At 31.0% G+C, this 61,373-nt stretch overlaps 1 protein-coding gene across 1 annotated transcript; it reads left to right on the top strand.

Annotated features, from left to right (window-relative positions):
- The first annotated feature begins 3,689 nt into the window (after positions 1–3,689).
- On the top strand, positions 3,690–58,868 carry LOC129226439 (anillin-like). The gene is made up of 20 exons (XM_054861045.1): positions 3,690–3,709; positions 18,424–18,609; positions 19,744–19,899; positions 23,473–23,861; positions 26,780–26,906; positions 32,113–32,448; positions 36,292–36,530; positions 40,636–40,861; positions 42,472–42,608; positions 43,332–43,583; positions 44,873–45,008; positions 47,080–47,238; positions 48,846–49,018; positions 49,102–49,152; positions 49,369–49,432; positions 52,356–52,468; positions 54,346–54,432; positions 56,513–56,620; positions 56,716–56,888; positions 58,349–58,868. The coding sequence occupies exons 2-20, from the start codon at positions 18,474–18,476 to the stop codon at positions 58,473–58,475; spliced, it is 3,189 nt and encodes a 1,062-aa protein (XP_054717020.1). The 5' UTR covers positions 3,690–3,709; positions 18,424–18,473; the 3' UTR covers positions 58,476–58,868.
- The last annotated feature ends 2,505 nt before the right edge of the window (positions 58,869–61,373 follow it).

Raw genomic sequence — 61,373 nt, 5'->3', positions numbered from 1 at the left:
AGATGATTCATTTACTGAAGTAAGTCTTTGTTTATTTCGTTTTACGACGTAATTGTTAAAATGAAAGCAACGAAATAATGAATGTGTTATCTTGTTGACTTCAGTATTTCAAAACTGAAGTAGCTCAATGTTTTCATTTGTCAAAAGAACTCTTTTTTTTTTTTATATTGATATTTGAAAATGTTGCAAGCGTGTGGTTTACGTTGTAGAACTATTTGTACTCGGAGAGATTTTATACTAAAATGTTTTTACCATTAATTTATTTTGCAATTAGTTATTTTTGCTGATGTAGTATCTAGAGTGTCTTTCATGCTTTGAAGTTGTCGGGAGGGTCTTCCGAATCAGTATCAGGGCCTGGCCTCTCTGAATTAGACCAGCAAGGTTATGCATGTCATGAATGTGCTTTTACACACAATGTTTTACTATTTATTCTGATACATTTCAACATTAACTCATTTTCATCCCACATTTATAATTAACCAATAACCTTTCAGTGCTGTATCAAATAGTATTTAAAAAACTGAAAAAAAATTTAAGTGGACTAATGAAAATTTAAATTTTTGTTCAATAAGGATAATTTTTTCTTTATACTCATATTTGCATGTCATAGAAGAGTTCTTGGAAAATGCCTTCTCGCTCAATAAGAGGTTTTAAAGTTTGGGGCTTTTTGGGAAAAATAACAGGTTTTTGGTTAAGTTTTGAAGAAAATAAAAATAATTAAGATTTTGTGTTAGTTACCAAATTTTAAGCAAAATTGTTTCATTTTGACAGCTGCAAGAGGTGAAAAAATCTTTGGCAAACAATTGAAAAAAAATGTCAAGTGTCTCAATTATCAAAATTTTTCACCTGGCATTTTTTAAAATCTTTTTAAATGCCATTGAATGACATAGTATCACGCAAGTTTAAAAATGAATCTAAAATACTTTTTAATTTAATTTACATTTCAAATTTATAAAACAGTAATTTTCAAACTGTATTAAATTCAACACTTATTCATTTTTTCTGTTGAAAGATTAAAAATATCCTTCATCAACGCAATATGGCCTCTTTGGAGAGGCCTTGAATTTGAATTTTTAGGATGATGATTAATCATTTTTTATGAAAATGCAATTCATTGAGACATTAAAATGAAGTTTGATTGTATTTGACTTAAAAATAATTATAAATTACTTGAAAAATCCTAAATATACAGACAATAATGGTTCACTACATAATTATTATTCAACTAAAAGTAAGAGCTATTCATTCACTGGGGTGTTACAATTCATTGATTGAATGATCCCTCCTGCAAAAATAATAAGTTTATTTCAGAGCTTGTGAAGCTTTTGAATGCTACTCACTAGAGACGTACCGAGTAGCACTCGGCCTTTCACTACTCGGCCGAGTACCGAGTTCTCGACCTTTCACTACTCTGCCTTTCACTACTGTACCAAGTACCAATTACGTTTTAAGAAAAACCACCGACACACATGTGATGAATTTTGAACTTATTGGAATAGTAGTATAGACCTCCTTTACAAATTTGTGCTTCTACTTACGTTGTTTGTTCTGACTTTACTATTCAGCACAAAGGTATTTATTTATCTTATTATAGACCTCCTTGTCCATATAATAGTTTTTAAAACTAAATTCCTGCTGAAATTTAATTACGCATTACATAAACAATTTGTTTGTGTCAAAAATTTTACAAAAAAAATTATTTTTAAAATTAAAAATAAATAAATGAAAGGAATGATTAATCAAGTTGGAATTAAAACAAATTACAGTAAAATCCCTCTAATGCGGACACTAACAGGACAATTTTTTTTGTCCGCAATAGAGAGGTGTCTGCAGGACAGGGGTTTAATAATGTTATTTGCATTGGAACTGGGGAATTAAAAATTGTCTGCATAAGAGGGGTGTCTGTTAGGAGGGGTTTTACTGTATACCAATCAATTATAGTTCTAGTCCTCCAATCATAAATAATTTTTAAAAGCAGATAAAACAAATGTGCAGGAACACTGCAGACATGTGTTCCTGCCCCCCCCCCCCCCCCATTACAAGGAACGTCTTTTTCAGTGCATAACTTGTGAGCTAAAGAATGTAAAATTCGACAAAAAAAATCCGACTTTTGTCGGATGCCTTTAAATCCACGAGCTCAAATTTTTTGCATTGAAAAAGGAATTCCTCGTAATGCCAAAACATGTATCTGCACTGTGCTTTTAACATTGTTTTATTTCCTTTTATTTTTTAAGCAAAGGTATTTTTATATTTTTTATAACTACTTTTTGTTTGTAGCAAAAATTCATTTTTAATATAAAAATTCCATATTTTCTATACTTACCTTTTTTGCATAATTTTTAATAAATAAGTTTTATTTACTTTGGGGACATTAAAATAAAGATTTATTCCATTGAAGCATTACAAACTTCATTATTCTCAAACTTTAAATTTGACTTATAAATTTTAATTGTAAATGATTGCAGAATATAATGTTTGCTCTTTTTTTTATAAATTTTAGTATCTGTCTTGGACAATATTCAATTTTTTGCAACTACTCGGTATTGGCCGAGTATCTGCTCAGAATTTGGCCGAGTACCGAGTAGTTACCGAGTACTCGGTACGTCTCTACTACTCACAAAAGTTTGTCAGGTTGCATCATTTGAGGAAGAAATGAATAATAATCATTTCATGAAGATGAAGTTTTTCAAGTCTGAGAAAACTGTTACGTATGTGCATTAATGTTTAAAGAAAAGCTCTGTATTTTACAGGGTTGCCATGCAACTGGGAAACCTGGAGAAACTGGAACAATGCAGGGAATTCAAAATGCATCATTTCATGGTATTTTTGACATTTTTGTAGAATCTGTAACATGACCTTTTTTTTGCCATAACTTTTTAATTTATACTGTTTGATTTGCAAATTATTTTAACTTGTGTTAATGTGTTGGTAGGAAAAGCTCAAAATAAAATATGCTAATTAAACAGTAAAGTAAAATATTATGGCAAAAAAAGGTTACGTTACGGATTCTACATAAATGTCAAAAATACCGTGAAATGACCCAAATTCAAAAAAAAAAAAAAAAAAAAAAAAGGAAAAAAGAAAGAAATGGGAAATCTGGGGGAATTTTGGAAATTTTCTCTAAAACCTGGAAAATGCAGTTAATTTTTAAATCAAAGTTGCAAAATCATTACCCATATGTATAAAATACCAAAATAAATAATCAAATAATAAGAAAAAATTATTTATTGTTTTATTTGACATGAATCTTGAATTTTATGCCAATTTAATTTAGAGAGCATGAAATTAGTCAATATTCATTGTTCTGTTTAACTTTTATCTTTTTAAGTTAAAAGAAGGCTTTCTTTTTCTTGTATAAAACGTAAAATATATATAAAAGTTCTCCTTATTTTTACATTTTTGTTTGGTATTTTTGTTCCCTTTGGTGAAAATATCAAGATATAAATGTTCTTTTTAAATAAATCAGTGTATGCTTACAGTGAAAATACAGGATTTGTTTTTTTTTTTTTTCAAAAACTGAGTTTTGATCCTATTTTTATTTTTGTATTTATATTAACATAAAACTCAGACCAACCAATTGATTTTCAGAAGCTGATTCAAAGGACTAAAGCAAGAAAAGAATATATTGCTTTGAAAAAGTATGAAACAGCTGCATTGGTTGGCAAGAAGCGCAGTGTACTGCATGATGAATATCAAATTCCAACTGAAAGTATGTTTCTCATATTCATCTTTTCTTAACTACAGTCGGCTCTCGTTTTATGCGGGTTTAATTTAGGCGGTTTAAGATTTGACACCTTTATTTTATTTTACGCGTATAAGTTTCGGTTTTACTCGGATGCGGCAATGCAAACATAAAATTTTCTCCTCTTTTTTAAAATCCAAACTCCTTAAAGATTACAGATTACACGTAATAAACTGTGTTTGGCATGCTAATAATCGAGCTTGAGCCAGTGATAGAGGTATAAAATTTCCGGAAATTTTGAAGTGGTGGGAAAAAACTGGTCTTTTACCGTTTTTTTTTTCAGGAAAAACATGGGAAACATGGATTTTTTTATGAATAAAAATAGGGATTCTTAATAGCTCTGTGTTTCTTGGAACATATAAAGGGTTAAGCATTAAAAAATATATGCAATCCACACATCTTCTTTTTCTACTTGACAGAATTACACATAAAAGTAAGTTTAATTAGAAAAAGAAACAAAGCAAAAAAAACCCTTTTTGTTTTATAACTGAGAGCTTTCTTGGTCAAACACCAGAAATAAGTCAAGTCGTCGTTCAACCAATAATACTGAGTAATATATGTCTAATCGTAACAATTACATTTTCTATTTTAGATCGCCTTTCAGACTTGAAATAATAATTGTAATTTTTGACTTTCAAACATGATTGATATTGTTTGAAAGAAAAATAAGTATTATATTTCTCTTCCTTACAATGTAACTTTACTGTCTGAAAATGAAAGCTTTTGAGTTTTGATTTTTTCCAACCCAGTCTAGAAAAAGGTAAAACATTCCATTCCATGTGTTTTCTTTGGGGTAAATTACAGGCTTCAGACAGTTTGTGGTGTAATGTAATTTCAGAAAAATAGAAAAGAAAGCTTCCCACAAACATGATGAAAAATTACTGTCATTTACTAAGCGTCATAACAAGTTATAAATTACGGCGTGTATTTGTTTTACCTTTTTCATCCGCCATTAGACAGTGGCTACAGCTCCCCCTATAGTTTATTGGAGTTGCAAATTTGTAAGAATGTGGGTTTTTTTTTTTATTTTTAAATCGTAAACTAATTTAACTAACCATATTTTACAGCAGCATTTAATTGGAATGTAAAGTCCAAATCAAAGCCAAATTGGTTTTTCTTTTCCTTTCCAACAGAAACCCCAAACCAAAACTGCGTCCTGATTTCTAAAGCTGAACCAGAACTTAAACTGGAGTTTCAGTTTGTTCATACGGTCGGTCGTGCTAAGCACAGTAGTAAAAGAAGTCATACCTACACTTTTGAACAAAACTGAGATTTTGTAACCAAGTTTTTCTCTGTTTCGTATGTTTTTGGGTCATTACATCAGGAACTATTTTTTAATATATTCTGAAAAAAAAAAAAAAAAAAGACATCTTAATCACAACTATATGGAAGAGCCAAACTTTAAAACACAATCTCCCTGCAATGCAGATTCCACTTTTGTGCTTAGCATGGCAGTATACAGGGTGAGGCAAAAAAAAAAAAAAAAACCCTCGGAAGTAATTTCATTTTAATGAACGTCTTATTTATTTTTGTCTCTCACTTTATTAGAAAATAATTTACAATATATATCTCCCAGTTTATGAATTGTTTTCAGTTTTCTTACAATTTTAAGCAAAAGACCTGCTATTTTAAAGTTGTTTAACCCAGTAGAATGACTGTTTGCTTGTTGCGCCTCACCAAACAGTATTTGATGCTGCATGCTACTTCAAGTGGCTTAGAAATTATAGTCGATGTCAAGAAAGTGTACAAAAACGAACGGCGAACATTTCAGGAAACATCGCCAAAATCCAAAGTCAGGCTTTATGTGAAATACACCGCCAGCTCAGTCAATTCCAGCCGAGGACTGCAGTTTCGTGCCTATTAGCACTCATCAGCCCGGCATAGGAAAGTGACTGAGCTGGAGATGGAAAACCTCTTAAGGAAGCCAAGAGTGCGAAACTAACTGGTAGCTAATTATAGAATTAGCAGACCAGACGAGTGACCGAAGCAATGGTTCGGTTCAACTCGAAGATTGAACGCGAGGCAAGGAGACTGGAGAAGCTCAGTCACTTTCCTATGCCAGGCTGATGAGTGCTAATAAGCACGAAACTTCAGTCCTCGGCTGGAAATGACTGAGCTGGCGGTGTATTTCACGTATTTCTGCTTTAGCCCTGGCTAATGGGCGGTAATTTACTGAATAAAGTCAGGCTTTGTCTGATGGAATCAGCACTAGCGACAAAAAAATCTTTTTTTGTGGATGAGGGCCATAAAGCAGGGTTGGCCGGATTGGACCCAATTGGGTTGGACCCAATGGGTTTTTTTGAAAAAACCCATTTAAAAAAACCCATTATTTAGCCCACTTTTGGGTTTTTTAAAATTTTCTGAGAACTGTTTTTTTAAAAATAATTAATTTAAATACTTTTACAATTTAAACTTTTTTTTTATTTCTTCTTCACAATAGGCAATGGACATAAAAAATGAATTTTGAACTTTAATAGTATTTCTTAACTCTTAAGGGCATTAAAAAATGCTTCAAAGATTTTAAATAAATATATTTAACATTTTCCTTCAGCTGGTCAATAAGGAACTCAAATTATCTTGACTAAGTCCTGTCATGTCAGATTTTCTCAATATTTGCAGATTGTACAAAGGATACTACTTTAGCTAAAAGCCTCTCATGTGAATTATTTTCTGCAAACCAACACGTCACAAAACTCGAATAAACAAAGTATATTTTTTAGAAATTAACAGGTTTTACAAATGGTCGGACAGAAAACGGAATAGGATGTACAGTATTTTCATTATCTTACGAAAAAGTTTAATATTTCTTACTCTGTACACAGAAATAGAAAAACAGGCAACATAAAATTCAAAGAAATGTCTCGATTAAGCTGGAATTCAGTAAAAAGGGATTTAAACTACTTGAGGTTCTACAGTAGTTTTGCATAGCAAAATGAAATACCATAAAGTAAAATACAAAAAAAAAAAAAAAAAAATGTCGAAATTAAAAACGAACAAATAAACAATAGATTTTATCACTCAAGAAGTAACTTTGCCTTAACTGTTGGTAATCATGCAAACTAAAAAAATCTGAAACTTCACCATTCTTGAATTTTGTCGTCTTTTATACCTTTCTTTAGAAAACACTGAATTTTCCAGCTTTCTTTATCAAGACAATTTTTGTGCTTTGTCCATATACTTATGCTACAATATGCTACAAGTACCCCACCTTTCCCCTAAAAAAAGACAAAAAAACCCACATTTCTTTAAAAAAACCCAGCTTTAGTTGGGTTTTATTTAAAAAAACCCTGGGTCCATGGCTTTTTAAAAAAAACCCGGGTTTTTGCCAACCCTGCCATAAAGTGAATCAAAAAGTGTACCAGAAGGACATTTTAGAAGCTGTTGTACTTCAGTGGATGTAAGAGCACTTCAGCATAGCAATGTAGCAGGGTTGGGTTTTGGACTGTCCAAAACTGGTTTAGGACAGGACAGGTGGTTTTTACCGTACAAAACTGTCCAAAAGTGTCCGAAACTGTCTTAAACTGTCCAAACAATGCTAAAGCTAAAGCAGTGTAATCTAATCAATTATCATTTACTGCACTATTCGTAATGCATAAATATAGATATTAATGAGGTTTAATTAATCTTTGATAATATCTTTCTCAAATGATTTTACTGAAAAAAATTGCCAGTAACTATTACATAAAAACTTCCTTATGTAACAGTTGGTAGAGTTATGAAAGGTAATTCACAACACTACCAAGACAACTAATTTCAGTTCTATTTATAACTCAAAGGAATGTTATTAAATGTGCAGTATTTAGGTGCAAAAAAAGCTTAATTTTTTTTTAATGGTTTTTACAAATAAGTTTTACGATATGCTTTAACGAAAATTATTTTTTTTAATCATAAATTAAAGAACAAGAAATTGATGATTAAACACTTCTGTTATAAAACTTATGAATTAAAAAAAGAATAGCACATTTTTAATATAATACATTCTGTAACTATAAAAAATTGTAATTTATTGCATTTAAGTCAATTGTTTTAAGGCCATGTCACACGTAACGAAATTCGCTCAACCTACCCGTTCAACTTCAAGCTTTCATCCAACTTTCTCTTGGAGAAGTTGAACAGGGTTTCCAGGCTCTCAAATGAAGGGTTGATCCTAAACGTGGCTTCTGTCTACCACTTTAGGTGACTTAGCACAATGTACTCTGAGCGATGTTTTTTGGATTTAATGGGGTTTTTTTTCTCAATTTATTTCAAAACTGTAAATAAATTTCAGTTTTGAAAGTTGCAATCTTTCGAAATTATGAAAAAGTGATTTATAAACATGTTGATTTTACTAGCTCAATACAGCGATAACAGCCCTTTTACCTAATAACAATGAGTAAAAGCAGGCCTGGATCTGTAAGTTTTGATCCCCCCTTCCCCGATAAGAGTTGAATAAAACATGGAAGCTTTTCTTCACTATTTTTTTTAAATTCAATATTATTATTTGTTTATGTTTTAAACGGCTATTTTAATTATCAGACAAAGTTTTTTTTTTGACTTATTTTGTTTTTGAGGGAGTTTGAAATTCTTAACTCCTGATTTTTTTTCCTCTCATTTTACGTATAAGTTCATTACATAATCAATGGACCATAAGAAACTTTTTACAATAAAAAATTTTGTTTTATCCATCTTTCTGGGTCCAATAGCAGGTTTTTTTTTTTTGCAAATGTTGGTAACTCTTATGTAACTATTACCTTTTTTTACACTTTGATTAGGCTTGCTGCTTTTCATAATGTATTTAAAGTTTTTTTTTAAATAATTTTATTTGAAACGGACATTTTCGTGGCTCATGTTAAGGTAATTCTATGTATTTATTTCACATTTGCTGATTTTCCGAAATAAAATCTTTTAATTATCCTGATACTTTACAGAAATTCCCAAATGTGTTTGCAACCTTGAAGGTTTAAGTGTATTCGTTTATCCAAAAAGTTTTCCAATTTCTTGGGTCGTTGCCCTGACCCCCCAACTGCGGGCATGTAGATCTGGACCTGAGTAAGAGTCGATATTTATAAATAACTTGTCTAATTATGTAAAAGCTGTGATTTTTAAACCAGTAAACTTGTCTACCACTTTAAAATATGTGGCAAAATTTAATAACAGCAATTATAAATCAAGTTAAATGGACATTTCCGAGTTATTACTTTTAAACACTTATCTGCCCAAAACCTGACTAAAAAATTTGTATTTACTATGAAATTGCTACAACAAATGATTCTCAGTTTAAAGTATTTTGATTTCATACACTAGAGGAAACTTTTCGACTATTTTGGATTAAAAAAAATATATGTTTAGTAAAAAATCCCAAACAGAATGTTGATTCAACAAGCTGCTTGTCTGTAGAATGAGAGATGAATAAAAGAGCTACTATTAGTATAGGATAACAAGTATTGGAAATAGCAGTATATTGAATAGTAACAATAATAATGACTATTTATTTCTTAAATTTTTTAAAGCTGAAAGTGAAAGGCAATGCATACATTTGTGTAGTTTAATTTTCAAACTTTAGTAAAATTTGCATCTTTTGTCAACATTTACATTTATTCCCACTCTAAATCTTTTCTCCTCAAACCATGCAGTGATAAAATACTAATTTCAAATCCTTTTGCACACCATGTCTATTTCTAAGTTTGGAATGGATCAATTCAAAACTGGAAAATATCCTCTCTATTGATGCTGAACATGGGTATATTGTTTTGTCTAAAACTTTCCCATCATACTTTTGCTGAGACATCCTGAATTGAGAGATAACCGCTACAAAAGCTATTAGAGTTGGTATTTAAGTTTTTGACACTTATGTCTTTGGTTGTATCAAGCAACTATTAGTTCCTCTATAAACAGAGAATATTTATATTAGAGAAAAAATTAATAACATAAAAAAAGTAAATATCACCATTCAAAATATTTAGATACTATTATACTTAACTATTGAGTTCTGATCAACTTAGTTTCATTTTTACTCAAAAGAAAAGAGACATTGCATAAATCCTTTCTCAGAAAGCCTTTTTGATTGATAAAATTAATTGTATCTAATTGTTACAAATGAATTAAGTTATTAAAAAGTTTAAAACAAAACTACTTTGAAAACAAGCTGTAACAGTTATCTATAACTACTTTTACAGTGTAACAAATTTACAAGAAAATTTATCAATTAATTTTAATCAAACTTATTAATTGAACTATTAATTTTAATAATATACTGTGAAATAATTTTTCAGCATCAGGAAACCATATGTGTTTATAAAAACTATCAATATCAGTATTGGAGTTTTTAACAGGTCTTGTCAAAAACAGTTTTTTTTTGTCAAAAACCCAACCTTGTCTAAGTATTATTATTTTGCTATTGAATGTACACCAAGTGTAGTTGTTAAAATAGAAATCTTTTTAGCAATACACAAAAAGTGGAATAACAAAATGTTCTACTTTTATATATACATGCTACTGTTTTTATATGAAACCTCTGTACATGACCCATTCTATTTTATCTTTCCAACACATGCACATGAAATTTATTACTTTAAAAAAAATCAAAACTTAAAATTTTTAAATAGTGAAGAGTATAAAGTACTTATTGCATAGTTTACAAGTTACATAGAACGCAAGAATACCAACTTTTCTACTGATTTAGGCAGGTTTGTACTATTTTTCATAGTTTGAAAAATTGGACTTAAAATGGTTCTATTGATTTAATTGAGTCATGCAGGTACATTCAATTAAGTAAGAAATTGTGAGATGTTTTACTTTTGTTCTCTGAGAAGAACAATGCTTCATAGATGTTTTTACAGAGCATACTGAAAGAACACATTATCTTTTATAATATATACCAAGAAAGAAAAAAAAATTAAAAATAGTTCATTTTTTCTAGTATTCTTTAGAGAAACTGACACATAAAATTTATACATAAACTTTATTTACAATAAGTTTCATAATTACACACACTCATATCTATTAATACATAATTTCAATTACATTTCAAAGTTCAACAATAATTAACTTCGCCCTGGAACAAACATTTTTTGACTGCAACCTCTATAACTGCATCTGTACACAATAACTTGAAATTCTTTCTCACATAATCTAAAATTATGAAAACAAATTAGACAAGTATATATAACATGAATATTATGCAGGGAGGAGGACAGGCAAAGTACCCTCTAGCTTTTATGAAATGTAAAATCAATGTATTTCCATAAAGTATAGGCATGGTGTGTGTGCTGTTTTTAAACAATCCACATGTTATACCAGACAGCCCGGTTATCATATCCAGAGACTACAGTTTCGTTTTTATTAGAACTCATCAGTCCGGAAGAGCGAATAACCGATCTGGAGGCCGATGTCATCTCAGCGATAACATCTGCCTCCAGCCTCTGATTGTGATAACCGGGTGTCTGGTATTTTATATGCAGAAGAAAACTTAAATAAAAGATGATAAATTGTAGCAAAAAAAATGTGTTGTTATTAATAACAATTGATTTATGATGTGTATATACTTAAATGTTTAGGACAAAGGAGCTAAACATTTATTTCATTTATTCATTTGTTTATTTTTTGTGCATATTTCTATTGCATGAATTTAATTTATTAAAGAAGATGAACTTTTGTTGCTATTAAATGTTTGGAAAGTGAAGCTTATCTATGAATTAATATTTAACTTTGTGTATGTGTAATGCAATATTTGGCCAACTTTGATGCACTATAACTCTGACACCAGATGAATTTCAGTCACCAAATTGTAATCATAGGTTCATACAATAAAAAGGTGCTACGTGTATCAATTTCATTGTTTTTCACTCGGTCCCTCTTGAAATAATTTGCTTTAAACTTTGCGAAAATGCAATATTTGGCCAACTTTAATGCTCTATAACTCTAGTACCAGTTGAGTCTCAGTCATCAAATTGTAATCATATTTTCATGTCATAAAAAAGGTGTTACCTGTATCAATTTCATAATTTTTCACTAGTCCCTTTTGAGATATTTGACTTTAAACTTAGCCAAAATTCGATTTTTTACATTTTTGAAAAAGTTTGCAAAAAAAAAAAAAAAAAGGACAAAGTTTCCAAGTTTAAAATTCCTACAGTATGTAGTCCTATATTTTATCTACACAAGAAAAAAATATAGCTGAGACTCTCCTCCTTTTACTAATTTTGTTGCCCTAAAACTCGTATTTTATGCTAATTTTCAGTTTGTAATTGTTAATTTTTTTTCTTCACCTTTCTCACCATTTAAAGAATATTTTGCAAGCAAATCGTATCTGGGGCATCCTTCTGGTGATGTAGGATTTCGTTTTGTCCTGATAACTGTAAAATTAACCGAGTTAGATTCATTTACGTAAAACTTGTTTTTGGTCCAAAAACGGCAACTAAGCAAACTTAAAATGGTGGGTTAAATAAAAGTATGAGTCTAAAAAATTTTCTTTTAACACTTTTGAACTCACCTAGTAGTGAGAATTAACTAGTAAAAAAATTAGGAAAATCAAAAATGTCGAATAACACGGCCTGGGTGATTTCTACGGATTGACCCATTACCGTTGCTCTTGCTTCAGATTGTTTACAAACATTCATTGATTTGGCAAGATTGCACACTACGAGATTGGCGAATTTGGCAAGGAAATTCTTACAACCACTTTGAACTAGAAATTGACCTTTTAACACAATAATAAGGTGGAGGTTTATGAAATATTACGTTTTATATTTGTTTTTGACGAAAATATAGTAATAATAACTCACCTGAAGTTATTCTAGCAGTTTATTCCATTCCTTGCACACGCTGTTGATGTTGTTACAGGCAGCCATGTTGTATTTTGACGTAACAGGTCAAAGGATTGCTTCCTCCTGATTGGCTGAAAGTTGAGGTTGATCCAACTTTTTTGCTGAGAAGATAAAAAGTTGAATGGAATACGTTCAACCTCGGAAAGCATAGCACACGGGGATTTTCCTGTCGGAATTCGCTCTCGCGGTTGAGTCGAATCGAAGTTGATCGTCAGGTTGAACGAATTTCGCTACGTGTGACATGGCCTTTAAGTAATTATTGCACTATATTTTGAAGACTTTCTTTTGCACACATGCATAAATGTCAAAAAAATTGGTTTATAGAAGAAAAAAAAAAAAAAAAACTCCTGCATACATATTGAAATTTTTAAGGAAGAATTTAATTTCTATGTAACTAGATTAAAATCAGCCACATAAATAAGTACATATATATTCATACTTGAATGTTCACATTGAATAAATATATTAAATAGTCAAATAGAAAGAAAAAAAAAGACATTTTGTTCTGTTTCTGATATTTTCTTACAGAATATAGTTTCTCAAAAAGTAATGTTGGACACTTTTGGACACAAGGGTTTTGAACAGAACTTGTTTACCCTGCTTTCATTTGACGCATGCATAAACATAAAGAAATTTGGTTACTAATGTTGAAAAAAAAAAACTAAATTAACTCATGCATACCAATTAAAATTTTAGTCAAGAATTCAACTTCTATGTAATTAGATTAAAATCAGCTGCATAAATAAGTTGAATGTTCTCATTGAATAAATGTTCAATATAAAACATTACTTTGATACACTTTATTCTGTTGTTTTATGTTTTATAAGAGAATTCAATTTTTCTAAAAATATAGTTTTGGACACTTTCCGACAGTTTTTGACACAAGGGTTTTGGACAGGACGGTAAAAACCAGGGTTTTTACCGTGGTTTTTACCGTAGTGTCCAAAACCATGCCAACCCTGCAATATAGACTGGACATTTCAATTTGACTCCACACCAGTTCATACGGCCAAAAAGACAAAAGTCGTGCAAGGCGCATTTGTTACACTGTATGGCATGTTTTAGAGTCAAAGGTCTACCCTAAACTACACATAAGTTTGGACTCTCTAAACCAATTGTTTCATGGGGAATAGGATTGATTAAAGGACTTGCGACCCTTGAATGAAATTTTTCAATCAGTTGCACCTTTGTTTTACTTCAAAAGGTGGCCAGTTTAAAACCAATTAATTCATTCATTGCTAAAGATCTTCTCATATTATTGTTTTTTATGTTTTGTTAATTTGTTTATTTTTAATAAAGTTATACGGAAAATTGCTTGCCCCGTTTTTTTTTGCCGCACCCTGTACATTTGGTTCGCACAGTCAGCAGAAACATAGTTCTGTGATTAAAGTTATGCTTGTTTGTTTTATGAAAAAGGAAAATAAATTCTTCACTAAGGATATTGTTTTTTTTTTTTTTTTTTGCAGAAAGTATTAAATGTTTTTTGATCTATGCAAATTATATTACCATGCAACAACTTGCATTATCAAAGTTAGTATTTTAACATACAAAGAGGGGGTGGGGGTAAAAAATTGCATCAGAATTTAAGTATGAGAAATTTCTAATTGCTTTTTGCTGAAAATTTCAACCAAAACTTCCTGAAAAGTTGAAAAAAAAAATCATTTTTAAAAATTTTTTTCCAAAGTGGAAATAAACCCCATGGGGAAAAAAATGGTTTTTCTCATTTTTTTTCGGAAATTTTCCGTTTTTTTTTTCTGATTGTTTTCATCTCTAGCCACTGAAGACATTTTATGCGATTGGTTCCTGAGCTCTTTCCAGAAGTAAAGTTATTAAACTCACGCAGTTCAGAACTCGAAAAGCTTTTAGGAGTGACAAAGGAGAACAAAACCAACCAGGATACAGACATCAATGACACACAACCAAAAAAATTCACACATTGAAAATTATTTAGCCATTCCTAGACAATACAAATGCTCTTTCTGATTCGATAGTGAAGGAAGATTCTATCATGGAAATCACGTAAGTGATTATGGATGCGTTAATGCTCTGCAAAGAACTACACAGAAAATTTTTTAATGACTGCAAAAAAAACTATCATAGCCAGCTCCTTTTTATAAACAACAGGAAATTAATGTATGTTTTCTTTTATGCATGTTGTGCATACAAACCGATATAAGTATACATTGAGCTTATTATACAATTAATCATCACTAGAATGAAGTATTTTTTTTACCTACGCAACCTAACCTCTATTTTAACGCTAATGTTAAGTCTTTATTTACGTGGTTTTGATTTACGCGGCATTTCCGTAGAACAAAACCCCCTCGTGAAACGAGGGTGTACTACTGTACATTAAATTTGTCAAGTAAATATTAAAATCTCAAATGCAATTCAGTCTGACTGTCAGAAATAAAGAACTGCTTACCTATATTTGAAAAAATAATTATTATTGGTTATTATTCATATTTTACACGTTGTAATCTAATTATTTATTCATTCTGAAAATTTTAACTTATTTCTTAAAGTTGAATGTTTCTTGAAAAAATTGAAAAATTAAGTTGATAATCAGCAGTGGCAGGACGGATGTAGTCCACAGTGGAAGATAGACTGTTTTATCTCTTCATAGTATAAAATGAAGTCTCCAAAAAGAGTCTTTGTTTGGATGCGCAAAACTCGAGAACTACCCGACTGATTTCGTTGAAATTTTCACAGTATCTTTATTTTAGTCCCAAAAAGGTTTGCAGACCAATTCAAAAAAATTTCGACGAGTAGTTCTTTTTTTTATTCCAATTTAGGCCCAATTTTCACATAAATTCTCGAATATGGGGGTGAAAAATTACTTGCACATATATTAATATTACACATCGTTAGAAAGGGTAGAATTTTCTGCGTTCTATGCTATTTGTTCCAATTCTCTAACTTGATTACGGTGGGAGTTATTTGCGTTTTTAGCTTGTGATTTTTTTAGGCTTAGCTGACATTTAGGCACTACGTTCTTCATTAAATAAACCAATAAAAAGTGAAGGAATTGTCCCAAAGTTTTCTTTTTGATACCATTGGAAAAAGCGACATTTTTTGCTCCAGATCTATCTTGACCTTTGGTCGAAAAAGTAAGCTTCTAACTCCAAAGGAAAAAAAGCGTACAAGCCTTTTTAAATCAAATTCAAAAAAATCGCATTTCCATTCAAATTGTTAACCATTTGCTTTCGCAATTTAATTCCTTAAACTTATTTTATTTTGTGTTTCTATGGTTACGCTTTTTAAATCCATCTTTCTCGATTTAATTTCTTAAAAGTATTTTAATATTTAACGTCATTGTTTGGAAGGGAAATTTTCCTGATGTTTTTTTAAAATTTATTTAAGCCTGATTGTTGCATATACGTCACTTGACACAACTTGTATTTTCAAGGTGCACCGGGCAAAGCCGGGCAACGCAGCTAGTTTTGAACTAAAACAGGGTTCGTACGCTCCTTACAAACTCCTTATAAACTCCTGCTTTTTAAGAAAAGAAAATAAGGGCCCTTAAAACTGCTATTATCTCCTTAAAAACTCCTTATTTTTTTATTCTACATGACCTTAAAAATGTTTTTCTATCGCCAATCCGATATGAGTGATTACGTTGTACCTAATTTTACCAAAATTCCGCTATTTATTCGTTTGCTAATACCGGAAATCCGATTTTTTCGTTAGACAAATTTCTTCCCCACATCCAAAATTTTTTTCCAAATTTATGACGATTATGTATATAGCTATTTGTAAAATAACATCTTGTAGATTTTTCAAAGTACCATTTTCAAGTTTTTTTTTTTTTTGGCTTCTATAAATTCTTTTATTTACCCTCCCCCCCCCCCCCCTTGTATTTGAATTTGATTCCGAGGCTGCTGACGTCAAAGAAAATGCAGTAAATGCATATTTTACTATAAATTTATGTAGTATGTTTACGTGAGTTCAATGTTTTGTATGAAAAAATAAATAAATAATATTAGAGTTGTACATATTTTTTCTGAGATAAATTTTAAAAAATACATCTTTAAACAAGAAACTAGTCCTTAAAAAATAAAATGAACTCCTGCGAAACTCCTTAAAAACTCCATACTTTTGATTTTCTAAGTTGAGTATGAACCCTGTAAAAGGATAACTACTAATTAAGCCGTACTTTAATTAAGAGAGCCTAATATTAGATTCACACTAATCATTCAAATAGATCATTGTTTGCACAGTTAACAAAATTACTACTTTGATATTAAATTGGCCTCGATTTTTAAAGATTAAAAAAAAAAAAACAGCATAATGAAGTCAAAGAATTATTTAGAATAGTTAAAGTTTTCTAAGTGTGAAATACACAATCTAGTTATTTATCAAGAAGATAGTATAAGAACTAGATTTAATTTTATGTTTTACAGCAGACTTTTTAAATCAAGTTCTAAAAATCCTATTTCCATTCAAGTTAATCATTTTATTATCAAGTTATATTTTTTTAATTTTCGTGTTTCCATGGTTACGCTTTTTAAATCTATCTTTTCCATTTTAATTTCTTAAAAGCATTTTAATACTGTCATCATTGATTGGAAGGGAAATTTTGCCTGATGTTTTATTTTTTATTTAAGCCTGATTGTTGAGCATAAATCACTTGACACAATTTTCATTTTCATGATAGACCGGGCAAAGCAGCTAGCCTCCAAATAAATTGAAATGTCCTCAGATTCAAGCTTTATTCTATACAAAAGACTTAACATGTTCTTATCTTTCCACAATGGACCTCCTACAATCTCACAAAATGTTGAATAATTTCTAAAAAAGAAAATTAAAGCATTCAGTCATGAACATTTTCGGTGAAGAAGTTGGATTAAATTTTATTTGTATTAGCTAGCCAGCACTTTCAGTTTATTGCACATATTATCCATAAAACTTTAAATATTATTAAATACCTACCAAACCAAACTTAACAAGCAAAATGTTCGTCTTAACCGTATAAAGAGAGTTTAACTGTATTTAAATCATAAGTATATTGGCGCTTTGGAAACGTTCGTTAATTTGTTATTAAAATTCAAATATTGTTGGTAAGTCTTCACAGATAATTTTGAGCCAACATCAACATGGCTTATTCAACAAATGCAAAATGAAATCAAAGATATTAATCTTGTAAAATTAAAAATAATGATTTATTGCACAAAGCTTGCAGATCTGCAAGTTTTGTGCAATAAAATATTATTTTTAATTTCACTTTTCTACACAATGTTATTTATTTCTATTAATCTTGATTTTCAAAATCCTGACACTTTTCAAAAAACAAGAGCACATGTAGCATATGGCTTTCTGTTTCTATTTTTAATGGTTCTTTTTTACTTTCATCTCAATTAAGAGTAGTTAAATTAATTTTGAAGATATTTTAACTTGCAAAAAGCTCAGTAATAAATTAAATCTGGAAATAAAAAATGAGGTGTGGTTGTGTTGAACAGTAAGAAATGAAAAGCAGAATCTTGTACATGACTGGGAATGCAAACCCATAACGAAAATAAACTTATCACAATCATCTCAAAAACCAAAATTTATCTTTGAAAAATTTTGTCTTTCTTTGATAATTTTCAAAAAAATGACAAGATAGTTTTACTCAGTAAAAACTTCCAACATTTTCATTATTATTTTTATTTATTGTTTTAATTTTGCAATTGCAAATTTATAGTTTTTTCACAAAAATAAATTTTTAAATTCAAAGTTTGCATTTTATAATGTAAATTATTTACATCAAGTAAAGTTGCATAGTAAAACTGAATAAGTCTTTTAGGGGGGGGGGGTCTACACTTTTATTTTGTGTTATTGCACATAAATTTTGAGTTACTTATTTTCTTTGTGCATGAACCTGTTATTCAAATATTTTAGATGGGACTTTAAATGATCTGGAAGAATCTCCCAAACGGCAGTGCATTGAAATGCAAAAAGATGCTTCTTTGAGCAGTGGACAAGAAAAGGAGAACATAGAAGAACCTACATTGTCACCATTTGTCCCATACGCAACTTCTAAGTCTCGAGGATTGGCAGCTCTAAAAAAACCTGCTCATGATACTGGTAAGCTACAGTACGACATGTAATTTTTTTTCTTGTGAACTAAATAGTTACTATCCTGATTTTTTTTTTTTTAACTTTATTGTTTAAAAGTATTTTTATGAAATTTATTTGAAATGTGTTTGAAACTAGTTGATTTTTCTAATGTTCTGGATTTATGTCTTGTAAAGTATTCCTTTGATTAAAACTTTTTTGCTCAAGGTTGATTAATGTTTGAAACTTAAGATTCAATTGCTAATTGATGTGCAAAAGTTGATATGTCTAGGGATTATTCAATCTTGATTTAAAAGTGTAATGTTGATTACAGAACAAACAGGTTTCCCTGTGGATTTTTTTTTTTTGAAAAGGGTACTCTTTTCCATTAGAACATCTATAAGGATAAACTTCAAATTGTATTCTTTGGATTTTTTAGAACTGAAATCACATTTTCAAAATTCTGGCAAAAATTATTAAGGCCACAAAAAAAAAAAAAAAAAAAAAAAAAAAAAAAAAAAAAAAAGAGAGAGAAGAAGAAGAAAAAAAAAAAAGATGGACCGCTGCAATGAATTAGATTTTACAGTTATTTCATGCTGTAGACGGATTATAAAATCAAAAAGCCGCATGAATACTTATTGTATGAGTTGGTGGTCTGTAAAATGATTTTTGCTATTTTTCGTAATGGCAAGACTGTTTAAATTGACAGTGTCACAAAACTTGTTTTGAACCAAATGATCTTTGTCTGAATGCAGACAATATTTCCCCCCTTGGAGAAAGAGTAAATGCAAACTTAAACTTTGAGTAACAAAAATAATTACGTGTTAAAATTATAATTTGTACTTAAATGCATCAAATTCATTTATTTTGTGAAACATAAAATTTTACTTGTACATAAGAATTTTTGAGATCTCATTTTTGGGGGAGAGGGGTTGAGTGGAGATGGGAAGCAGGAAGACTCAGTTTCCTAGTACACAATTCTCTGGTGGGGTTAGAAGTAATAAGATTAACCTAAAGTAAAAAAAAAGACAAAACACTCAATAATAATTATTGTTCTCTACTGTTAATTGAATTCTTTTCCTTTAGTTGCCTTAAATATATTCTACATTTCTATATTTTTTGAAACCTTTTTTGTTGTATTGAACCTTTTAACAAATTTTACAGAAGATGCAAAACGTCAGTGTTTGAAAAGTGTCAACCACAATGCAGGTTCTTTAGCAGCTGGAAACAAGGCTGAAGATAATCCATTCGGCCCATTTCATTCAGCTACTAAAGTTAGAGGCTTAGCTGCTCTGAGGAAACAAACTTCAAATGACAATGGTAATCTTAGAATTTAAGCATGGAATTATTTATAAAGCCAATTGTGTGTTGCATTTTCAATTTTATATTGGTGTAAAATTCAAATAGTGCAATTTAAAATTTTTTAACAAATATTCAATTTTTGGCAAAATATGGTATTTGATGCATCTCAAATTTGGATGTTTTTCACTTTTTATTTGTTAAACTATATTTTTTACCAGTCTTTATACTTTTGTTTCCTCTAGTGGAAATATAATTTTAGTGCTTATCTACATTTAGTTTTTTTAGTTTTCTTTTGTTCTAAAAAAAAGTATTGAGCTTAAAATGGTAGAATTCTGAAGTGAAGTTACTTATAATATGCTATATTAAACATTAACACCCACACAAAATGATTCTATCAATTTGTAAGATAATATTTTTAGGTAAGGTTCTTCAATTGTATTATCAGGGCTCCCAAATGGTCCGCTTTTCCCGCCAAAGTCCGTTTTTTAGGGTAAAGTCCGTTTTAGACCGCTTTTTAACATTTTGGTCTGTTTAGTCCGCTTTTGTATTGTTTTTACTAAAAAATCAGATTTTAAAAATTTTCATTACATTAAAAGATACTGTGTTAAGCCCGAACACGCTGCCGCGGCGCCGTTTTTCTATTGAACTTGACTTTCTGATATTATTTCACTTCAGATTGACGTCATTACTCCTCCTCCCACCGCTTTAACATGGAAATCTAGCAAATGGAGAAGTTTGGGGGAAGAGTTATGACGTGAAATCAAAGCATTTTGCTACCGATATTTTTCACGGGTTCGTAAGCACTTGAAAAAAAATCAAGAATGTTTTATCAGTGCAATTTTCTGAACTTGTGTCCGATATGTAGCATCGCGAAAAATTACTTCCTGTGTTTGCGAGTTCAATCTTTTTGCATCTTGTTAATATTTGGATGTTTTTGACAATCAGAAGTTACTTTAACATTCATTAACTTAGATTAACTTATTTTATGTTTAATTACAATAGATAATAAACTTTTTTTTCGGAACCATGATAAAATCAAACTTTCTTGGACTTTGCCGAAAATTGCTTCCTGGGTTTTGAGATTTCAATCTCTTTGCATCTTGTAAATATTTTGATATTTTTGGCAATCAGAAGTTATTTTGACACACTCCACCATAGATTAGCTTATTTTTTGTTTAATTTTAATAGATAAGGAGACTACTTTTTTTTCGAAACCATGGCAACATTGAACTTACTCGCACTTCGCGATCTTTTTGCATCTTGTTAATGTTATGATATTTTTGGCAATCGGAAGTTATTTTAACATAACACCTCCTTAGATTAGCTTATTTTTTTGGTTAATTTTAATAGACAATTTATTTTTATATCTTTGGTACCATAGCAACATTGAACTTTCTCGCACTTCGCGGAAAGTGCTTGTCGTGTTTGAGATTTCAATCTTTTTGCATCTTGTAAATAATTTTGATATTTTTGTCAATCAGAAGTTATTTTGGCATACGCCACCATAGATTAGCTTATTTTTTGTTTAATTTTAATAGGTAATAAACTACTTTTTTTTTTTTCGAAACCATGGACAAATTGAACTTACTCGCACTTCGCGATCTTTTTGCATCTTGTTAATGTTATGATATTTTTTGGCAGTCGGAAGTTAATTTGACATACGCCATCATAGAATAGCTTATTTTTTGTTTAATTTTAATAGATAATAAACTTTCTTATTTATGGAACCATAGCAGTATTGCACTTACTCGAACTTCGCGAGGAATTGCTTCTTGTCTTTGAGATTTCAATCTTTTTGCATCTTGTACATATTTTTATATTTTGCGCAATCGAATATTTTCACATATGCTATCCTAGACTAGCATATTTATGTTCAATTTTAGTCATGTTTAGTTTTAGAGAATATTTTTTTTTTTTTTTTTTTGAAATTATGCTAACAGTGAACATACTTCGCGAAAATTTGATTCTCTTGTGCAAGATTTCAATCCTTTTGCATCTTGTAATTATTTTAATATTTTTTAAAATTGGAAGCTGTTTTGACATGTGCTACCTCAAATTTTTTAATTTTATTTTTAAAAACTAAAAAACTTTGTATCCGTATTTTTTTAAGTACTCATAATGAGTATTTTCAATTTGAAAATATAGCTCTATGAATCTAAACTTACACATTCATTTATTAAATTAAGTTATCCAGTAAAAGCAGGCTCAAATTTACATTCAGTGTATTTATCGCTTAAGCAGCATTTGTATATTTTTGGGTATGGTGACTTTAATAAAAAAATTTTCTTTCTCACTAATTTTTATATGTACTTGAAGACAGTTACAATATTTTTTGGTGCCCGAACAAATAATACATACATATGAAGAAATGATTTGGATACTTAGCATACTAATAAATGATTTGCAAACCTCTAATATTTTTGAACTTAGTCAGTTAGTAGCGTAGCCAGAAATTACCTCCTGCTTTGGTGTTTGGTCATAAACTCTCATATGTATATAAACTTACCATATTTTGGCTGGAAATATGTGTAAAAACCAAGGGCTGTGGAGGGGGAGGGGGACCTCCTGGCCTCCAAACTATATCTTCTTGTCTTGCGGTACCTTATATCAAAATGAATTCTCTTTAAACTGGTTATGTGAAAAATTTTGTAAACTACTATGTACTAAGGTGTTTACTGTAATAACTGTATCTGAAAGGTCTTTATTAGGTATGCACTGATTGATTTACTCTGTAAGATGGTCAGTCACATGCTTGCTTGTCACTCCCCCCCCCCCCATCCAAATGTTTGTGTGAGTAATATAATTCAATGGATAAGAAGTTCAGATATACAGAAGGTGATAAGGATTTATCATTAAAAATCATTATTTTGGTTAATTAACGAATTATCTTCACGTATTTATTGCCAGGCAGCTAATTTGCCTTTTGGTGCTACCCTGGGTTTAACTATGAATGGTCCTCCCAAGGTCCTCTTTTTAATCCAAACTAGTCCTCTTTGGTCCCCTTTTTGATTCAAAGTGGTCCTCTTTTACCCTTTTCTATGGCTAAAATGTGTTGGGAGCCCTGTATTATTTTCTGGCTTTGTCCTTAGTATTCTGCTTAAAACTATTTATTGTATGAAATGGTATCTTGTTCCTAAACCTTTTTATAAGCAGGGTTAGTTTTTATTTAAGAGTCCACATGTAGTTTTGGGGATGTTTCAAAAGTAACATTTTAACCACATGGTATGCAACGCAAAAATACAAATGTGTTAAATATAGGGCAATGTTAATAAATCTTTTTTGGACTACTGAGTAAAAAAGTTTCAGGATGTTGATTCTTCTACCATAGTAAGTAGATTTAGAAACTTCAAAATTTAATCTAACAACATTGTTTATAATAAATAATTTTTTAAAAAAATGTTGAATTTTTCCACTTTGGTATTTAATCTCATGAATATTGATTTATACTTGCAGGATTTTTTTTTGGAAAGCTATGGGATCTTGGCAATTTTTATAAATGCTTTATTTTGTTGTATTAAAATAAATTCTTAAAGTATTTGTTTTCTGATTTCCCTGACACAATGCATTTGAGTTCATTTAAAATATTTTCAGATCAAATGGAAGAAGAAATTACAAATGCGGAATCTTGCAAGCCTCAAGTCAATAATATCAAGACATATGTATTTTCTACCAACAGCAAAGAACTTTGCTCACCAGAAAAATCTACTCGTTCTGGCTTAACTACTAACACCAAGCAATTAGAGAAGAATACTAATGTTCCTCATTCTCCCTCCACAGAAGCTGAAACTAAGTCTAGCACTTTTACTATTAAACTGTCTCAGACTAGTAAATCTGTAAATAAGGTAGAATCATCAAGTGGTGAATCGGATGGTTCTTGCGTGCCCCCTCTTAAAAGGAGTAATGTTCGAAATGATGATGTTGATATTGCTAGGCAGAATAGAGAGTTAAAAGCATGGGATCAAGCAATTGCTGCAACTTTGGTAAGTTTTTATTTTTAATTTAATATTTAAACTAAACAGTCCTGGATCTAAAAATACATAAATCGAAACATACTATTTTTAATGGATTAATTTTGAAGTTCGCTGATCCACCTTAAACTTGCTTCAAGTGGGCAGTTCATGATTTTTTTCCTATTTGTTTTTTGGTTTGATTAAATGGGTTTTCGGTTTCAATAAGCGAATAACATTAGGCTTACGTAATGAGATTTGTTTCAGTTCTTTAAGATTTGGTTCGAATAGATGGTGCGTCTGATTGACCGGTGGTCCAAATGAGCAGAGTTGACTGAATAGGGAATCTTTGAAATCAGTACATATTGTATTGGTTAGGAAATTTATAGATTGTATGAGGCCCCTAGTTTCAAAACCGGATACTTGCAAAAAATTCGATTTTCTTTTTTTTTTGTTAATCTTGTAGAGAATCATAAGGCCTATTTGCCTGCTCAATATTCGGTTCAAAAACCGCTTCTTTCCCCCTTGAAATAGGGCGGGAAGGTCTGCCTCAGTTTCAAAACCGGACTTTTACGTCTCCTGTAAAATTTGGTTTTCTACAAGTGTCCGGTTTTGAAACTAGGGGCCTCATATCTAGTTAACGTATTTTCAGTATACAGTGAAACCTGTGTATAACGATACTGTCTATAACGATAACCTGTCTATAACAATATTTTTTTGGCCCCAGCAAAATGTTAGAATGAATAATCAAACTGTCTATAACGATAACCTGTCTATTACGATATTTTTTTTACGTCCCAACACTATCTTTGTAGACAGGTTTTACTGTATTCAGTAGCAAGTAGAATTTTTATTAATTTCAAAATGTTTGAGAGGTACAAACTGAAAATCTGTTGTGAGCCTTTGTTTTCACCTAAAACATAAATCACATTATTGATACGAAGTGTAAAAAACGTATGAGGCAGTGAGAAGCAAAGGGATGCAAGTGGACATTTTCACGTTTTGAGTAAAACACGTTCAAAGATTAGCTCCTAGGTAGGCTTTCATTGAAATTTTTTCTAAATCACGCTATATAGCAGCAACTACCAGGGCTACTAGTACCATTTCTTGCCCCAAGACAGAGGAGAGGTTCATTTACCTTTTGTACTGGTTATCTCCAAATTTTTTAATTTTGCCACTTGCATCCCTTTGCTTCTCGCTGTCTCATATACGTAGGCTGCTATTTATATTTCTGGCCTAATAGTGAAAAAGCAAATTTTTGTCATCAAAATTGGTTTTATTGTTTTTCAAAATATTCTCCATGAAGTTCTATACACTTTTGCATACGTTTGATCCAGTTTTCGAAGCAATTTTTCCACTCCGATTTAGGTAACTCCAAAACATGCATTTTGAATGCATCAACCGCTTCTTCAGGTGTCGAAAATCGTTGTCCACGTAATTTATTTTTGATGTAAGGGAATAAAAAAAAGTCATTGGGTGCTAAGTCAAGGCTGTATGAAGGATGACCAATTAATTCAATGTTTTCGCCTTTCAGAAATTCCTTTGTTTGAGCTGATGTGTGAGAGCTCGCATTGTCATGATGCGGAATGATTCGCCTTTTCTTCTGCTTTTTTCGAATTTCTCCGATGATTTCTGGCAAACAAATGGTTGTGTACCATTCAGAATTGACTGTCCTGCGTTGCTCTAATGCCACTGTTGCCACGTGACCAGTAATTCCGAAGAAAGGCAACCATTTGTTTCGATGTGCTTTTCTGTCGAACAACTTTTGTCGGATTTGGCTCGTCTTGGAAGATCCATACAGTCGATAGCTGTTTTGTTTCCGGCTCATATGCATAGATCCATGATTCTCACCTGTGCAGATATTATAAACAGCCTTTGATACCCCTTTAACATATTTTGTCAACATTTCTCTGCACCAATCGGCACGAGCCTTCTTTTGAACGTTTGTCAGATTATACGGGATCCAATGCGAACAAAAAAATTTTACGGCCAAATGTGCATGTAAATTTTGTTGATGCTTGTCGTACAAATGTCCAGAGCTCCCTCAATGTCACATGAAGATCTTGCTTTATCAGTTCACGCACAGCGTCAATAGTTTCTGGTACAACAACTGTTTTTGGACGACTTGCACGGCATTCATCCTGGATCGAACATCGACCACGATTAAATTCGTTATACCAGTTTTTTACAGTGCTGTAGGATGGTGCTTTATCGCTGTATAAAGAATTAAGTTCATCAAAGCAATCTTGTCTTGACAATCCACGTCGAAAGTTATGAAAAAAATCGCACAAAATGTTCACAAGTCAATTCCATTTTTTTAGTGAGATGAATTTTTACTTTTACTGTAAACAACACAAATCAAGCTAAAATGGCAAATCTTTCGGAAGAATTTATGTTTAAAAACATCAAACTTCCTATTTAAATCGTCTGCTGTCACCTAGCAACGAGGCCAGAAATATAAATAGCAGCCCTCGTATACTTTATTCTAGGGTTCCCAATGGAGTGCAAGTCCAAGAGAATAGCACTCTTATAAATCTCTCTCGAAAAATTTCGATGCGAGACTTTCTCACAATTTTTTCATGCCTATTAAATGGAATTATGAGATTTTTTAAAAAACCTCCCAATTAAAAAAAAATCACTCTAACATCAACAGAGGGTGAGATTTTCTCAACCACATTTTTTCCTCTAATGGAACACTGCTTCATTCCTATTTTTGTCAATGGTACGTTTTAATTAATTATTTTTTTAAATGACTCTCCAATAACACTCCTCGATTTTCTGTTTTAACTTTCAGATATTTTTCATAAACTCGTAATAAAACCTTAACCAAGAGATGAAAACTCATAGAAAATACTAAAGATATAGGGTGTTTGAGTATCCTTTTTTGTCATGCGTTAATATATTCGTTGAAGTTTTTTGAAAGGTTAATATTTTTTAAAAACTTTGCACAGGAGACTGAAAGTTGTGTTGCAACACCTATAAAATTGAGAAAATGTACAGCTCAGCAGCCAAACATAGAAGAAAAACAAATGCAGTCACAGAAGTTCGGACATGGGGAAATCAAGCAGTCCGTGAAAGGTATATCAATCTATGATATTTAAATTAAGTTAACCCCTTCCCTCTCGCTCACGTGAAAATGCCGTGCTGGGATTTTGACCTCTATTTCTCGCTCCCGTGATATTGCCGTGCTAGGGTGTGCAATATTAACGTGGCGAAACTATTAAAACCAATTCATTTATTTTGCCTGGAATAAATTTTATTTCTCTCTTTAAACACTAGATGGCAGCACCAGTCCATTATACATGTAATTGCAGATTTTAAATGTAATTGCAGAGATTCAGGAAGGAAATTCGGTTTTTCTGTCCAGATTGTGACTTTGGCCTCTATATCTCATCAGGGTGGCGACAGATCAGGGAGATCAGGGAAAAGTCAGGGAACTTTATTAATCAGGGAAAAGTCAGGGAAATATCAGGGAATTTCGAAAAAAAAAACAAAAAATCAGGGAAAATTGATTTTATGAAGGAAAAAAAATTGCTTTACAAAATTAAGTACTTTAATTCATTACGCATTTTTCGCCATTTATCTGTTCAAAAAAAAAAAAAAAACTAAAATTAATGAGGTGCGATTATACACTGCCGCATATTTGTGCATCTTTTTTCCTCAACGTCAAAGTATTGAATCTTATTAACCACAGGATAAACTTCCTAAGATTGCTTCTGTGTCTGTTAGGTTGTTTATTTTACCTAGCTTGAAATTTCCTTTTACGCCTTCAATGCTACGTAAAATAAACGACCATACAGGCAAAAGAGGAAGCCTTCATTAATGCCTTATCTCCTTTGCCTTTATTCCATTGTCTCAAAGTAGTTAGCGTACTGTAATTATGACTTCAAGAAGAAATCTTTGGTTTTTGAATTAATACTATAAAAACTGAAAAGTTATTACTTCTTCGTGTTTTAATTTAATTGCTAAAATTGAACTTTCAATACAAAAAACTTTGTTTTTTGACGTTATACTATTTGTTGTCACAGCAGATTATAAAGGTTTTCTTTTCTTCAGACTTAAGTGATGCTTTAATTTTATAACCAAGTTGTATTCTTCTAATTTCTTTTTTTTTTTCTTTTTTTTTCTTGCATTTCAAAGTTGTTTGTTGCAAAAGCAATCTAAGATTTTTTTTTTTTTGTTACATACTGAAATCATTTGAAATAGAGTTAACTTGTGTACTTAAGTAAATATCTTTATTTTTTTTTTTATTGTTAAAATGCTGTATTCATTCATTAAAACCTATGTTCTTGATTAGAGAAAAGCTCCCTATGAATGGATGTCAAATGGTTTCATCTGTTTTGCATAAATATGTCAATTAGTTATTTAAGAATAACTACATTACTTCTATTCTTTCACTATTACTTGTTACTCTTGCAACAATTATTATGCTGTTTGAAAATTAATTTCAAAATAATTTCAATTCTTTTTTAGTTCTATCATAAATACACATATGTTTTTAAGAGTAATTTTGATAGTTTCTTAAAATTCTTATGCTAAGTGGTTTCTGGAAGTAAAGTATTCTTTTTTTTAATTTTCTATAATCTTTCCATGTACAAAAATTTAATATACTGTTTTGTAGGTTTTTATTCCCCCCCCCCCCAAAAAAAAAATTGACTCGATATGTATTTTTTAACCATTTTATTAAAAATGTAGCATCTTTTTAAAATATATCTTTAGTTCAACAACTTTACACAACTTAAAAGTTAAAAATACTGCATTTTAACCAAACATACAATGGATTTCAAGTAGAGCAAAGAAAGAAAACTATTATCATTGGTAACGTAAATCAGGGAAATTTGGTGAAGTTAATCAGGGAAAAGTCAGGGAAATTTTTTTCACAGTTCCTGTCGCCACCCTGCTCATGCTTTGAAATTTACCACACAAGCAAAATTTACTAATCTTTACTTATATTACACAAAAAGTTAATAAAATCCTTTTTTAATATTTAAAAGACATATTTCTTAAATTTTCACTGCTTGGCTTGGGCTTGCTTGTTGGTCTTTCATAAAATTAAAAAAAAATTTAAAATATCAATCTAAAAAATGTCAAAAATTAAAAGTTGAATGCACATGTTTTTCTGTACACTTATTTTTATGTAATTTTCTTAATTAAAAAATTGACAGTTTTATGACTGTTTTCTGGAAAATTATTCGATCGTTAAGGGATTAAAGTGAAAATTACAAGTTGAAGTCTGATACAGTTGTCTCAAAAACCAGAGTGTCAGAGAATTCCGAAGTTCTGTTTAATTCGAGGTGCTTTATTTATACTTTAAGATATATTTTGTAAAGGCTAAAAGATGATTTGCATAAAAATTTGAAAATCAATATCTTTTGCTATTGTAAAACTTCCTTAGCTGCATGGAGCAAGGCAATAAAAAGCTATTGAGAGGTCGATATCAGCAACACCTTCAGCGGCAACAAATATTCATTGACGACAAAAGATGGATTGATGAAAGCCTTGGAGATAATTCCTTGATACGAAAAGGACTTGAACTTAACATTGTTTTGCTACAAAGAACAGACAGCTCTTTTGGAATGTCCAATTGCAATTAACTAGAGAAGTGAACCTTGTGATGCTGTGTGAGTTGTATAGCAAAAATTTTAATCTTCTATAAAGTTTTGTGTTTTGCGAGGTGCACACATACATTCAAATGTCATGATGAAACTTATAAAATGGATTCAAGTCAGTCAAAATGCAATTTTTTAGTTGCCTACAAATTTACGCACAAAAATATGCTTAGACATTTTGAAAAAACTGATCTAAATTCCTTTCGGAGAAATTAAAGTGAAATTCATTTTTAAATTTAAATGATACTCTTTGTAGAGACAATGTATTACTTTTATTGTTCAAGGAAGCAAAAGGTAGGCATCCTTATGTTGTCGAAACAGAGTAAAATTTTTTGGATAGACCGAGTTTTCAGCAGGGTTGCGGGGGTCGGAAAGAAATTGACTGACTTTGGAAATTTTATAGCCTTCCACTTTTACTCTGGCTCGTGGAATTGTAAACCTTCAACTCTCGATTCCGACTCCTTTACCCCGAAATCAGTCCGACTCCACAGCCCTGGTTTTCAGTTTTCCGAGATGGTGTGAACCCCGTTTGCCTCAGATTTTCTGAGACATTGTATGTATATTTTTTTAATTTGAAGTGTTTTGAAAATGATATCATTTTTTACTTAACTATAAGATGTCTGCAGGTCATAGAAGTCTTTAACGGAGCAAATGATACTCTGCCCAGTGGCAGAAACGCCGCGACACGGCGACATCGTCACGAACAACAAAACCCTGTCACGGACAGTTTTGTCCGCGCTAAAAAAACAAACGTTGTCTGCCAAGAAAAAAAGGGTTTGTCTGCAGAGGAAAAAAAAAGCTGTCTGCAACTGTCAGACATTTATTTGTATGAACTGCTGATGCGGGGAGAGAATGATGATGAATGAGAGAAGATAACGAACACGTGAACAAACTGTTTACTGAAAAAGCAAATCTGAAATCAAACTAACGAATATTACTGGGTACAAAAAAAAAAAAAAAAGTCAGCACATTTCTGTGATAGATAAGGCTATTATTAAAACACAAAAATAATGTTTTTGTACTCATATTAATCAGATTCTGAAGTGCTGAAATTTGTTTTACACTTTTTTTCATTTTGGGAGGTTGTCGCTGGCTGGTGCATTGAAATAAATAGCTATCATGGCTGTGTAGCATCAGGGAAAGAAAAAATCATCACTTTACAGAACACTTTCTCAATGCTGTTAAATGAGAAATTACTAGTTTCCAAAATATAAATCCGTTATATCGCTTATGGGTCATTTTCCAGAAAACGTAACTTTTGAAAGAAAATATTTTTCAATTTCGAAACCTTTTGTTCTCTTTTTTTTCTGTTCTTACATGAAAGTGTTACCTACTAGAAGTAATCATAATGACCCTGCTAAGTTCCAGTTATTTTACTCATAAATGAAAAAAAAAAAGGCATTGTTCATAGAAATAAAAAGAAAGAAACTTTTAATATTTAAAAATCGAGGCTAATTTAATATCAAAGTAGTAGTTTTGTTAATTGTGCAAACCATCAGCTATTTTAATGATTAGTGGGAATATAATATTAAGCTCCCTTAATTGAAGTACGGCTTAATTAGTAGTTTGAAATGTGTGTATGTTAAAAATAGTATTTATTGAATTTGAGGATATACTGGCAATTTATGATTTTAGTAGAATGCCTATTATTGATGTATTTCACCTCCATCATTTATTTTCACCTCAGAAATGATGACATTGATAAGGGTCTGTCACGGAGATGAGATTCACGGAGGTGAGGAATTTTTCATTAATGTAGGCCTAATAGATTCATTTTTCAGGGATTTTTTTTTTCGTTGCTACAATCTGCACATATTAAGCATGAGAAAACATGGCCACTTCTTTTTTTACATTAATTTACATCCCTAAAATTCAAGTTCACGGAGGTGAGAAGTCAGAATAACCCTACTAAGTTTTTGAAGCAAAATCTATCTTTTTGTTTTTCGAAAAAAATCTCACAACTTCAATTATGGCTGAAAATAAATAAGTGGGCTCCCTTGTATGATGGAAAATAAAATTTGATGTCATTGCTGCCACATGTTAATGAGGAATGGCATTTTGTGTTTAGGTAACGGAGGTGAGAATTGATTGTGTCACATGACTCCTTGTCCTACTAAAACAAATTAAAACGCAATATTAAAAAAATTTAAGAATGAAGAATGACTTTATGTATCTCTCTTGTACACCTTGCCAAAAAAGGGTTGATTGCGTTAATAATTATCAAGACTCAAGTTTGAAAACCTTTTTTTAAATAATGTTATGATAGTTAGTGATATAGCAATTAATTTTATTAGTTAAACAACCGGATAAATTTTATTAATGCCAAATTAAGTCATATAAAATCTTCTCCCTCTTTTTTTATTTGCCAATCTTCAGTGCTGAGAAGTGAGGTGAGCAGTTATGCGTAACATGCTTTTCTCTTGTGTTCTCTTAAGTCTTAAATCAATGAGTAAAGAGGTTTTCTACCCCTCCACCTCTTTTTTTTTATCATTTGGATTTTATTTATTGTCATTTTGCGCTCTGGCAAGTAAAATCAAGATTATCGATTAAGTATTAGTCATTGTTTTTCTAGTTTCATAAAGTATGATTAAATGAAAAAAAAAAAATCTTTTTAATGTTAGTGTTTTAAAAATTACTTTGCAAGTTTTCATTTAAATTACTGCTCCATGTTTCAGATGAAGTTGTGAAAATGAATGCTTCTGTGAATCGTGATATCGACCCAGCAGAACTGCCACTTTCTGCTCGTAAAGCATTGTTTGAAAAAGCGCTGTTGCAGGGGTCGCCTAAGCCGAACGAAAATGTTGCTGAAGCTTCACTTTCAGTTGCTCAACGTGCTGCTCTCTTTGAAAATGCCTCTAAAAATAAGCAACTGAAACCAACAGTCCCAGCCCCACATCGAGTTCTGCACTCGCCAGTCAAATCTTTAACAAGTAATGCAAAACCTGTGAGCAAAGGACCTTTTTCAAGTGAAATCGGTTCATCAATTCAAGCATTGCAAAATGAAGGAAAAGGTACTTATCTCTTTGTGCAGTTGTTTACATATCAAAATTAGTTTTTGTCCTACAAGCAGTAAAAAAACTTATTAAAATTAATATTTTTGTGTAATTACAAATAAGTGCCTTAACTTAAAGTTGCATTTAGCTATTTGATGGTTTTATTAATATGTTCCATTTAATATTTTTTTCTACAAGTGTCTTTTTTTTAAACATATTGTTTAGAATTAGGGGTTTTTGCAGAGTGAAATAAGTTCAAAAGTGAATTCAATATTAAGATTGGAGATGCTGTGCTAATTTCTCTTGTTGACACTCTTTGTGTTAAGCATGCTAAAATTGTCCCTCTATTTTGTTTCACCTTTATCACATGTTGATTTATTTAGATTGCTTCTTCAATTGTATTGGGAGGAAATTTCTGTCCCCCCCCATCTATTTTTTTTATGTTAACTCTGAGATTGTGTTTAACCATGCTCTGTAACTAATTTGTTAATTTTTTTATTGCTTTTTATGTCACTTTACGTTTGTGCAGATTGTATTATTTTCAGTAAGTAATAGCCAGGACTAAGGCAGAAATACATGAAATTTACCTCCAGCTCATTCAATTCCATCCTATTAGCAGTCCTCTGCTGGAATTGACTGAGCTGGAGGTGTATTTAATGTATTATTTTGATTGATGTTTAGTTTGTGATTCCTGACATTAATTTTTGTTCATTCAATCCCTTTTTTTGTTGTATACTGTTTCCTTCGTATACTTTTGCTGTAAATTTAATGTTCAAATAAGAGAATAACATTTATTAGGAAGGAAGAATTGTTTTTGTAAAAGAACTCAAATTTGTTTGAATGAAGGATACATTTGTGTTTGATGACACATTAAGTAATGGACAGATAAACAAAATTTATTTTAATGATTTAATTTTTTTTCTTAACTTGTATCATTAGCCCTTCAAATTGAATTTAAAGCAAAATGAAATTGAGTTATTAGCATTATACAAGCTAGTAAATGCATGGATTCAACTGGTCACTGTAATGATTCAAAAATTGACCTTCATAGAGGGTACTCATCTAGACAACTGTGACGAAAAAGAGTAGGTTTCATATTTTAAAAGTGAAATCTGCCTTAAAATCAATTTATCACTACAGTGTTAACTCGGAAATCCAAACCCCTGAGATCCAAAATTCAAACAGCTTGCAAAGTATAAGCTTAAATTTAGATTTGAAAAAAAAAAAAAGAAAAGAAAATATTAATAACTATGATTGAAAAGTTAAGTTAGTTTTTTAATGGCAGCTACTTTTAGCAAACCTTTGAAAACAGCATATAGTACAGCCAGCTGTGTACCTTATTGTGGCAAACTGATTTCAGTTGTCATTCTTTGACGTAACAAACTGAATTTGATGATGCAATGTTGCTCCAGCAGTGTTGGTCAGCAGCATCACCCCTCTCCCTTACGCTTACAACCACACAATAGGTTAGTGCATTACATTTAGTACCGTGTACACCCCACTAATATGTATAAACATTAGCATTAGTGGGCTCATTTGGAACTTCTTTATAATGCTGTACATATATACTGTACATAAAATATACTGTACATACTTACTGAAAGTATGTACAGTATATTTTATGTACAGTTATTTTTTTCCCTTCAAATTGTGTTTGATTCCCAGTAAACATTTAAATCCATGTAGTTTTAGAAACAATATGTATTTTACAAGTTACAAATTGTACTGCTTTCTGCTTTAGTTGAATGTTACTTTTTTTTTAAAAACATTTTATTAAAATATTGACTGCAACTGTTCAAGAATTATATTTGCATTTCATTTCAACGTTTTGAAGTTTCCTACGATGTTGTAGAAGTGAAAAAACAGGGTGCTTTATTTTTTTTTAAGGTGTTTTATTTTTATTTTATTTTTTGAGTGGGAATCATGTTACAGCAATACTCCTGCTACTATGATGTAGATGGCGTACAAAGCACTCGTGCTATATCGGATGTAAAATTAATTCCTTATTAGCTGGAAAGAAAAACTTTCAAATCATATTGAGCTAATAACAAAAGTTTAAATAGGCCATCTGGTAAATTCTAACTTTCCAGAGTCTGAATAGGGCTCAGCCCTATTAGTTCAGGTTTCTGTGGTTCCACTATGTGTACAAATATTGAAAGAGTTGATGAATCCAGGGGTCTGGCCAGAGGACATTTGGTTCTGTTAACGGACCCTTCACAATAATCCGATCAACCAAAACGGACCTTTCACAAAGTCCCGATCAACCAAAACAGACCTTACACAAAATTCTACTGTAAATTCTGATAAACAAAAACTGATCTTTCACAAATTGTTTATTGAAAGAGCAAATCTCAAAACAAAATAATGTGTATTTCCGTGTATACAAACGATAATGTTTGGAACCTTTTTTAAAGTTAAATTCTACTGCGGCCAAATAAATATAACGCTTGTTGTTTTCTTTGAAAGAAATTAACAGCTGAAAGTCAGTTTGGATTATAATTTTGCTTGTTTATTTTATGCAGTGGGTTATTATAAACTTCTCTGAAAAAGCGTCAACCTTCTCTGAAAAGGAATCTTAAGCAATCCCCCCCCCCCTCATGATTTAATAAACAATAATGTACAGCAAAATGAACTTAGAACTGCAAATGATAGTAGGGGTGGGAGGGGGGGATGTAATCGCTTTAGATAGGGTTACCAACTTCAAACTTATCGCCATTTAGTGTCTGCGGGTGCAATGTTTAACTGTTATTTTGGGAGAAAGTTCTCTTTAAATAAACTCCTTAATTTACCGTTTTTTTCTTCAGATGCCTACATTTTGAAAGATGCAATCTTTTTACACCCGATATGAGAATTATATTTTATTCTTTTTTCAAGCTAACTTTGCTGAATTAAAACACAAATAAATGAAAAGTCTCTTTATTTTTGTAACAACGCTAATTTCAAGTTTTTAAAGTTAAATTCCATTTTTTTATGAGTCAAAAATTAAAATGCTGAATCGATGTTTTTTTTTTTTTTTTGCTTCAACTCTGTCCAGATATTAATGATATGTTTACCATAGGACACTAAAATGCAATTGTAAAATAATTGTATCAAAAATTTTTCTTTTACAAGCCGTTTTTATACTTTTGATGCCTTGACTTTCAGGATTGCGATCTCTTTACATCCACTATAGGAGTCGGATTTTTCGAATTTTCGATTCATTGTAGTACGCTTTGTTAAGAGGGAAACAAATAAAATCTTATTTTATTTTTGTAAAAATCACAGGGTTTATAAGTTTTAAACGAAATTCTGTGCTCTTTAACAGTGTCTTGGATCAAAAATTTAAATTCTGAACTCCTGCCTTTATTTATTATTTTTTTTACAGTTATTTTGAATACTATACAATTAACATTTCTAGTATAATTTAACATAATGTAGAATGGTAGATAAATATTGATACTTGAGGGGTGCCCATCTCCCAGTGAGCGATGCCTCCCCCCCCCTCGAATGCTAGAAAAACACTTAAAAATGATATTCTCAACAGAAAAGAGGGAAAACACTCAACTTCAAGTGTCGATGCAGTTTGTACCACCTCAAAATTCTGAAATTTTGTTTTTACAAAAAATAAAAATGAAATAAAATAAAATAAAATTATTTGGTTTTTCACAAAATCATTTGATTTTTCACAAAAAACATTCCCTGTAAGAAATCCTGGAACGACCCATGAAATCAATTTTTAAATTTTCAGCATTGACTGGAATTCCTTAAATATATCTTGGGTTCAGTAATACTTTTAGAATAATTTAAACATTTTATTTATTATTTTTATTATTTTTTTCTTTTCCCCCACTCTGTTACAATTATCGAATTTTGTTTATACAGCATCTCCTGTGAAACAGCCCACTTCTAAGGCAGTTCATTCAACTCCATCTCCAAGCAAAAATGTAGGCTCACATACCCGCCTCGTGCAGCAAAAATTGATTGAAAATGCTAACACTTGGCAGCATAAGGACATTGTGTCTAAAACAAGTGAGGAAAGGAAGCAAGAACTATCAAGTTTGGTGAATCACTGGGAAAAGCTGTCGTCTTCTTCCAGTTTAGAAAAAAGCAATTCTGAAGAGGTAATTTTTATTGATTAAATATATTGTGAAAATACAGTATTGTGGCAATTAATTGGGAAATGCCTTTTTTTTTTTCATTTTATCACACGTAAGCGAACAAATAAGCACTCAACTTCAGCTCAGAGTTCAAATGGCAGTTATTGTCAAACTAGTAGCTGTTTTTACGCATCAGGTAAGTAGCAGGTATATAAATTCTTTCGCCAAGTGTCTAGAAGTTGGCAGTGTTAGTTGCTTGCTTGTTGTCGGAGTAATTAGAGTCATGGATATCAGCCCTGAAACATGTGCTAAAGTGATTGCACTTAGAAAACACACTTCTGAAACGTTAGAAGAAATAGCCAAAATATGTAGAGTGAGTAAATCAAGTATCAAGAGGATATGGCAGCGGTTTAAGACAACAGGAAATGCTGGAACCAACCGTATTGAAAATAAGGCCGAAAAAGATCAACTTGGGCTCTTGACGACAAAAGTTTACATCGAATGAGTGTTAGGAATCCTTGATTAACTAGTTTTGATTTGTCCAAGTCCATGGTGGCAGCTGGTATTGACATTGCACCATCAACAGTGAGATGCAGGCTTTTAGAACGGGGGCAGAAAGCACGTCTACCGTACAAGAAGCAGCTACTCATGCCTCATATGAAAAAAAAAAGGTTATAATGGGCATGGAAGTATAAAACATGGACTAAGGAGGACTGGGGAAAAGTTTTATTTTCTGTGGTTCAGGGATTTAGACCCAGGTTCGTGAGAAGGAGCAAAGGAGAACCTCTTCGTCCGCATTACATTAATCAAGTATCCACCTAAAATGATGTTTTGGGGTTATTTCTGTGGTTCAGGGACATAATCCCTTGTTCCCATAGAAGGAATGATGAATAATGCCAGCTAAGAATCAATATTGACCCAAAATGTGCTTGCAACCAAGTCTAAACTTTGGCAGAACGGAGATTACGTTTTTTAACACGATAGCTTGATATCACACATCGAAGCAAATTTTTAATTTCTGCTCTAAAAACAAACTTACTGGACCGGATTGGCCCGGAAACTCACCGGACTTAAATCCGATTGAAAATTTGTGGGCTATTGTTAAAAAACGTCTTCATAAGTTTGACAGTACTACGATGGAAAAGCTAATTTCGTCTGTTATTGACACATGATACAAAGACGCTGAAAATAAAACTATATGTGCCAGTCTAGTACATTCCATGCCAAAACGTGTCTGTGATATTATTAAGTCTCGAGGAGATCATATTAGTTATTAGTTTCAAATGTATTCATGAAAAAATTGAATAAAACTGATTTTTTGGAAAAAAATGCATTTCCCAATTAATTGCCACAATACTGTATTTCTATGACTTCAGTTGTGCTTTGAACTTTGCAGGACAAAGTCAAAAGAAAAAATTATAATGAATTGTTTGACCACAAAATCTCGGAATTACTTATTTCACTTGAAAGATTTTTATTCCTCCACAGAACCTGTTTATCACTGAAATCCAGTTCAAATGAGGCAGTGAGAAGCAAAGTGATGTAAGTGGACATTTTCAAGTTTTGAGTAAAACACGTTTAAAGATCAGCTCCTAGGTAGGCTTTCATTGAAATTATTTTCTAAATTATGCTGTGTAGCAGCAACTACGAGGGCTACTAGTACCATCTCTTGCCTCAAGACAGAAGAGAGGTTCACCTACCATGTGTACTGGTTATCTCCAAATTTTTAATTTTGCCACTTACATCCTTTTGCTTCTCACTGCCTCAAATGTCTTATGTTCCACTTTGGAAATAAATTTAAAAAGAAGCTCTTGTTGAACCTTTGATCATTCCTGTTTTAGTTTAATGCAGTGAATGTGTGAAGCTGCAATGTGATTTGATGTCCTCAAAGTAGCTATAACACAAGTTTTTCTCTACTAATTAATTTTAAAACTGATGCTAATTCCTGTCCCGCAGCACAAAAATTTTGGGAATGGTACGGAAGTATCGACTTCATTATCGGCTACTAAATATTGGTTTCCCCATGAATAGACTCTCATCCCTTTAGCATCACTGACAAAGGAAGTTCTCAAATGGCACTAGTCTAAATATCGCTTTGTTAGTGTATACAAATAACCTTCTACATTTTTCATCAATGGGGTGGTTTCCTTCAGTCAAAAGTACTACTTTTATTCATTGAAATGGATAGAATGAGCAAAAAAAAAAAAAAAAAAAAAAAATTACATGGACCCAGAAAATACTTTCATTTTCCCAAATTTTTTTTTTTTTTTTTGGAATTAATTTTTTAAAAATGTCCGATTTTTCAAACAAGGCGTGGTCTTTATGACGTCACAAATAATGCATTTTGGTGCATCTTTCTACCATGGTTCCATGTTATGATAATCAAGCAGCAAATTAAAATTGCGCTCTACGCTTGCTACCAACCATATCGTTGCCAATACACGTGAGTAAAGATGCGAATTAGATATTTTGTTCTGTGAATGGCAACATTGAATAGCATTTCATCATTTGTGATGTCACACGACAGAAGTGTAAACAATGAAAGCACAGAAATTTAAGAAATTTTTTTAAAATATTAAACTTAAATAAATTATTTAAAAAATGGTCAGATCCTATGTTTTTAAGCATGTTCTTTCTGAAAAAAAAAATGCTTTTAAAAGTTTGGAAACGACCCCATTGTTTTCATACATAAATTTGAAAGTTGATAAAATAGAATGGTACCTAAATGTGCTGTTTCATCAAAATTTGTGAAGGGAGTTTCTGACATTCAAAGAAAAGGAGAAGATTCTCAGTGTTCTTGAACAACTAAAAAGTGTGTTGAAGGTAGCAAATTAGGTATTGAGTGTATCTTCCATACAAAGAAATAAAAGTCCGTCAAAAAAAGTCTGTAAAAGTTCAGAACTTAGTTTTAATATTAAAACTCTCAGACTAGTGTCTAAGCGAAATGCAAATGTTATGAAAATGGAAGCTGCTCTTGTATTGCGGATCAAAGAGGCCAGGAAAAAGAGAAGGGTGTTATCAAAGAGGGAAAAACGTTCGATTAATGAAAAGGCAGCGCAAGCAGTATTAAGAATTATGTAAGAATAACTATCTGAAAATTGTTGCTGGAAATTGCTCGAAAAAGTAAAATATAATAAGATTCTTAGAGTACCATTCATACTACTTTTAAAAATAATTTTTGAAGTTGATGAGAACCAATATATAAGTTGATGTGTAGTGAAACCATATTTCATTTATATTTTTCAGAAAACCTCTCAAAATTAAGAATGAAACATTTATACCATTACCCAAATATGTTCTCAATGCAGTGTATATGAATGCTATTGAAGAGCCTGGGTCTATTAACATTTCTATTTGCTATTGAATGCTAATCGGTTTCCATAAGCTTCAACTTTATTTAAAAGTTGTTTAAATTTTAATGTAATGTAGAAGTGCCCGGTTTGAAATAGATGCTATGTAACAAGAGCTACCAAAACATTATTTTAAATGATTTGTGTTAAGATTTGTCTACTATGTCAAACTAAATATTTTTTTCTGTTTTCTAAACAAATTAACATTTGTACTTGTTTTGGGGAAGCGCTTTTTAATCTATATACAGTAAAACCCCTCCTAACGGACATCCCTCAAATGAGGACAAATTTTAATTCTCCGACTCCAAGGCAAATAACATTACTAAACCCCTGTCCTGCGGACACCCCTCTATTGCGGACAAAAGAATTTGTCCTGTTATTGTCCAAAATGAGAAGGGTTTTACTTTATATAATTACCTCTGAAGGTTCTACCTGAACAAAACACTCTCTGTGGGTGAGCCTTGATTCTTGAGAGCTAAGTTGAGTTTTGGTAAGATTTTGAAAGATGAAAACAATTGAAGTATCACATTATAGAAGATTTTTAAACTGCTGTCAGAATTGTCTATGTACACTCATATTAAAATACCATTAATCAAACATAGATTTGTCACAGCTAAAATGGATATGACCATAATAATGAGAAACCGGTTATAAGATAGTCGTTTTAGCTAAATATGATGAAGAAATAGTACATATTAAAATTATCTTGAACTCTTTGTATTTACGGTATTTAAATGTGATTTTAATTTTTAATTTTAGTTCATATTTATCATTTACAGGAACTGCCTCAAGAAAATTTTGATGATGAACCTTCTTTAGAATCTGAAGTCATTTCTGAAGAGGATGCTTCTGAGTGCAGCAGTGCTAATTACAATAATCAAGCTAACGTGTGTGAAACAAAGGACAGAGTTAGTCCCAGTTTCAGTCAACACCAAATAGAAGAACCAAACAATGAAGATAAATTTAGTTGTTCAGATTCTGGAGATGAAGCTGGGAATAATAGTGGTAAAAATGCTTCATACTCAGTTGTGTTATTTTTTGTTAAAGTAAAAAAGTATTTTAAATGTTTTAGTTTGTTTCTAAAGAAGCTGTCTCAAATATTTTTTACTGTAAAATTAAATTAAAGTTAATGTTCTAGGGAATTCTATTAAGGGATCGTCTGCAAAGATTTATCACACTTTGAGGGGGAGGAGGTTCATGAAATTGTGACAGGGTGAGGGAAAGGACAACAAGAAATGTGGCATAATACATTTGCTGAAATAAAATGATGTAAAACAATGGTAAGGTGCTTGACATGTGACATAGGGAGAAGAGATGATATGGTAAAGTGTGACAGTTTAATGAAGGGGAAGAGGGGTTAAATATGTTGAAAAGAAGTGACATTTATGGGGGAAACCCCAATTCAAATTTTAACTAGTCAGCTCTCATTTTATGAGGATTTGATTATATGCGGTTTAAAGTTAGATGCCTTTATTTCATTTTACGCAGATTAGTTTTGATTTTGTACGGAAGCGGCATTGTAAACAGAGACAATCCCCCCCCCTCCCTCCCCAACAGAAAATCAACTTCTTGAAAATACTCCTGAGATTGCTGAGAACATGCAATGAAGAGTACTTTGGCTTGCTAATAAGCGAGCTTGGGTCACTGAAGACATGTTTTTATGACTACTTTTAAAAAGAAAGTTCTGGAACTAAAGTTATTAGACTCATACAAGTCAAAGCTCCCCGAAGAAGGGCTTTTAGGAGAGACAAAGGAGGACAAAGCTATGGAGAATACTAACATCGATGACACAATCAAAAACTTTCACATTGAAAGTTTAGAGCCATTCCTTGGCAATGGCAATGGAACTTTTTGATTTGTCAGTAAAGAAAAATCCTGCTATGAAAATGATGTGAGAAATCAAGGATGCATTAATGCCCTGCAAAGAAATGCAGTGAAAAGTAGCTAATGTCTGTCAACAGATTCAAAACCAGATATTTTTATATACATAGTAAGTTTTTTGTAGTAAGTTACAAACGGCTTTTGTAACGGGAGCTTTTGTAGTAAGTTAAGGTAGGTTTTTATACCTTAGCTTTGCCATCAATCTTTGAGTTGAACCGCACCATTGCTGCGGTCGCTCATCTGGTTTGCTAATTCTGCATTAGCTACCAGTTTGTTTGGCTCTCTTGGCTCCCTTAAGAGATTTTTCGCCTCCAGCTCATGTGATTCCTATTCCGGGCTGATGAGTGCTAAAAAGCACGAAACTGCAGTCCTCGGATGGAATAACTGAGCTGGCTGTGTATTTTAAGTACATAGTAAGTTTATTAATTTTCTCTTTTTGCACATCGGGTTAATAAATTGAAATAATTACACATTCAGTTTATTATATATTTATCTACTACTAGACTGAAGTATATTTTTTCCTTCTAGAACCTAAACCATACTTTAACACTAATATTAAGTCTTAATTTATGCGATTTTGGTTTACGCAGCATTTTTGTGGAATGTAACCCCGCATAAAACAAGGCTCTACTGTATTCAAAACATGAAATGTTACTTCAATGTGAATTATTGTTTTTAGCTGTTACTAATGGATCAAATAATATTTATATTGAGGAATAATATTTATTTTTCAGAGCCAGAATCCACTTCTACAGAAGGTACATCCAGTAATGTTTCACTGCCGCAAAATTTCAGCTCAAGTTCATACTACAGTGTACCTTCAAGTCATTATCAAACATTATCTTCAATGTCAGATAACAGCAACAAAGTTGTAAGTCTAGCATATTTTTAACATTAGTTAATTTGATAGTTTTCCTCATTTTTCCTTTTTTCTTTGGTATTTTAACAAGAAAAATTATAGTAAGTTTAAATAAATTATTTGGCAAATTGGATTAAGCCTGAATTATAGCAAAAGTGATAAAAGAATATGAAACAACATATAAAGAAAGGCACAAATTAATCGGAAAACTGCATACATAGGTTTCAGGGTTACAAAGAACCCTTTTTTCAATGCAAAAAAAAAAAACGGTTTTTTAATGACATTCAAATCACAATACTAATGAAATATGTTTGATTTACACACTATTCAGATTTGATAAATGACGAAAACAAGACTTAGTTTTTTGACGTTTTGCATTATTTGTTTTCAAATCTTGCCAAAATCAATTATTTTTGCAGTTTTGGATAACATTTCTGGATGTTTAAAATACACTGCATTTGAGTAATTTCATGAAGTAATTTTCAAAATGTTGCTGTCCCATAAAATTATAATTATTTAGGATGAGCAGCGTAAAACAATTAGTTAATTTAAAATATTTTTCAATGTGTTGTTATCCCGTTATTTATTAAGTGCCTTTTATTCTATTAACACTATATTTGTGTTTACATTTTTGCTCATACTATTTTCATGATTATTAATTTTGATATGAGTTAAACGTATTTACAAGTTTCACTTTCTATGCATTCATTATTTGAACTTTTTATATTTATGTAGGTTTCAAGAACTGATAGTTATTCTAGCACAAGTTCAGTTGGCTCTTATGAAACTATTGCTTCGAGTCAAAGTGAAGACAATCCTGCAAAAGAAGTAAATCCTGATACACCTCTATTGTACACTGTGAGTTTTTATAGGAAAAAAAAGCAGGAGACGAAAACACCACCTGTTCGTACTATTGTTAGAAAAGAGCAAGTCAGTCCACCACCAGATGAGGCTGGTCGCGGGGAAATAATCCAAGAACGTATTCAGGTATGTCTTTTCACCTAAAACGTCAAAGGGCCATTCTACAGAACAGTGGCCATTTTGTCCTGCACTTGATAGCTGATATATTTCTCTAAAAAAAGTAATTTTAAAAGCTAATGAGCCAGATTTTTTGCTTAAAAAATCAAACATACATTTGTGATTTCTCAATCCACAGAATTTTGTTAATTACCTTTTTAAGTTAGTTTTTATTAAATATATTATCTGTCTCACGCAGAACAAAACAATCCTTACATACATCCAACAATATTTCCTGATTTTTCTCAGCACAAAGTTTATTTCTCAAAATGGTCATTGATTCGTGGAATGGCTCCAAAACATATTTTTAGTGATACAGATTGGCAAACAAGCATAGTTTATAGGTAGAAAAATCAGATATTAAACTGTTCCTATGTTTCTTTAAACTCTTTTTTCCATGTTTTCCTACACTATATTTTGTCTGTATGTTTATGTAATTTGGCGAAAGTGATTCCAAGTATCACAATTCAAAATGAGTTGTTTTTCCAACTATTAGTTTCTTTCGTCCTTTGTATACTTATTGTATTCAATTGCACAGGGAACAATGATTTTGGCACTGGGGTTTTTGGAACTGATTTCAAATGAATTTGGTACCCCAAGTTCAAAAAAGGGGGGTAAGGTTTATTTATTTACCTTTTTTTAGGGGCACTTTATTACATATAAAAAAAGATAACATGTGTATAAAGCTTCTTTTAGGTTCTGGTCTATCATCATAAGTAGTTTTGTTGATATATTTTTTGATGGCTGCTGTATTTAAATACTATAATTCAAAAATGAAAAAAAAAAAAAAAGTAAATAAATAAATAAATAAAATTTAAAAAAGCAATTTTAGAATAATTTATTATTGAATTGGATAACAAATTTTAATGAAAAATGTTTGTTAAAATCAATGATAAAAGTTACATACAAAATATAAGTAAATGTACACCTTTTTTAATAATTTTTAAAAGCACATCAACAGTTTGATGCCTGAAAATTTTATCTTTTTATCAGTGGAAAAACTCAGAGAAGCTGTTGCCTTATCGAGAGTAGACCCTCTGATATGTTTGTCTACCTCTCTTACCTATTATTCAGGATGGACTTTTATTTGGAATTATCTGTTATCTTTAAGTGAAAAAAGTTAGTTTTGAAAAAAAAAAAAAAAAATCTTAACGTCATTCCATGTAAAAATTTTTATAACAAATTATTTACATTTAATATTTAGGTTTTGCTCCCTTTGTTTAAATATCATAAGTAAAAATGTCATTTCATCCTATTAGTCATTACAGCAAGAAATTTTAAGGCAGCAGACAGTGATTAGCCAAACAAGTCAAGCTTTGAATTTGTGTAGTGTTACAACAGAATTCTCAGGTTCTTCAGAGCAAGTTGAAGGAGAAAGACTTTTATTGATTGCTAGTAAGTTGTTTTAATGTATAAACTGCAGTGAATTTTTAACTTTGATTACTGAAAATACTCATATGTTTTAAACTTATGATAGTTTCTATGACACATAACAATGAACCAAGAGTAAAATACTTTTATATTTTGTTACAAATTGCCTACACTGAATGAAAAGTTCTACAAAGTTATTTCCTTGATAAAATCCCTAAAATATGCTTGATAATTTTGAAAAAATACAATATGGTGTTAGGAAAAGCTCAAGTTTAACAATTTAAAGTACTGAGTACGGATTTTCTTCTTCGCCAAAGCTCACAGTGGTTTTGTAAAGTCCTGAACCTAAAGCTGGAAGTAACAATCAGTATGTTGAATGAAAACATGCTGTTTTAGTTTTGTATTCTAATGCCAAATAATTTTTGGCTTTGCTCACTTTTTATTTAAAAACAAGCATGCAAATAACTTTTTAACCCCTTGAGGACCAGTGCTCGGAAAACGAAGCGCAGCTACGGGACCGAACGTTCTGAAATGGAACGCCGCCATCGGCCCGAGCATTTACAGCAGTTAAGCCTAACTGAACAAAAATATTCATATAAAATCAGCATCTCAAAATAATGGCTTGAAATTTTAATTTTGTTTAAACAATGTACTACTGATTACTAATTACTAATATAAAGACTATTACATTATTAGAAGGAACGAAATAAGTAGAATACTAAAACTTTAACCATGTGCACAAAATTAAATGATATGTGCACAAAAACAAAGTTAGAGTTTGACATCGTGAGTGTGGAATCAAAGAAAAGGAAATGTAGCAAAAAAATATGTTCCTTATGTAATTTTGATTAAAACAACTTAGGTCAACGAATTTAAACTAGTTATATTTCCCACGCGACAAGTTTCAAAACTGCTTCATAATTCACTCGAAAACATTCCCTTTCACTCACTTCGCTAATCATTTTTATTGCAGTTTCCCATCCCCAAATGAAAAAGAATAAATACAGAAGAACAATATCAGAAAGGATTCAAAAATAATCATAATTTCAGGCCTCTTGAACTCATTCCTGTACTCTCATTGAACGGGGAATCCCAAAAGTCTGGAACACATACGCAAAAATATTTCAACCTTCCTTCCCTCCCCCATAATTTATTCAGCTAGATGTATATATCTTTCAATTACTCGTAAAAAAAAGAGAAGCAAAGATATAAGCAAGAGCAATTGAGACCTCATAAATCATATGCGCAGAGCAGTGATTCACTGTTGTTTACATAAAAAAAAATCTATCCCATTGAGAGGCCCAAATAAGAAACTAAAGCGTGTACATGAAGGTCAAATACCATGTGACTCGAATATGATCAAAGTTATAGCCATTTAGCGCCATCTAGTATCATTTAAATATTCAATTCAATCGTTCCATTTCGAGAAAGCATATACGTGACGCTGGGACTACAGCGTCGATCAGAGTGCGTAGCGGATAAGTGACGCTGGGCTGATAGGAGAGGAATCGTTGCGTAGCGTCCGCGTGACGCTGGGTGCGAACGGGTTAAAACAGTTTTTAAAAATGTCATTCTATACTTCTGTTCATCCAATACAATGCTTTGTGGTATATAAATATATTTAAATCTTTCTCAATCCTATCAATTTCACCTTGAAGTTATAAATAGTCTTCTTTTAAAAATTTGAAAAATATATTTAGTAGTTGATGTTAATCTTAATTTTAGTAGTTTTGATATTCTTTGACTAAAACATTTTGGAAACATGCCAAAACTAAGAGTAAAAGTAGAATGTTCTCCTCGATATTTTATTTTCCATTTTGACATTGTTTATAAGTTATTAATTTTGTTTAAATTTTATAAGTTCATAGAATTTTGTTGTGATATGCAAAACTGCTTTAAACTCCTAGAAAAAAAAAAGATATACAAAAAACATTGAGCATAGCAGTTAAACTGCACCTGGAGAGAATGGGAATAAATAAACAATTTTTATATTTTATACTGTGAGATTTTCTTCTTGAAATTTGAAGTTAAAAATGGAGGTTTTTCTCCTTGATTGTTATTTTGTACCTCTTAATTTATATGCATTAAACTTTAGCTCAAAAACGTCAAGCATGTTTAAATGAAATACAGAGACTTAAGACTCATGGAGCTCAAGGAGAAAGTATTCCTGATGGTACCGGAACTCTCACGATAACGGGAATTCAGCTTCCTTTGAAAAGGGAATTTATAGCTGCTGAGCTGGAAGGAAAAACTAGTAAGTATTTTTTTAAATTACTTTTTACATACACTTATTGAGATACAGCCACTTTGGGCACAAGTGGTCAACATGGCACACAGCATATTGCTGTTAGTACTGCAAAACGTTTAATTTAAAACATGTCAGCAAACTGTCAAAAAGCACAATAAAAGTTGTAATGATGTTAAAAAATTCAAAAGAAGCATCTGTTAATTAGGGATGTGTTACAAAAACAATTTTGGATTTAATTCATTCTTGCTTTAAATCTAACATATTATATATTATAATTCAATATCATTAATTTCATTTTCCTCCAAATATATATATATATATATATATATATATATATATATATATATATATATATATATATATATATATATATATTAGTGCTGGGCGATGTTGCAGATTTTAACATTGCGATACATCGCGATATTCCGATACATCGCGATATTTCGATGTATTTTCTTTTCATTAAATCAAGGGTGTCCACCAAGGGGGAGGGGGTGGGGTAAGGCGCAAGGTCTGCAAAAGCATGAGCCACATAAAAACACAGAAGATTCATTTTAATTTCATATTTTGGAAGACATTCCCCATTTCAAACAATGACCCCAGTCCACTGCGCATTTTTTGTGCGGGGGGGGGGGGGGGGGGTCAGAGAAGGGGTTTGACTTAAAGAAAGAAGTAGCAAGGTCAAGGTGAAGGGGAAACGTTTTGATTAGAGGATTCAGAGTCTTGGTTGTTTCTTTTCTTTTTTCTTTTGAGTGGAGAAGGAAAAACTAAAAAAAGGGAAGGACTAAAAAGTTTGTGTCCTAGAATTTCGGGGGGTATTTGTTCTGACGGTCCCCACCCTGTCTACGGCCCTGCCATCGACATAATATCACGATGCTTCGCCATTGGCTGCGAGAAGCGATGCTTCGACTTCAGTCACCGAGTCATCATAAGCCGCGATGTATTCTCAAAGGCAGTTCTTTCGACGCATCGTGATGCATCGCGGTGTATCAGCGAGTAGTCTCGCCGAGTCATCCGCGATGTATCTGCGAAGTGAAGGCAGTTCTTCCGATGCATCGCGGTGTATCAGCGAGCCGGGGAGAATCGCGAAGGTCCCGAGCGTGCGCAATCTCGCCGAATCATTATGAGGCCGTTTTTCCTTCCGACGCATCGCGGTGTTTCAACGAACGCGGTCTTTCGCAAGCATCGTGGTTCACTCAGACGTTCTGAAGCCGTTGGAAACATCGCGGCGCATCACGATGTATCGTGATACATCGCGTTTCACCGGGAATCGCGGTGTATCGGAAGAAGAGTAAATATAAACACCGGCGTGGCGATGATTGCTTGACACCGGTGTTTTGCGATGTATCGATGTATCGCCCAGCCCTAATATATATATATATATATATATATATATATATATATATATATATATTGTATTAAAGTAGTTTTTTTATCAATGAATACTTGCTACTTCCTTTTTCTAGAATGTCGAGCATAAAGTTATGAGGGGGAAAACATGTTCTCAGGCGATTGCTTATTTTTCATACATTTAATTTTCCCTTAAAATACCTTTCTCTCATTTTAAGGGGAACTTAACACCTTTTTTATTGTAATAAAATTTTATTTTGCAGATGAAATGGTGCATCATTTCTTGTGCTTGATTCGCTTTGGAGCTCAAGTTATAGTGACACAAATGGTTTCTACTAGTGACAAACTTTCTGATGGAGCTTTAACTTTTACGAATCATATTAAACTGCAAAACTTGCCTGCAGATTTTTCAGTGGTGTTTGAAGTTTATGGCTTGGTAAGTAAATAATAAGGGTCAAAAATAAATAACTAAATAAGTTTTTTATATACAAAACAATAAGTATTATTTATTTCTTGTAGCAGTCAAAAAAGGAAGTTCTCCCACATGAAAAAAAGTACCATATAAAGCGAGTAAGTGTTTTTGCCTTTTATCTATTTCGATGTTAAAACTGAATAGATGTTCTTTTTTAAAGCAAAGCTTTTTTTTTATTAATATGTTTTTATTTTGAAAGTATTTGTAGGATGTTCAACGATTGCATTGTAAATCAGGCCCAATTTAATTTTTATAACTCACCAAAAAGATTTGACTTCTGCTGTTGAATATTATATTTGTGTATATCCTTCCAGGAACATAGCAAAATTCGTCTTACGCCAAAGGGAAAAAGAGCTGAAGGCAAAATATTGCTTCCAGGTATGTATTTGAAACTTTCTCATGTGTTAGACATATTTCTGCAGTGTTCATTGTTTTAACTCATGCTTTGAGATTTTACAGCCAACAGTTTTTTTTTTGTTAAATTGTTTAAAGAAAAATGCATGATTTTAAGAAGATGATATTGATATTTGCAAGGTTTTGTGTTACTTTATTATCATTTTTTCCATTTATGCATTATTTAATTTACAATGAAAAAATATTGATCTATGTGGCAAATGTTTGGTTCTTTGTTTTAAAAATTTGAAATTTGCCATTTGAATAAAGAATTTTCTTGTGTTTAAATTTGTTAGTCAAGCTGAAAATATAATACAGTATGGGACCCCAATTTGGTAATTCTTAACTGTAGAAAATCCGAAGATCAAAACTTCCCCCCCTTAAATAATAATAATTTAAAAAAAAAAAAAACATAGTGGGAAAAAAAAATATTTTCTTCTTCAATTTAAATTTTTTTATATTTTAAATGTTTAAAATTGTGAGCATTCATTTTTTACTTGTTGAAAACATAGTACTTGTAGCTTATTTTAAGGTTTGAAAACATAGTACTTGTAGCTTATTTTAAAGTTTCTTCAATGCCTTGTGCCATGCGTGATATTAGTTTTTTGCTAAAATTGTGCGGCTATCTCTTAGCATTAGCTTTTGGTTTACAATACTTTTTATCTTCTCAATATACAGCACAAAGCATTTCAAGCAAAAGTACAAAGCTGTTTTTCAGTACAAATATGATTTATTTATTGTATCGATCCTCATATACAATACACAATTTGACAATAAAAATAAAAAAAAATTAAAATCTAATGATCGTAGGCCAATGCCAATTACCTGCGACATATTTTTTCTTTAGCTCAGGTCCCATTTCTAAGCATTTAAGGTCCCATACTTTGGTATTCAATTTGTCAGAGGTCACCATGATCAAGCAATCATGCTCACTCGTCTGGAAGTTCTGTTAGCTGCATGGTTTCAGTGACATTTACTGCTTCGTACAGCACTTATTTTCAGATAACTGTAATGGATTTTAAATTTGATATCAGCTCAACTGTATGCGAACAAAAGACAAACAATTTCTATTTATAAGAGATTTTTAAACATGTGGCAAAAGCAAAACTTGAATAAGAAAACACTTGGTGGTGTGAATTATCACAAAATCATTTGTATTTGTCCACATTTTATTTAGTTGTGAATGCAAGCCACATTACTTTTACTAAAATATTTAACTGCAATACTTTCTCTATTGTCTTGTGTGCTCGTAAAAAAAATGTACTGTTTCTCTAATACAGTAGAGCACTTTTTGTACATCTTTCATTTGAACATCATTTACATTCGTTTTTTCATTACAGCCTTGATAAAAAGCCTTTGATTCAAAGGACTGGTTTGACAAATTAACTTAGCTATTTTTACTATGCTAATTTTTTTAAACCTAAAATGTCTCAAAAATGTACCACATTTCCAATCGCTTATTGTTATCAAAACACTCAATCCCAATTTCCTTTATAAATTTTATGTTAAAGCTATCTCTTTATTTGAGCGTTACATCGTTTAATGTTATCAATTGTCAAATCAGAAATCAGGTTTCTGCTTCGCCTACTCAAGATTTTGCAGAAAAGTTAATCAGAAAACTAAAAAGTGATGATAATCAGATATGACATCTTACGAGTTTAAGTCATGGATGAAAATTATTCAAAATATCCTTACTGCTCGCCATTAACTAAATCAGACGTTGTTATAGAAAAGCAGAAGAATGATGAAACTGATGCATAAAATAAAGTTGTAGTGATATTGAGCCACCTCCTACAAATGCTGAAATGAGGAATGCGTTGAAAGTGTTGAAACATAGAGAACAGCACTGCTTCAATGATTGGAGGAAACATTGATTACGAGCAATTTATAAATGAGCTTCTAAAAAAATGTGGACTACCAACAATTGATAGTTAAAAAAAAAAAAAATTATGTATACTGTTATATTTTCATCGAAATATGCAGTTCATAAATATGAGTTTTTTCATTTTATTTTGAAACTAAATATGCATAGCTTAAGTTTGTAAATTTATCTAATTTAGTGATGCTAGCAGCAGGGTTCGCCGATATATATTAGTCGATATGTATCATGATATATATTACAATATATATCCGATATTTATTTTGAAAATATCATGATATTTTGATTTTCTCGATATTTATTTTTCCGACTATGGTATTTTCACTATAAAAAGTACATTAATCATAGTAATATTGTTTATTTATTATTAAACATAACCTAAACTTTCTTACTTGTATTTTATATTCAAAAAATATTTGTAATGTAAAAAATTTAATTCAGATTAAGAGGGCATAATTAAATATTAAACATTGGTGAGAAAAAATGAAATTGTCTTATGACTGTGCACTGACTAATGTATATTAATTATTTTTGAGTCATACAACTGTAAAAGTAGCTAACAGAAGAAAAATGAGTAAAACAGCTAATGCTAAATTAACTCGATTAAAATTGATAAAAATGTTAAATGAAATGTTAGAAAAATAAAGAAAGAAGCTTTAATTTTAAGTATTGTAAATAAGTATTTTTACATATTGTGATTATAATGTAACAAAATAAAGAGTGATTTGAGAATGCATTTACTATTTTGAAGACTTTAGTTTGCATTAATTGAAAATATCGGATATATATCAAAATATCTTATATATATCAAAGTATAAATATTTTCGAAAATATCATGATATTTTCCAACCCTGGCTATCAGTCGGTTGTTATCAAAATCGTTGTGTCCCAAGGTGCTCACATGTAGCAGAGATGACTGTATCAATCAAAATAAATACTTTTTGCAAATGAATTTTGAAACAAGTAATAAAATGTTTGTTAATAAGAGTAATTGATTCTCAAGTGTAAAAATGTTTTTTTCTTTTTTAGCTGTTAGCAGTCCTGGAGGTCCAAATGCTGTTAGGTCATCAAGCTTTGGTGTTATTGGTTATACACGGTTCACTCTTCAAAATTGTAACAAGAGTTGCTTCACTCTCGATAAAGTAAAATAAGTTTGACAACTTAAAATCCAGCCTATCTTTTTAGCATAACTTTTATATATTGAACTAAGTGTTAAAATATTGACATATTAAGTATAAAAAATAAAATGTACAAAATCTTTATACTAAAGATATAATAGTGTAAAATTAATAAACAACTATTAAGCAAGAATATTTTGCTAAGTCATCTCTTAATAATGCATAGTTGACTGTCGATAACTTGAATATTCCTTTACCTTGAAGTTTTCTTTCGGGCCCAAAATAATTTAGCATTTTCAATACAAAGTTATCTCTATATCTCAAATGTACTCTTAAGTCGAAGTTTTTAAGAAAGTTTCGGCTTCATTCATGTATAAAAATGCAGTCAGATGAAGATGTTTTTTTTCCTTTAACATAATTTATTTACAACTTAATAACCCCAGCATTGCAAGATTGCGTGAAGAGTAGACGAGTGGGCTACTTTTTGACGTGCCTAGCAACCTAAAATTTTATTGAGTAGCAGCTGACTTATCTTTGAGAGATTTACAACTTTGGTAATAATTTTGAAAAAGGATCCTTTATGTTCTGGGCAGCTCAACTAACCGTGCTTTTAGTTCAAAAAAGACCAAGGGAACGGCGAACTGAAGTAAAGAGAAAAGAAATTGGGCATACAACTGAAACAGTAGTAAATTGTTTAAAGTGCTGTGATTTCATAAACAGCAGTGATATCGAGCGGAATCGAAAGATTTCTTGAATATCAAGAAAAATAACTGAATCTTTGTGCTATGAAACAGTATATTATTATATAAATATTAAATACAGATAACTTGGGTCAGTGTTGATTAAATAGGAATTTTTATTTCATAGTTAAGTTTTTATTGTACGTGTATTAATTGTGAATCAGGGCCTGATTAACGCACGGTCCGGCGGGTCCGCGGACCTGGGCACCACAAATTTAGGGGCACCAAAATAGCATAACCTAAATTCACTTACTTCCTTCCTTTTTTTTAAAAAAAAAAGCTCATTTTACTTTTTCTCAACTTTAAGGGAGAGGAGGCTCAAATTTTTTTAAAAATCAGCTGAAAACCTCATAAAAATAAAAACATTTTGCGTAAAGAAGTCGTTGTCCCTTAGCTCTGGAATTTCAAAATAATTACTCGGATGACATAGATGAACATTTTCCAGAAGAATTAACACACTTTCAATTTTTTGCAAAAGGTAACCCTTCTCCTGGAGAATGTTTTAAAAGGATAAGATAACTAAACATTACACATACATTTCCGAATGTGGATTCACCCCTGCAGCTTCTTCTTACCTTGCCTATCAGCAGCTGTTCCAGTGAACGTTCCTTTTCATTTTTGAAAAGAATCAAAAATCATTTGAGAAGCTGCGTTTCTCAGGATAATTTACAGGCGTTTTCCTTATTGACCATTGAAAAATCTATGACATCAAACATAGGTTTCAATTATTTGATCGACACATTTGCCTCTGTTAAAGCCAGAAAGAAGCTTTTTTAAAGCTTGATGTCAGAATTAGTAAGTTTTTTTTTTTGCAGTTTTAAATTGTTTTTTAAATTTTTTTCGTCTTAAGAGGCAGTTTTAACTGTGATTAGTTTGGTGACTATCAAGTGTTTGGTATTCAAATCCCAGATTTCCTTTCAAACGTAGTAATGTTCCTTTAAAATGTAGTTTCTAGTAATTAGGTTTTTAGTATGAAACATTGACTTTAAAATTGTTCGGATTTTCTCATGTGGGGGGGGGGGGCACCAACATCTACTCAGGACCTGGGCACCAGTTTGGCTTGATCGGGCCCTGATTGTGATGAAGTCAAAATGAACACTTCTCAAGAATGTTTTTGAAGACTTAAAAGATTTCTAAAAACATTTCCTACTTTTTTTTAAGGTACCATTTACATCTCCTCTGGAAGGAGTATTAAAGGTAAAGCTGTCTTTACATGCTGAACATAAAACTATGCAAAAAGGCTTTTTGGTGAGTAAAAAGCTTTCTATCCCTCTCTTTTAATTTTCCAACGGGTACAGACAGTTGAATAACTTTGAATAACTTTATCTCATTCAAATATTGATTTCTGAACATTTATGTTTGCAATAATGATGAAATTTTAGCAAATGTGATTTAAGTGATTATAATTTAGAATTTTTGAAGTTTAAACGTTGAGTAATATTTTGATATTTGATCCTATCTTACAAATGGATGCCTGGTAATGTATCAGAAACATTAAATGTAGGTAAGAGGGAGGCACATATGAACTTTTTTTTGTTTTTGTTTTTTTACAAAAAAACTTACTTTTTTCATTTTATTTTCTCAATTTATTTTAGTAACCATTATCTTACTACTAATCCCTTCAAATGTGCTTGCTCCAATATTAGGCAATGTGACTTTTTTTTTTTTTTTTTGAATATTTAAAATTATTCAAAAATTGTTCACGTGTGTGCCTACATGGGGTACATTTGGACATGCTTGGATCACATATGGACACCATAAGTAAAACAATATTAATAATTTAAAGTAGGAAAGACAAATGGCTTAGATTCACATTAATAGGAAACTCTTCATTCTCCCAAAACTACTGGATTAAACTTGCTGCTCTCAGAAATAACTTATGAACTGGGTAGGAATTTTGAGATTTCATATACATAAAAATTTAGGAGTTTGCTTTGAATGAATGTGTATCATGCCATAAGAGCTAAACATAAAAAAAAAAGTGCATCAATATTTTCTGCATTAAAGCCCTTGGCTAAACTTTTATTCTTTGGTTTCTGGCTTAAACATAGGACAAGTCATATGTACCCATTTGAAATGATTTTATAAAGTACTAAGATGATATTTTTTTTCTTCACTTGAAAAAACATGTTGACTGTTGTACTTTAATCCAAACTTAAGTTCACGGCTTATGCACAACGAAAGAATGAAAGCAAGTATTTGTTAGCTATTTAAAAATTATTTTAAGCACCTTTTTTCTTCGTTTTGATGGAATAATTCATAAATATAACATTAGATATAATAACATGGATGAACATTAGATATAATAACCATAGATGGAATAACATTAAGGGTGCCAAAAGCAGTGTCCAAATGTGCTCAATAACTAGATGTTAATAATTTTGTCAAACTTAGCCTAGTAGAAAATTTTTTTTTGACCCATTTGATGAATAAATCATTACATTAAAAAAATAAGCTATTTATCCTTGCATAATTAAATTTCCTAATTTAATGTAAGGGTTCTTACATTAAATTATTGTTTAAACAGTAAACTCCCTATTTCTTCATTTTTATGGAATAATTCATAAATATACAGTTGGTTCTCTATTTAACGACTTCCAAGGGACCACAAAAAAATCTTCCTTAAATAGAATGTTTTTAAAACTACAGTGGAGCACCGGGGACCATGAAAAGTTGTCTTTAAATAGAAAAAATCATTAAATAGAGCGTCGTTAAACTGAGAGCCAACTGTATAGCGTAAGGGGTGCCCAAAGCAGTGTCCAAATGTGCTCCATAACTAGATGTTACTGATTTTGTCAGACCTAGCCTAGTAAAAAATTTTTTTGGCAAATTTGATGAATAAATCATTATATTACTTACATACTCCAGCCAAATTCCTCTCCTAAAAGTAGCTAAATAATGACTACATCTTGATAGTAGTTTGTAGTCGCTACATTTCTAAAAAAAAAAGTAGTTTTTCCAACCACTGGTCTGGTTCTGTAACTATAAATATCTTTGAGGTAGTGTTTGGTACTCCTTTTGAAATATTTTTTATTGTCGAAGCACTTAGAGCTAAGAAGTAAAAATGTTTATTTTTGCACAGAAAAAATAATATGAATATGATTCAAATTTTAAGATTTGTACTTTATATGTATTTTAATTGTTTGCAAATTTGTGCTCTAGTTATTCTTTACATCAGTTTTGTTATTTATTTTGTATTTGAGATTTTTTATTTATTTTTATTTTTTTTTTGTATATATGAAAATATTTATATTGCAATAAAAGAAAACCATCATAATTTCATAAGCATTTAGTACATACATTCCTTCATTACATAATAATATTTCAGACCATGTTTGAAGACATAAGTGGATTTGGAGCTTGGCACCGCCGATGGTGTGCACTCGATGCACAATATCTTTCTTACTGGAAGTATCCCGATGATGAGCAAAAGAAAGTATGTTCCTTTCTATTTTTCCAAACTAAACTGTTCATGAAACTATATTTATTTTTAACATCAAATCATTCAACTCCTCATATGACTCTTTTTAGGAACCTATTGGTACTATTGAGCTCAAACAGTGTGTTACTGGTCAGGTGAAGTTGGTTGCTAGAGACATATGTGCCAGACCGCAAACTTTTCAATTAGTTACAGTTCGACCACAAGAAAAAGGAGACAAAAACACTTTAATATCTAGAAGTGTCAATACTTTAACAACCACAAAGTAAGATAACTTCTTTAAAGAAAGTAAAATGCTTGATTGTAATATTATCAGGAAACTATGAAAAGTAAAATCAAAGTTGAACATTATGAAATCCATAAGATTAAACCATTACTATACGTTTGTAAGGAATATGTTTTGTTGGTTTGTATTATTCACAATTTGGATTTATCAATTTTTTGAAAAAATATTTGTAGTTTTTGTGTAAAGCAAAGAAAGTGAAGTAAAGAAGTTGCACATAATAACCCCGATCTAACGATTGTCAAGGGACTTGAAAATGTTATCGTTCAATCACAGAGCATAGACATTTGATGCAGTCAAATCTGAACCAGTGAAATGTATCATTAAATTAAGGAAATCGGGTATCGTTAAATCAAAGTTATACTGTAATTACAATAGGGTTATTGATTGCTTTTAGCACTGTCTATTTCTGATTAAATGAAAAATTGACATTTTCTCTTTATGATTTAATTAAATTTATCGGTTTTCATGTTTACCAAATATTCTTAATATAATTTAACAGTTGCTCTAATTGCATAAACAGTGTTATTGTCTTGTGAAACAATGGATTGTTTCATATACTAATAGTAATAGTTAATAAGAGAGAATATGGTTGCTACAAGAATATGGTCAAATATTATTGTAACTTTTCTTAAAATAACATTGACACTAGCCTGAATCATCCATATATATATATATATATATATATATATGTGTGTGTGTGAACTGCTCTCATTTTTTCTGAGTACTGAAAAAATTTAGTTATGAAACATCAATTTAACTCGTTAGTTTTTATTCAAATCCAAAGAGGTCTAAATTAAAATTTTGAGTTACAAAATTGCTCTGTCCTACACTTTGACGGAAAATTTTACACTATATTTTTTGTCCATTTTTTAAACCTGATTGTTGAACAATTTTTATTCATTTGACACAACTTTTGTTTTTGAGAGGATCAGATTGCTTATTATGGTAGCATGGTGGTCATTTGGCGAGTGAGGCCATAAACAATAGAGTTGGTAGATTACTTTACATTTAAAGAAACTGTTAGCGTAATTTAATGTTTCGGAAAATTGTTTTAAATTGCAACGAAACTTTTATAGCTTTTTTTTAATGAGTGTGTGTGCATTTTAGGTAAAGAAAAATAATTATTTTACATCACATCAGGGAGCAGAGGGAGATTTTCATTTATTGAAGACTTCTTTTAAATTCTTAGCACGGGCATCCCCGTGCGGGTTCATCTGTATCTATATGTAATATTTAAACATACCTACTATATATAATATTTAAACCTATAATATATAATATTTAAACATAATATACCTAAATAAAAATCAGTGATTTTTCAGAAAACTTTTGGTTTATGTTTCCATTTCTTTTTGAGTCACCTTGCATAGCTAAATTTTATAAAAGCACTAAACATTTTATGTGTTGTTGAAAGATTAATAAACTGTTCTCATTTACAGGCATCTTCTATCAGCAGACACAAAAGAAGAAAGGGTTGTTTGGTGTAATAAGTTGAATGAAGCTCTAACAAATGTGAGAAAATGGAATCCACAAGCGCTGCGCCCAGTGGACTTTAAACAAGATTAAAGCACAGTTGTATATGTTAGTGTATATATAGACTTTTAAAAATGCATTTAGCAGGAGTGTAGAGGAGGACTGAATAGCATTTATTTATATATTGCTGAACTTTTTAAGAAAGAAAAGTTGAAATTTCAACATTGTATTGTAAGGCACTTGCAAATTATCTCTGCTTTCCTCATCATATAAATGCTGAATCTTTCGAGAAGAAAATTATATATATATATTCAAAATATTTGAAAAAAAACCCGAAGAAAAAATGATGAACATTTTAATTGCATTTTACTAGTCTGTTATAACTTGTTTGAGCATTTTAGTCACAGCAAAATGTTTATATGTTACAGTTCATTTTGCTTAAACTTTGTATCTTAAGCATTACATAAAACTTAGATTTTGTTTATATCAACATCAAAGTATAACTTTTGTAATTTCTATTTTAGAAGAAATGTTGTTAATTGCTAATACAGCTTTTTAGATATGCTAATAAATAAGTTATTTTAACTATAAATTTAGTTTTTTTTATTTATTAGAGACAATTTACTACAGTATTTCAATTACAGGTATTCGTCCCCGGATCTGTGATTTTTCGCTTTTTTGTCACTTTTCTCTCTCTCTCTCTTTTTTTTTTTGTGATTTCTGTTGTCTCTTGAATTTTTCCCTGCAATTTGTTTTCCATGGTAGTGTGCAAAATGATTATTCATCCCCATAGCTGTTGAAAGGTTTTCAACATTTGAAATGAAGCATGAAAAGATATCCTCAAAGTTGATCTTTTTTTGTCTTTTTTTTTTAAATGCAATTTTTTAAAAACATTTTCTCTAATTCCGCTTTATTCAATCATAAGATTTTGCCTTACAATCAAAACTAGTTGGGAAAGAGATATTTAAGGTTTTCTCGCTTCATGTTCTATTTGCAGCATCTATGTATTGCAATGTACAATCTTTTTGACTCCTTTGCAGGATTTTAAGCTTTCGCCATCGAAGCATTCAGCAAGTGTCTTCAACTACTAATATTTTTAATATTTTCTTTTTATCTACATTAAAAAAAAATTCATGTTTGTGGAAGCAAAGTACAAGTCCTATTTTTTTACAGTAAAAGAACTAGTGAAACTTGAGTACCTATCAACTCAAAGTAAAATTTAGATCTGGTTATGATTTTGAAAGTCAGAACATTTGAATATTCTTGGTGGATTAAAAAATTACTCAAAAATGGAAAATCTGAGTTGCTATGTGCGAAATTCGAGTGCTTGAATCCTGGTACCAAAAAATCCTCTTTTTCCACCTACCTACACTAATGAAACGATGTTTTCAGCAATGAAATTTACTATTTCCCTCAACACTTACGTTTTTACAGGCTAGTATCTCCCACATGAAATTTGGAAAATATGTTTAAAAGAATTAGCTACAAATCAACTTTAAAAAAATGTATCTTTAGTCCTTGAATTTTATGATTTATTGTTCAAAAAACTTTTAAACAAACACATCAAAATCTTTTGCAGTCTTTTTTCACGGAGCTTCCAAGATTCTATAAGTATATTCAGAAAATTGCAATTTCATTGAATGATTTTTTTTTTTTTGAAAAACCACTGTCAAATTTAAGGCATTTACGGAATTGGCTTATTCAAGACTTTCTCAGAACTGAATTTCAACAATTAATAATAGGGTCATTTCCAAAATTTTAAAAGTATTTTTTCTGAAAGAAAATTTTGGATCTGACCATTTTTTAAATAATTTGTTTAAGTTTAATATTTTTAAAAAATTACTTAAATCGACACGCTTCTGTCCGATGAAATCCATCACAAATGCCATTCAGTGTTGCCATTCACAGAACAAAATATTTAATTCGCATCTTTACTCACTTGTATTGGCAATGATAGGGTTGATTGCAAGCTTAGAGCGTAATTTTAATTCGCTTCTTGATTATCATAACGTGGAAAGATGCACCAAATTGCATCATTTGTGAAGTCAAAAGACCACGCCTTGTTTTCAAAATCGGACATTTAAAAAAAATAATTTAAAAACAACTGTTGGGAAAATGAAAGTATTTTCTGGATCCTTGTTATTATTATTTTTTTTTTTTTTTTTGCTTTCTAATTCTATCAATTTCAGTGACTAAAAGTAGTACTTTTGACTGAAGGAAACAACCCCATTCATTTGATAAAAAACTTATTTTTAGGAACTTCCACATCCAGCTCGTGTTTCTACAAAAATTGCATGCAGGGTTTGAGCTTTCAATCTTTTTGCATCTTGTAAGTTTTTCAATTATTTTAAAAATTGGAGACCATTTTAACACAGTTATCTTAGGGGAAGGTACCCTAAAACCTTTAAAAAAGTAATATTTTAGTTTTTATATAGGGTCTGGTGGGGTAAAGTGGTCATTCGTCAAATAAATGGCTATAGCTTGGAAATAAATGTTCGAATGAATATGAAAATTTTATTATAGAGTAGGGCAGTTAGAAACTACATTTCGAATACAAAATTTTACAACTGGCAAAATTTTATTCGGTAAAAAAAAATATTTTGTGTGAATATGAAAAGTTTTTAAATCTAAACACCTCTTTTAACTTCATTGGGAAATTTTGTTTGTTAGAATTATGGTTAGATTGACTGCATAGGAAGCTTCCTACATGTCTCAAGAACTCTTACTCATTAGCAGTTAGTTGAATCTCTTTTAGGTACTTTTTTAGAACAATTTAAGTTAGATGGGGTAAAGTGGTCATAATATTAGGCTTAAACAAATATTGTTCTTCTAATGTCACTTAATCGTTAAGTATAAGGCAGATATAAATTTAATATTAGTTTCACTTAATATGTATTGTTTTTACAGTAAACGGGGTTAAATATACAAGCATATGCATACGCATATACTCGTGTAGGCACGTATAGAGACGTATTCACATAAATGCACCAA

This window comes from Uloborus diversus, chromosome 1 (assembly GCF_026930045.1).
Source record: "Uloborus diversus isolate 005 chromosome 1, Udiv.v.3.1, whole genome shotgun sequence".
Classification (NCBI taxonomy): Eukaryota; Metazoa; Arthropoda; class Arachnida; order Araneae; family Uloboridae; genus Uloborus; species Uloborus diversus.
The sequence above is the reverse complement of the archived record's forward strand: the minus strand, read 5'-3'. Positions and strand labels throughout refer to the sequence as shown.

Excerpts from the sequence above, each read along its gene's own strand:
- LOC129226439 (XM_054861045.1), top strand. The coding sequence starts at position 18,474 with ATGCAAAAAGATGCTTCTTTGAGCAGTGGACAAGAAAAGGAGAACATA. Across the intron at positions 26,907-32,112 it reads AATCAAGCAGTCCGTGAAAG|ATGAAGTTGTGAAAATGAAT; the intron begins GTATATCAATCT and ends TCCATGTTTCAG. Across the intron at positions 42,609-43,331 it reads CAGATAACAGCAACAAAGTT|GTTTCAAGAACTGATAGTTA; the intron begins GTAAGTCTAGCA and ends ATATTTATGTAG.